Raw genomic sequence first — 72,089 nt, forward strand, 5'->3', positions numbered from 1 at the left:
AACCACAACTAGATTTTACCATCAGGAAATTAAAAAGGCACAAGCCTCATATTATAAAGTAGTAATGATGGGGCATTTTATAATCTGAGGGAACTCTTCTTCATTGTGAAGTCACTGACAACTTTAAGGGGCGGCACACTGCCCCCGGCGACTGTAGCCCGCTGCAATGAACTAGCAGCATTCTTTGAAGACAAAGTGTCTGCTATTTCCAGTATTCTACATCAGTCCAAAAATGATCAGGTCAAGCATAAAGAAGGAGTATGTCACTTAGCCTTCCCCCCGGTCACATTGGAATCACTATCAGTAATACTGGGAAATGTCAAGCCAGGCCCCCCGCTGGGCCCTGTACTACCCAATGTCCTGCGACAAGAAGCTTCCATGGAGGCGAATTGGTATTCTCATTGATACTTTGGGGCATATTATCAGGTTCACACCAGAACCTAGGCTTCTAAGGGAATTCACAAGGGCTTATTATCAAGCCCATTATCGCCGCTTCAGCTGCAGTTCCTTGCCGCTAAAGCGGCAATAATGTTATCGCCAGACTTGATAGTATGGCCCTTTATTTTTTAAGATCGTGGTATCCTCAGCTTGTTTCCCCTAGACAGAATAGTAGCTGATTAGATTGACAAGTTCAATAGTTTGCAAAGCAGTGGAGCATAAGCAGCAATGCCTCACTGATCTTAAACAGCGGGCAAGGGTCCATGTATCACCATGATTTGTAACTGGAATTTAACTTAAGAATTTATTGTGACATAATATTCGAGAACGAGTGGGTCCTCTCAGATGGTGAAGTTTCTCTTTTCGCCTCTTCAGAAAAGCACGTGTTTATTGGGGGAAAAAGCATTGAATCTGGCTATTTTGCGAAAAAAGAAAGAAGAAAGTATGTTGCACTTAACTAAGAGCTGCAATAGATTGAACCATGAGTCATGGCCCTAACTACTGAGAAGTCCTAGCTCGACAGGTTCTTTGCAAACTCTAGGCCTCGTTTACAATATTTGACGCATGGCAGCACAGCAAGCCTTCCTGCTGCACTGCAGTGCGTCAAAAGAAAAGGACAGGAATGTGCCATATCTCCAAGACATGGCACATTCCTGCCCTTTTTCCTTGCACTGGTGAACAATGGGCTGTTATGTGCAGGTGCAGGCACCCTTGCACCCATCGTGCAAGGGTGGTTGCAATGTAGGGGTGATTGTTTTTGTGCAGTAAGGAACACCTTTTGTACAAAAACAATCATGAGACATGTTTCCCTCTTTCTATGTGTGCTGCAGGATGCAGCACACATAGAAAAAGGAAAAAACAAAGATAAATAAAGGTATTTCTCCAGATTGCACCCAGTCCCATCTTAATGCATGGGCATGCTGAGCAGTTGCTCGTGGGGTCCCATTTAGACCTGATTTTAACACATTTTTTTGCCTGTGAGTGTTTGTTAGGCAGTGTCCAGTGCACTGTTTTGCCCGGGGGCCCATAATACTGTCAAAACAACCCTGGCTGCACCTCACTATGCCTCCCCCTGGGGGTGTAGGAATCTGATGCATTCCCAGGTCTATTTAAACGTGTAAATCTGGGATTGCATCAAATTCCATGGATGTTGCTTGGGAACACCCACAGCAACACCCATAGAATACCCTTTTCACACAGAGTAATGCGTGAAAAGGGGCAATATTTACAACCCTGAGACCTGTAACTAGGAAAGCCTGCAATTGCATATTTAGGGCTAAATGTGAGTGTAAAAAACAAATTCTCAGGTGTTTACAGTGTCTATTCCTATGAAATCTCAAATAAAATGTGTTTTACCAGTAATAGCAGGACCCTCACTGTTCTTACTGCACACGTAACATGGCAGATAATATAACTGTCCATGACGACTTCAGCAGATTCGGGGGCTGAGTTATATTTCAGTCAATTTTCCATTAGAAAATGGAATCTGTTTTAAAATTGGACGGCAATGCCTTCATCCTCAAAGCATCCAACTGCACAAGCAAGATCAAGATCTAAATCAACAAGCATTTGCAATGCAACTGGTCTCGCATATAAATGAGTCTCAGCTATTGGCATTGTAAATGACAATGCCTTTTATTTATGTTTTGGTTTTTGAAATATAAATAAAACATACTGTTATTTACAATGCCAATAGATTAAACTCACGTAAATGTCGGACCTATTGCATTGCAAATGCTTGTTATAAGTTAGGTTGTGACAAGTAAACTGCTGCCGTGTGTTTGTCAATGGGGAAAGTGGAGAAATGAGCTAAAGAGGCCTTTCACCTTTTTTTATATATAAGGGCTTGTACCCAAACGTACCAGTGCACATTAAATGAGCACTAGTTGCATTACAGACCAATACATTATTTTTTTTTGCCCAGCATCACAGGCTGTTTGAGCCTCCTACCAGACTAAAAACTCTGTCCCCAGCTTCAAAGTCATCAGCCCTATCCGTTAAGCCACAGCCTCTCTGTCACCTTGCAGATGGGCTAAAGAAAGGTACATGCAGGAAGCACACAAAGAATTTGTTCTGAAAAACAAAGCTGCCTACGCATTTTCAAGGTGTTTGGCTGGCCTGCAAAGCACAATAGCCCCAGCATATATTACTGCAAAAATAATCTGGTGTCCTGAGACTGCAGTAGTCCGGGCTACCGAGAACGACAGGGAGAGGGGTGCTATTGCCCTTTTAGCCCAATGGGCGTTGGTCCATCAATCAAGAAGCCACCAATGAGAGTATGAATCCTTGCAAATAGATTGAACACCCGCCCATCCTCCCCTTCAGTGGCGTTGAATCGTCAGGTGTGCTGATTCTACTAATAGATGAAGGTATAGCTCCGCCCGCATTTAGTCAGAGTTGAGAGGAAGGCAGATGTCCATGCTCAGTGTGCGTCCGGGAATTGATATTCCAGTGTTTTTTTCAACCCAGTCACATGGCGTGAAAGAAAAAGAATCCTCTGGTTTCTGGCTGGACTGCTGAGTAAGTTAAAGAGGATTTGGCTCGGATCTCATTAATGCCGCATTCTGGGACTCCCCCGTAGTCCTAACCTGGGACCCCCCGATAGTCCCCACTTTCAGCGCCTCAGCTGGGTCTTTTTGGGCGCAGGTCAGCTATTTATACCTGCCCCTACCCACTGGTAAACCTCTGGGTTCCCCGCCAGACATGCAGTTAGTGTTGCATTGGTGATACAGAATGCAGTATCGGTGTTTGTAGTGAGTGCAGGACCCTTTGCTCCTACCTCATTTTGGTGCCCCCTTCTGGGTATGGCTGTTTCTGTCCCCATCACGTTGGCATACTGACAGTGCTACAAGGAGAGGGGACGACAGAGTGCTAGGGGCTCCCCTCTGCTTAAGTGGGCGAAGTTATAAATGTCCTCCAGCACTTTTGTGGTGGAAGCTGTGTAGTTTAGGACATGTCCCATCCTGTTGCTTCGTGCTGCCAACTTCCCTCGCAGACTTGATTATCTTTCCTAGGGGGGCCACCATGCTGGGTCTGGGATGTCTGCTCCACCTCTGTGGTGTCTCTGAGGCGGATGCAGTCTGTTCATGCGCAGCCTCTGGATGGGAGGGACTGAGGTCTTGTGCGGACAAGTGTTAAATTAAAAGCATTGTGGAATTGGTTGGGAAGGACAGTCATAATTCTCCCTCAGCGTACTGACCCATAGCCTGAACAGTCCATGCAAAGCAAGCTTTTTTCGATTGTCGGGCTGGCTTGCATGCATAAGGAGGACACAGAGAGCCGCTTGTATTCTGGATGTTGGTTCGAGCCCCATTCTAGGTTCACTCAGCGTTCCTCCTTCCGAGGTCATTTAATAAGTACCAATTCCTGACACGTAGAATACAAGCAGCGCAGAATCTGCCTATAGGGACCTTGATTGATTGAACTGCTTTAGTATGGGTTCCGTTTGTGGCCCAAAAAACAAACTAGACCGATTTACTATCAATTAATTCCTGGGGGCGAAAAAGGCATGGACAGCGGTAGTGCAGGTGCGGGGGGTCAGGGGTGCGAGAAAATAGTGCTCTATATAACACGTACCTTACAGTGAAACACTAAAAAAAAAGGGGCCAATAGCCATGGGAGGGTACAAATGACGACATGGCCATAATAAAGCGGGACTAACAAGCCTCACAGTCAATCAGAAGACAGAATTTACAAAGGACAAAGACAGAAGCCAATGTAAAATAGGGGCGGGGAGTGAGGGCAGCTTGTCTCCCCAAACTTTATTACTGCATGCCTCACAGAGCGAGCAGCGCATGCGCACTGCCGCTAAAGCTCAACCTAAGAAACGGAATGGATTGCCTCTTAGGTTCTTAAAGTAACCTAGATTTGGACAACAGAACCTCTTAACACCTCCAGCCCCAACTATGAATACCTTCCAATATGTATTACATGTCTCTGGATTCCATCATCCCAAGCTCTTTCCTCCAGAAGTTCCTGTCTGTCTTCACTCTTAACTTCTATACGTAATGTTACTTTGAAAGTGTTCAAGCAGAAGTGTCTGTCCAATGCTTCTTGGACATCCAAACACACCCCTTTATCAGTGAACATCTCCAACAGACCCATGATTAATAAAGAGCTGTAGAGAGCTTCAGCAGTATAGCCTCTGTCGTTACTTCGCTCCAACATGAATTATTAAACCTATAAGGTTGACAAAAATGGGAAAATTAAAAAGACAAATACAATTTCTAAGGAAAACCCCTGGAAATTGGTCAAATGTGTGACACGGGGTTTGACTACACAAAATGAACTTTGTGGGAAGCTCAGTTGGTACAGAATTAACATGTTTACTTTTCATTTCAAAACTTTTAAAAAGCCAAAATCAAAGATCGACGAATAACCTGGCATTGATAGGAGTATTCCTCATTCCTAAGGAGTAACTTGCCCTAGTGAATGTAGACTCGCCATCCCTTTTAAAGAACCACTAAAGGCAAATGTATACTCGAAACCCAGATGCTCCTACTTTTCACTCACATGCAGCTCTTCCTCAAAAAAGTCAAACAAGCTTTTGATATGTTAACCCTTCTTTGAAAGGGAAGAAGAGCTACACAATTGCAATTCCTACAGGCTAATATGCTTCCCCAACTGTATATTGTTATGCTCCCCTACACAGTAACATTTTTAAGATGCTTCTTTTTAAATTCTTTTTTGATCCCTCATGCTGTTCATTTCTCCTGATTTCGAATATTCATTGACTCAAGATAGAAAAAAAGGTGATTTTGCTAAATTAGGCACATATTTTTCATGAGTTTGAGTCACTCTTGTGCCATGGAAGGGGGTTCAAGGACGACACAATGCCTTGAATGATATTTACCAAGCCACACAAGGCCACCTTGCATGGCCCTGCATGGCTTGGTAGATGCAAAGTAAGCCAAGGCAGTGCAAATCACTGCTTTGCGTTACTCTGCTCCAGGGAGGCTTTACATGGGTGAAGTGTGGGTATTCCCACCGCAATGCTGACCATACATGGTGGTTATTCTAAAGCCCCACCAGGGATTTGTGGACACATGGCTGTTTGTCTTTGCCCAGGGGCAGTTGTGAAGGATGAGCACTATAGATGTTTAATCGTCCAGGTCACTAACCCTCCCCAGGGTACAATAGATAGAATCTAATGCGCATTTGGACTGATCCCCGGGGAAATGGCCCTCACTTAAAGATCCCATAAAAGCATGTGAAGAGGAAAGGATTTTGAAAGCCCAGGACTCACATGGACAAGCCAGGTAGTCCCAGTACTTATGAAAGAATAAAGGCAGTTTTCCCCAGCTCTGTTGGGCCAAATTGAACATGATGATTTGTGCTCCTGGTGGTTGGGGTTGTTGCAGAGATTGTACTCAGGAACAGAACTATGCTTGGGACCATAGAACATTTGTAGATAGGGACTGAGTCACCATATTATCTCAGTAGCATGAGCCCGAATCCGACTAGCTATAGTGACTCACTGGCCCCTCTCTAATACCCAGAGGACCAAGTGAATTCACACCCCAGAGCACAACACTCCCAACCCTCTCAGGGATCGCAGTGACGGGAGACTCCAATTTGCTCACACACTCGTACTTGTCCAAAATAAGATATGAAAGAGACATGAAGGAAGAGGGACATGTTTATTTAAACTGTCCTGTTCTGAAATGCAGTATGCATTCCACAATTAGAACACAACTGCCAAGCAAAAATGCCATCAGCATTGTCAATAAACCATATATTATAAAAAGCCCTGTCATAGTATAAAATGGAATAGCCTGACCTTCATCCCCTTCTATAGACGCAAACTGATCATGCAGCAAAGATCTCTGGGTTTAGCAGTGAACCCCGTACCATAGCATACACAAAGGAATGTTCTACATCTCAGATACAGCTGTGATCTCTCCGGAAATATCTTTCTGCCTCTCTCTCTCTCTGTTACAGTGCTGTGCATATCTGTATGACAAAGTTCACATGTTCATAAATTCCAGCTGCATTTCTGTGTCATGCCTAGGTGTGAATACCTGACCAGAACAAAATAACAAGGGACATTGTTGTTTGATCTTGTCTGCTGTTCAGACTAAATCCCAGGAAAGAACAGAATGAGAAACCTTCTGTAGCTTCCGTGTGTAAATATAATGTGGCACAAAAGCAAACATGTTTATTTAGTAACATGTGCAAAGCTAATGCAGCCTGTGTCGTGCACAGTTAGGCTAACATAGGAAAATATACAATAGGCCCCATATAGAACGCATGACAGGGTCTAGCCTCCAAGAGTGCTTATTAAAGACCACAAGGCCTCTAAAATATTCAGATTTTTGAAGACATTTTCAAACTGTTTTTCCTCCGATCATGGAGAGCTCAGGACATTGTCCTCCAGCACTTTTTACAGCTCCAGACCACAGCCTCCTACTAGAAGCAGGGAGCTGTAAAGAGCCCAGGACCTGCTCTTGTTAGGGTTACTTTTAATCTCATTCACACAAATTCAATTGTTAGTAATACCCTGTGGCCTTCAAGGCAGGTTACATTGTCTGCCTGCACTCTCAAGACCCCAAAGCCTCCTGGGCACTTGGATTACGCCCGTGTGTCCAACAAGAGTCAGGATGTTCATCACCAGGGCTGAATACCACAGGATCAGTTCCAGGTAAACCCTCTGGTCTAGCAAGTCCACTCTCTACTACCCCCAGAAGGGTTGGTAAGGCCAGTGCTACTAAGCCTGGATACAAGAAACAAACAGAGTTAAAGTAAATTAAATTACAGAGTTTCCCACTGTTCCACACACGCAGTGTCCATTTTACCTCTTGTTCAGTAGTACTCAGTGTTCTCAGAATTTCTCCTCATACCATGGGATTAAAATGAAGGAGAAGAGATCTAGAAGGTGGTGTCTTTGCCCATTCTAAACATGCAACATCATCTCTCTATCCTCGATCCACTCCCTGTAAAACATCCTGAAATGTCCCAATATGTCGAATTCAAGCTTTGGTCAGTTACACCTATTTCAGAAATTGCAACAGTAGTGCTAACTGAAAAAGCCAATGCGTTCCTTCCATCCAAAACTTCAAAGTCAAGCTTTGGTCAGTCACAATTCTTTGAAACATGCAGAACTTCCACCACTCCTGTGACTAGTGCCAGAGGTCTATCTTCTTCCCTTTCTTTCTGCCAGTCAGGGCATGCCCCATCAACTCAATGATTGTGATTTAATTAGTCCGTGTGGATTCCCCCATTCTCTTCTCTCCAAGGGAAAGCTAATTCCCTTCAAACTGGCATATTTTCTGGAGGAGACTTTGATCTTCATGGTTCTCAGCAGAGTAATAACATTTGCCAGACAGTGTAGTTCAAAACTCAAATCTAATTAAGGCCTAAATCAGGAAGTGCTTCAAATCCAAAAGTATGTGAAGGGGTGCAAATATGGTCACATTTATATAATATTGGCTTGTGGGAACTGTTTAAACATATAGAAATAGACTTTAATGATTTCTCTATGTTGACCCAATGCAAAGGTTACATTTTCTTTCAAAAATCACTTGCAGCGAGAATACAGTAAACCACGACAAACCTAAAGTGAGTCACAACAGATTCACAGTGATACACTAACAGCTCATTGTATGGTCAAAAAGAAATTATAACATTTCGTTTTGAATGCTCAATTATAGGGCATGCTTAGGTGTAAGAATTGGGAGTCTCTTGTTGACAGTTTCTTGCAACCTTGTACAAGTAGGGACCCTTCCTGCTAGTCAGGATAAGGGAGTTGCACACTTTAAATAACCCTACTCACCCCCTTGGTAGCTCGGCATGAGCAGAAAGGCTCATCCTCAAGGGCAATGTGTAAAGTATTTGTACCCAAACACACAGTAACACAGTGAAAACACCACAAATGAACACCACACCAGTTTAGAAAAAGAAGGTATCTTTATCTGAACTAAACAAGGCCAAAATAACAAAAATCCAACATGCATATATCAAAATATCACTTTTAAAAGGATTAAAACAATTCTGTACATGTAAATCTGTGGATGCATGGTTTTACACAATGTAGTGGGAGATGCGTAAAAATTCACAAGGCTAAACAGCAGCAGAGAAGGGAAGCATCAGAAAAAAACTGTGATGCGTCGGTTCTTGAGTCCTCGGGGAGGCGATGCATCAGTTCTGCTGCCCACAGGAGAAGTGATGAGTAGAATCCAGATTGTAATGGGAAGCGATGTATCGATTCCAAGATGATTCTGGTCTACAGGTGAAAATGTGCTGCACAGATGTGGTGCATGGAAATCTGGACGTGCTGGAGGTCGATGTGACAAATGCAAAAAAAACAATTGATGGACAGAATGTTGCACAATGGCAAAACATTCACCCCCAGTCACAGGTCCGGGTTTAATCCATTGTTATTTTGCTCACCACACCACCCAAGTTCAGACATGGCCATATGCAAATCAGTCTTGACCCTGTGCCTCATGGGAACAGTCCAGCCCAAACTGCCACGCCATGTCTTCCCAGGACCGGAATCAAGCATCCTAGGACCGGTTTCGGGCTATTAGCCTTCATCAGCCAGGATAGCTTGATTACAGTGGCATGGAGAGCATGATGCAGTGGCAGCAAACCAGACTCAGTGTCGATTTCTTCACCTGCGTCCCACAATGCTATTTCTTTCAGCCACACAGCAGGGCCTGCTTCGGAGTCAGTGCGGGGATCTCAGACTTCAGAGATCAGTGCGCTGGATTTGGCATATGGTAGATTTTTCAGCCGCTGACAGGCCCGGTTTCGATTCTTCGGCCGGCGGTGTGTGTAGAAATTCTCCCGCACAGCTGTTGTGCATTGTTAAAACAGTTGCTGGAGTGGCGATGCATTGATTTTCAGGTTTCATTAGTTCTTAGCAGCAGGAACAACCTCTAAGTGCCCAAAACTTGAGTTAGCAGCACACGGCAGGTCAGAACTCCCAGCAATGAGTTCATGGATCCAGCAGGTGAAGTTTATTTATCCCTGTGACCAGGAGGCAAGCTCTTCATCAGGCTCTTGGAAATTTCCTTCAAGAGGGCAAAAGTTTCAGTCCTTTCCTCTGCCCACAGACAGAAGCAGCAAATGCAGTCCAACCAAAATAGCAAAACAGAGAAAATGGGCAGTACTCCTCCTGGCAGCTCTTCAGCTCTTCTTAGCAGGATACTCTTAGTACCAGAAGTGATCAAAACTTCTGGGGTTTTAGGTGCAATATTTATGCCCCATTTTTTTTTGTAGTCTTTGTTTCAAGAGGCTCCGAATTCAGTAAAAAAACGGTTCTCCCTGGCCCAGCTTCACTACAGGGGGTGGAAACAGCATTGTGAGAGCAGGCACAAACTATTCAGCTGCTTCTGAAAACTTCTCCCATCACTTTTAAATGCAGAAAGGTCTATTCAGCCTGGCTATTAGTCACCCGGAAAGTCAGGACATACCTCAACGACCCTTGCGACTGTGTAGATTGAGTGCACATCCCCAGATGGTGAATACACAAACAGGCATAGGTACACAGGATGGTTGAACAAGAAAATGCCGACTTTCTAAAAGAGTCATTTTCAAACGCACATTTTATAAACCACCTTTCAAAAAGGTGGGTTATTAAATTCTGAGCTCAGGGAGCCTAAACTCCAAATTTCTAGCTCTTCCCAATTGAAAGTTAAACATGTACAATGCTACAAGGCAGCTCCAATGATAGCCTATGTGAGAGCTAGTCCTTGCAATAGTGAAACATGAAATGCACTGTATTTCACTATTGGTACATGTAATACACACCGCTACATGTCCTACCTTTCACATACACTGGACCCTGCCGAAGGGGGTTCAATAGGTCGACTTTAGATTTGACTAACATGTAGTAAAAGGGATGCATAAGGCCTAACAAGAGGGTGAACTTGCCCGGTCATTATGGCAGTTAAAAACTGTGCGCAGACACTGCAGTAGCAGGTCTGAGTCACATTTGAAAGAGGTTACTTGTGTGGGTGGCACAACTATTGCTGCTGGCTCACTAGTAGCATCGGAGTTGCAGGCCCTGGCACCCTCAGTACACTTTACCAGGGACTTACCAGTAAATAAGATATGACAATCATGGATAACTAATCTTAACCCCTTCCACGCTCATGACGAGCTGGGCTCGTCATGGTGTAGCCTCCTCGTACACTGATGACAAGCCCAGCTCGTCATGAACAATGGGAAATTCAATAAATCAGCACAGGGGGGGGAAAGCCTAAGCAGCCATGGAGGTAATAACAATTTACACAGGGAGTACTTGCACTTTGACACTGATCAGCAGTTGCAAAGTGCCCAACGCATCTAAGCCAGCAACAACGAAATCCAGCACAGTCAAAAAATGCAGGAAGTAGAGGCAACATGTCAGTGGAACAATGCAAAGGATGCCAAGTCTAACAATAGGAAAATCACAATTTACTAAAGGTTCCATCTGCAACAGGCTATGACCTCGAAAAAGATTCAATTAGCAAACGTCCAAATATTATTTGGTCCAAAATAAAACAAAAATCTATGTAAGTTAAGTAGGTCAGAACGCACTCTCTCTCACGAGATATCACTCTTATGACACGTTAGACTGCAAGGTCCTGATGTCTGTAGTTTGGAATGAATAGCTAAAGGTAAATTGAGATCCTTAATGATTGTCATGAATATCGTGAAAGTTCAGGGACTACTCTCATGATGACAATGACATACTTTGAACTGATACCTGTGCAACCATCTCTCTGTGTCTCCTTGGTTTTTTTTTTTATATAAAGCTGACTTTGTTAAACCGAAATGTAGCACAACATATGTTACTACAGACACTTACTAACCTTCCTCCTTACAGGCAAGATACCTACTTCGAGCTTCATATGAACTAAAGTTCAGTAGTTTCCATGTTGTCCGACATTTTCACGTAGGGCAATATGTATGTAAATTCTTTTGAAAGGCGGCACCAACACTGATGCATACTTCCGGCCTTTCACATGTCCTTCAACGTATTAATCAATGTAAGCAGGTGCTGACGTTTGTTCATAATTAGTGATGTGATCTTTACGGCTAGGTAAACGGAAAGTTTGACTCATGGCAAAATTCATCAGTTAGGTTAATATGTGTCATGAATGTGCAAAATTCTTTGACATACGAAAGAGTTCATACAAACGAGTACTCGTTGTAAATTATGAAGGAATCTCTTTGGAAACATAACTGGCCTCATTTATGAGGCCGTGGGTCACTTTTACGCCGCCAGTGCGTCACTTTTTGTGACGCACCAGCAGCTTAAAAAATGTGCCTTGTTGCACCATATTTACAAAGTGACGCATCTAGGTAGATGCGTCACTTTGTAAACCCCTGCGCCACATTATACCTACGCCAGGTATTATGTATGGAAGGGGGGCATTCTAACGCAAGAAAGGGTCATAGAAGTGACGCAGTGAAATCTATAAGATTTCACTGCGCCACTTCTAGGACACAAATGCGTCAATTTCACAGCAGGCGTAAGACTGACACAGGCCCTTTCACATGGGGCTTTCCCCATGTGAAAGGACACATTGCTGGAGTTGCGTCACTTTTGTGACACACTCCAGCAGTGCGTCACTTTTATCCAATACAGATACGTCAGAAATACTGACGTATCTGTAACTCCTTACGCCATGATGCGTCATACTGTTAATATGACGCATCACTTTTCATAAATGAGGCCCAACATGACTTTAGAATAGCAATGTATATGTGAATATTTTAAAAATCTCATAATGATTAATCATTCTAGCCCTTCTAACATTGGCATAGGTTTATCGATTAAGCCTTTTGCCTCTATATCGGGGGCATCAATTCTGTACCAATGACATTTGCACATTTGTACATTTGCTGCCTTACTCGTGCGTTGCCACTATTGTGAAAGGTGAACATGAACCTGCAACAATCACAATGGGTATACCACGAACCTCCATTTCACATGCTGATGTATTGCAAGCCTAAGAAATCATAATCAATGCTTAAACCATAGATCATGTCATTGGATTCCTTCAAATTGAAGACTCAAAGTCAGACTTCTTGAGAACCTGTTGTGTTTATGTTTAATATGTGGGGGCACTTTAATGACACGAGCTGTCATACTCCACTTTACTGATGACACTTGGAATTCACAGGTGTCATCGGTGATCAGTTAGAAGCAACCTGTCACTCGATGCAGCAGCTGTGCTGAGTTCCCGAATCAGTGTTGGCTTATTATACTGGAATCTTAATAAACATCATTACAGCTCTACTAGTATCCTGGGCTTATTTACTTAACAGAACCCAATTCACAATTGCACTCTTCTTGCAACAAACCCTGGCAAAGTGTGTAATAATACCACTGAATGAAAACCTATGTTTGATTGCTGGGCAACTTTTGTCCTGAGCAAAAAAGTCTGTTACCAGACCTGTTGTTACGCCTGCGATTGTTCCTATCATGTGGGAATTGTTGCCCCACAAGTGACTTGAAAACGCCATTGTGAGACAGAGGATTTTTACTGCCTATGTTTATGCTCAAATCTATTCTTTCCTGGATGTTGCCAAAGACAACACCTTAGTTACAGGCAGCATTCTATAAACTGTCTGTGCACCACTTTTGGAGAGTTCTTCTTTTTTCACCATTGCAATGACATTTTAAAAGTTAGAATCACCTTTGACTCATAAGTGTTTCTGTATAGCTGCTTCATTACAGTGCATGACTTTTTAGAAATAAATTAATTTGTCATAGAGACTAACGAATTTACAGTTCATCGCAAATTTCCTGAGGGCCCCACCATAATGATCAACAGGTTCAAAGGCTTCTTAAAATTTCTTCACATGAAGCACATTCTTTTGATAGCTAGATTAGATCTGTCACTGTTAGGGTGGTCTTCCACCACACTATTTGACTTCACCCCTCCTGTTTTGCTGAACTATTTTATGTTGGGCTTAGGACTATCTGCACTTTAGCACTGCTAAAGTACTTGTGCTAACTCCACAAAACATGGAAAAATTGGCTACACCTACTGTACCACCGACTTAAGTAGCCCCCTGAAACATGTCTCAGGCCTTCAATTGCAGCCTGTGTGCAGTTTTAAGCTGTCAATTTGACTTGGCAAAATAACCCTTTTGCGGTACAAAAGGGGGTGGTGATGGACGGAGCATCTGAACCAATCAAACACTCACACCCAGTCAACAGATCTGGGTTTAATCCATCACCATTCTTTAGCCCACTCTGCCACCCCAGTTCAGACATGGCCATATGCAAATCAGTCTGTCCCTGTGCCTCATGGGAACAGTACAGCCCAAACTGCCAAGCCATGCCTTCCGTGGACCGGAAACAAGCTTCCTAGGACCGGTTTCTGGCATATCAGCCGTCTTCAGCCAGGCTTGCTTGAATCCAGTGGCAAAGTGAGCAAGGGACTCACGGCTGAGCATACCCTGCCAACATATGGCCACGACAAAATCGCAGACATCCACAACAGCTTCGACAACCAACCCGGAGACCAACCTACTCAACCTTCTGCCGTGCCTTCACCCCCCCTGAACATCCTTAACAAATGGATTCCAATATCCACTGAGGACACCATCCGCCTGATGAACTCCATCCACTCAGGATCCCCCACAGACCCATGCCCTCACCACATCTTCAACAAAGCAGATTCCATCATAGCACCACATCTCCGAGACGTCATCAACTGCTCCCTCAACTCCGCCACCTTCCCGGAAAGCTGGAAACACGCCGAACTCAGCGCCCTTCTGAAAAAACCCACAGCTGACCCCACCGAACTCAAAAACTACCGCCCATCTCGCTCCTCCCGTTCCCGGCCAAAGTTATCGAGAAAGCCGTCAACAACCAACTCGCCGCCTTCCTCGAAACCAACAAATCCCTCGACTCCTCACAGTCCGGCTTCCGAGCCAAACACAGCACTGAAACCGCACTCATCGCAGCAACAGACGACATTCGTACTCTACTGGACAATGGAGACACAGTCGCCCTCATCCTCCTCGACCTCTCCGCAGCCTTCGACACAGTCTGTCACAGCAACCTGATACAACGCCTCAGAAACATCGGAATCCAGGGAAAAGCACTGGAATGGATCACCTCGTTCCTCGCCGGAAGAACCCAGAGAGTCCGCCTCCCACCTTTCAAGTCAGAGGCCACTGAAGTCATTTGCGGCGTGCCACAAGGATCCTCGCTCAGTCCCACCCTCTTCAACGTTTACATGAGCCCCCTCGCGGCCATCGCTCGCCAACACAACCTCAACATCATCTCCTACGCTGATGACACCCAACTTATCCTCTCACTCACCAAAGACCCTAACACCGCCAAAACCAACCTACATGAAGGAATGAAAGAAGAAGCCGAATGGATGAAGCACAGCCGTCTGAAACTGAATTCCGACAAAACAGAAGTCCTTATCTTAGGTACCTCCCCCTCTGCCTGGGACGACTCTTGGTGGCCAGAGTCCCTTGGAAAAGCACCCATCCCGACAGACCACGCTCGGAACTTGGGCGTCATTCTGGACTCCTCACTCTCGATGACCAGACAAGTCAACGCCATTTCCTCATCTTGCTTCAACATTCTTCGCATGCTCAAAAAAACATTTAGCTGGATCCCCACCGAAACTAGAAAAACGGTCACCCACGCACTGGTCACAAGCCGCCTGGACTACGGAAACACCCTTTACGCCGGTACCACCGCAAAACTTCAGAAAAAACTCCAACGCATCCAGAACGCATCAGCCAGATTCATACTAGACATCCCGCGTAACGACCATATTTCTGGTCACCTGAAAAACCTCCACTGGCTCCCCGTCAATAAGAGGATAACTTTCCGCCTCCTAACCCACGCACACAAAGCACTTTACGAACTTGGACCCGAATGCCTCAACACACGGCTTTCCTTCCACACCCCCTCCCGCCTGCTACGCTCCTCCAACCAAGCCCTCGCTGCTGTATCTCGTATCAACAAAACCACCATGGGAGGAAGATCCTTCTCCTACCTGGCCGCTAAAACCTGGAACTCACTTCCCATTCACCTTCGCCTCACTCAGAACCACCTAGCATTCAGAAAGCAACTTAAAACCTGGATATTTGACAAGTAATCCCCCACCCTTCTCCTAGCGCCTTGAGACCCTCTGAGTATGTAGCGCGCTATATAAATTAACTGAATTGAATTTGAATTTAACATGGCCATATGCAAATCAGTCTGACCCTGTGCCTCATGGGAACAGTCCTATATGAAACAACAACTGGGTGCCAGTACTGCAAACTGATTACCTTAACATTCTGTACTGAAGAAAAGAATTAAACTTGTTCCTCAGAAGGTTTATTTATATTGAATCAATCCATTTATTTCACATTGTAGGGTAAGAAACACATTATTTGTATCAAAACGTTTTTTGTTTTTTCAAAAAGAATCTCTCATTAAGTTTCCAGGAAAGAGAAAAGGAAATGAGTGTCCTATCTAGAAAGGTTGTGAGACATCACAAGTTTTTTGCATTCATACATTAATTCGTCCACAGTCATACTCCTATATACAGTTTTTTGTGATGGAAAGGGGGGATTTGGGAAAAGAAGGAAAAAGAGGGAAAAAGAAAAGATTTCCACAATGTAATGAAATCTTATACACACAATTGTAATAGAATCATATTTATAAAAAGCAATTCAAAATTCCATTTTTCAAAATAAGCCATCTAAATCATTACAACCAATTTAGCAAAGCATTTTCTTAAATCAACATCGATTGGCCTAACATTATAATGGTCGACACGTTTCGAGTTCCCAGTGTGAGGAACACTCTTCAGGACCGCTGATGGTTCTCTACTAAGAGCTTCTGTATGTGATAGCTTCTAAAGTGTCATTCATTCTCTAGAAAGTAATTTAGAATTTGTATCCGCTTATTCAGAACGTAGTTCTCAAGTAACACCTGGTTGAGAATTGGCACAGAGCCTTCAATAATTAACTTCTTCAATTGTTGAGTAGCCAATCTTGTCAGTTTAGTAGTGTTTTTCTTCAAATCAATTGGGCATCACGTCTCTCTCCTGCTGCCGTTTTCGGCTCCATGCCAATTCTCAACCAGGTGTTACTTGAGAACTACGTTCTGAATAAGCGGATACAAATTCTAAATCATATAAATATGATTCTATTACAATTGTGTGTAGAAGATTTCTTTAAATTGTGGAGATCTTTTATTTTTCCCTCTTTTTCCTTCTTTTCCCAAATCACCCCTTTCCATCACAAAAAACTGTATATAGGAGTATGACTGTGGACGAATGAATGTATGAATGCAAAAAACTTGTGATGTCTCACAAACATTCTAGATAGGACACGTATTTCCTTTTCTCTTTCCTGGAAACCTAATGAGAGATTCTTTTTGAAAAAACAAAAAACGTTTTGATACAAATAATGTGTTTCTTAACCTACAATGTGAAATAAATGGATTGATTCAATATAAATAAACCTTCTGAGGAACAAGTTTAATTCTTTTCTTCAGTACAGAATTTTGAGGTAATCAGTTTGCAGTACTGGCACCCAGTTGTTGTTTCATATTCTAAAGGCTTGGCCTTACTGCAGAGAAGCCAAACCCTCTGTTGGTTATTGTCATGGGAACAGTCCAGCCCGAACTGCCAAGCCATGCCTTCCCTTGACTGGAAACAAGCTTCCTAGGACCGGTTTCTGGCATTTCAGCCGTCTTCAGCGAGGCTTGCTTGAATTCAGTGGCAAAGTGAGCAAGGGACTCACGTCTGAGCATACCCTGCGAACTTATGGCAAACAAAGTGGTACAAAAGGGAGTGATGGACGGAGCATCTGAACCAATCAAACACTCACACCCAGTCAACAGATATGGGTTTATTCCATCACCATTCTTTAGCCCACTCTGCTAACCCAGTTCAGACATGGCCATATGCAAATCAGTCTGACACTGTGCCTCATGGGAACAGTCCAGCCCGAACTGCCAAGCCATGCCTTCCATGGACCGGAAACAAGCTTCCTAGTACCGGTTTCTGGCAGTTCAGCCGTCTTCATCCAGGCTTGCTTAAATCCAGTGGCAAAGAGAGCAAGGGACTCACGTCTGAGCATACCCTGCCAACTTATGGCAAACAAAGCGGTACAAAAGGGGCTGGTGATGAACTGAGCATCTGAACCAATCAAACACTCACACCCAGTCATTAGATCTGGGTTTAATCCATCACCAGCCAACGCGTTTCGTTCCCCAGTGCCAAGGGAACTTCGTCAGGGCTGTAACAATTACAAAAGACTAACATAAATATACATACAGTGTGACAAATGTATACATAGTGAAACACATTTAAAAATAGATTAAAAGTACAACAAGAATACCGCTGGCACAGATGGCCCAAGACATAGTTTCACAAAAAGTCTGTTTGTTAAAACACATACAACCACAAAGAATTACATAACAAAAAAACACAACATAATAAAAATGGCAGCTATATGGTAACAATATGTCAATTAATTATACATTCAGTCCCATTTTAAAGAATCATCTTAAATGGCTACAATCAGAGTATGTGGAGACAGGGCCCAATGCACTTTTTTTATCCGAATGTTGCTCCATCACGTTGTCATTACTTTTGACTTTGCCCCGGTCTACATTTGATGGATGTACTTGAAGAGTATTATACGTAAGTTACAATTAGGCCCAAGCATACTGGTTTGAGAACAACAAAATGTCCATTCAGCCCGCTCTAGTCGCTTGTAAAATAACTCATTCCATTTTGCCAGCGCTGAGTCCAAGGCCACAGGTCTATCCCCTTGCACCTAAACATCAAATTTAGTGATGAGACTCCTATAGTGGAATTGAATAACAGTGTATGCAGTGCCTGGAGGGTGGGAGGTTCACCAGGATGACTGGTGCATAATCCACAGGTGTCGCTCAGAGGCTGAAGTATATGAATATGAGTGTGGGGGGTGTGGTGCTGCATCCTCCAGTGCAATGAATGTTTCCTCCAGCGTAAATATCTCCCATGCTCTTTAGACCATCCCTGCTGAGGGTCTCGAAAGCGTGTAGCTCCTGTGTGACCGATATGCCTGGATGAAACAACAAAGGAAGTGCCATCACGTACAGAGGTATCTTGTAGGCATGTGCACCAAGTAGGCACTAAGCCCTTGTGATGCAGTGAACGGAATTGAATTCAGATCTATCAACATAGATACATGTGTGTGGTAAGAAAGCAGTAAGTGAGAGTGGCTGGGCATCATCATGTTTAATAGCTAAATGCTGGATGTAGTCGTTGTGGCGGTACCAGTAATGCGTGAAATTATCTTGCTCATAAAGATAGTAAAGCACCATGTCCTGTGCCCTCAATCCACCCTGCATATATGGTTTAGTAAGTGTTCCACACTGGATTCTTGGTTGCTATACCGCCCATGCTAGCGCTGTCAAGTATATTTTAAGTGCATCAAAGAAATGTTGCATCAGCACGATTGGTATATTTATAAACAGATTTAAAAAATTGGTAAATATCCCCATTTTCATAAAGGTTACCCTGTCTGCCATGGGCAACGGCAGCCTGGACCACCTGGTGACATGATCCTCAAGTTGTGACACTACCCATCCATAATTGTATTGGAGCACCAGATCTGGGTCTTTACGAATCCAGATCCCCAAGTACGTCACTTGGTTCGTGCTCTACTGTAAAGGTAATTCTAGTACACCAGGCTTTGTGCTCGGGTCAGAGGAAAAACAATGGTCTTGGAACTGTTTATATGCAGGACCGTATAGCGGCCAAACCTTATGTATTCACGGATTATGGGTGCTTGGTGTATGACGGGGTGTTTCACCTGGCCATTTCTTTATGGTTATCCCCAAACATTTTGCCTTCCTCTGCCCATTTTTAGACCTTTATTATGTTGGCTGTAGGACTCTGTGCACTGCTAATGACTGCTAAAGTACATGTGTTTTCTCCCTCATCTCTGTAAAATAGGTTTATACGTTTTTTGCATATTTTCTTTCTCACTGCTGTGAGGCCTGCTCCTCTCATAGGCTAGCTTGGGAATACCCTTATATACTTTTGAGTTGTAATTCCTGATCTGAAAGGAGTTGTGTTGCACTTTTTGGTATGTTTAGAATGGTAAAGATAAATCCTGCTAACTGGTGTAGTTGGATTTTTTGTAATAATATTTTAGAAATGCAACTTTTAGATAGTCAGCATTTGTCTGTGCTTATGACTCTTTGTGCTTTGCCAGTCCCAGGATACTTGTTTCTGGTCTATGGAGGACCTGGCTTGAAGGATCTGGCTGGACTGTTCTCATGAGGAGCAGGGTCAAGGCGATTTTTTATATGGCTGGATCTAAACTGGGGTTGCATGGTGTGCAAAAGAACAATGAATGTAACCAAGATCTCTTGACTGCTGGCAAATTTTTTATTTGTTCCACATTCCGCCCATCATTTGGGTGTCCTTTGCACTTTGTGCTTTGCAGCCTGCCTCCAATACACGTTTAGGGCTAGGTGACAGCTACACTTAATGCACACAGGAAGGGCTGGGTGTGACAGGACTTACATCTGCATTCATCTGCATACTGATGGTCTTCCTGGGCTTGGAGAAGGAGAGGTCGTTCACACTTTACATTTTTATCGGTTGTGTCCTGCTCTCACATAAAGGGCTGATTTTCGTTCCCCACTGATATTCTAGAGCCAGGGCTGAGTTGAAAGGGACTGTTGCCCACTTCCAAGGCTTCCTCTGAAATCACTCCTTGAACAAAGACATTTTTGATTTTACACCACTTCCCTTGTACATATGCCCCTAAATATTTTAGGAAGACATTTTGCTGAAAAATGCATTTTTCACTGGCTTTTCAAGTTGTTGTCTGCTTTGTTGAATGCCCAACAGCCATTATAAAAATGTTGAACTTTTTCAAACGTGCATTTTGAGAACCTTCTGCTTTTTAATATATTTGTGAGCATTTTACAGTAAAATACACTATTACTCCATATTTCAAAGGTGCCTGTCCTCCAGCACTTTCAGGATTACCAGACACTGCAATTCTTATTTTACATAATTATTATTATTATAATTATTAACAATGTACTCACCCACTCTTGACTTTTCCTCCCTAGTAATTTCTACGTGTTGATTTCTTGTTCATTCACCTAAATACATTTAGAAATCAAACAGTTTAATGGAATACTAACAATAGTATATTTCTTCCCATTTACGGAAAAGTGTTTGCTCATGAAAGTCAGAACTCACAGTCAATAAATGTACTACTCCATCAGTGCATACTAACATAAAGTGAAGTATGGCATTTTCTTTGTGCATAAGTTTACATAACATTTTCTAAAGAGTGTACTTGCAAGATGATAATTAGTGTCTAATATGTGGTAAATGCAGTTATTTCATCTATGCCCCTGTTGTAATATCTGCCATCATGGAAGGCATGATATACTATGGTATGTGATGTTGTAGCGTATTACATTGTTTTTGCATAGAATAGCTATGCTATTAGATTGGTTTCATCGTACTGTGTTATCTTGGATCGGTTCAACAACTATTTTCAGCATCCTCTTTGACATGCCAATTTGTAATCGGCAATGACATGATCAAAAATTAGAAGTGCATGCCGGGCGAATTAGAAACATCTTTTTTCCTGTTAAAAGATAAAACTATTTCCCTTGCAAGTTTTGCTAATTCGACAGGTTCAACATATCCTTTGTACTTTTCATGTTCTGCTGAGAGCCAGACATTTGAGAAATACATTCAACCTAAACAAAGTTACCTTGATATTTTTTGTCTTTGATTTTGAAGTTTCTGACTGCTTTTTCTCGTTTTAAGTTAGGTGGGTTTGCATGGATGGAGTTCTAGAATCGTGTGTGTAGTGAGCACTGGGCTTCCCTGGGTCATCCATGCCAAGAGTTATCTTGGAATGCCACAAAAGTGATACAATTGAAAACTGAAACCAAAGGCTTTATGATCAAACGAAAGATGTATTGTTTTAGCTGCTCAAGGGAAGATAAGTTCAACATTGGAAACAGGTGCATGTTGTGATGACGATTGTGACTATCTGCTATTGAAATCGTTCTTTTTTGCCAAAAGGAATGCATATTTTGATCCTCAGTGTCAAATCGCGGTCAACGGGACTGCATTAGGAATTTCTGTGTTAGTCACCAATTCTATGCATAATTCTAATCAAAATAGCAATGACAAGGTTTCGCTGATAAGATGGAATGATTATGTGAACTCGTGATACTGAGAAACACAACATGCATTTCAAAGGCAGACATGTTTAGATGGACATACGATCTGTCTAGGAGGAGCAAGAAATTCGATGGTTCTTAAAGTAAATCGGGATTGTCAAGATTTACTTGGTATTCATCGGAGATCGCAGTGGAAGAAAACACCCTCATTTATATTACTAAAAATGCGGAAATGTGGTGAAAAACAGGCACTGGGGATTGGTGGGATATACAACTGACTGCTCCAAAGTTGAAGGAGCAAATCATGCATTTTTTTTTATTTGGCTCAAACTCGGCACAAGGACTTTGGACTGGAGCGCCTTACATGAGCACCATTTAAATTACACAAGGTCGGATTCCTTCTTTTTTAGGCATTAGCTGATTAAAAGATTTGCCCTGATTCACAGGATGTTCATCCTATGCTGACTCGACTCTCGGCTCCTAGTTAAAAAAGTCGAGTAACTCCACATCATCATAATGAAAATGAAAGACTTTTGACTCACCTATCATTTAGGAGAAAAATATGTATACAATGGTGACCCTGAACCTGTTTTTTCAAACTCTGGGGTATAGTTACAAGAATTGCCATTGAGCAGAATTTTTTTACCGCTGTCTATAGCCTCAATCCATTGCCATGTTTGCAACGTATTTACAATACGTCCTTACATGGCATTAGGATCAGCTAGTGGTGGTGAAAATTGCTGCAAACTCTAGCGTTATGTTGATAAAAATCTTGACGCCAGCATGAAAAAGTGACGGCCGGCCAATAAGCGGAAAGAAAACTCACGTTAGTCAGCCAGACGTCACATTTTTGCATCTAGTGGGAAAAAAAGCACAAATACGTAGCAAGCCCCCTAAAAAACTGAATTCAGAATGGAGCAGCCTGGACCCAGTTCAGCACGGGACAACAACCCCCCTAACACTCCCCCAACAGTCACAATGACCAGCCAGAGTGCCAGGGGAATTGGAAGAGAAAAGCCAGATTCAGTCAGGAGGAAAATTAGATCCTGATTGTGGAGTTGAAAGAGAATCAACACCTGTTCTTCGTCAGCTTCAAGGAGTCATTGGTGACCAACATTTCCATTTGGTAGTCCAATGTCAGAAAGGTGACCTCTGTAGCAGAAGTCAAGAGGACAGTGGCCGACTGCAAAAAGCGTTGGTGTGATGCCAAGCACAAGACTAAACTGAAAATGGCCAGCAATTGAGAGGCAGCACTACAGATCCGAGGTGGGAGTCCAGTGCCACAGCAGGAGATTGATGTCTTGTAGGAGTAGGTGTCAGTGAGAAGTCAGTGGTTGGAGTGGAGGGACATGATAGTGCGGACTATGACCAACTACATCAGCAAGGGTAAGTAACAACCAGGTGGTACCAAAGGGGATGGTGATGGACGGAGCATCTGAATCAATCAAACACTCACACCCAGTCAACAGATCTGGGTTTAATCCATCACCGTTATTTAGCCCACTCTGCCAACCCAATTCAGACATGGCCATATGCAAATCAGTCGGACCCTGTGCCCATGGGAACAATCCAGCCCAAACTGCCAAGCCATGCCTTCCCTGGACTGGAAACAAGCTTCCTAGGACCGGTTTCTGGCATTTCAGCCGTCTTCAGCCAGGCTTGCTTGAATCCAGTGGCAAAGTGAGCAAGGGACTCACGTCTAAGCATACCCTACCAACTTATGGCGAACAAAGCGGTACAAAAGGGGGTGGTGATGGACGGAGCATCTGAACCAATCAAACACTCACACTCAGTCAGCAGATCTGGGTTTAATCCATCACCGTTCTTTAGCCCACTCTGCCACCCCAGTTCAGACATGGCCATATGCAAATTAGTCTGACCCTGTGCCTCATGGGAACAGTCCAGCCCGAACTGCCAAGCCATACCTTCCCTGGACCGGAAACAAGCTTCCTAGGACCGGTTCCTGGCATTTCAGCCGTCTTCAGCCAGGCTTGCCTGAATCCAGTGGCACAGTGAGCAAGGGACTCACGTCTGAACATACCGTGCCAACTTATGGCGAACAAAGCGGTATAAAAGGGGGTGGTGATGGACGGAGCATCTGAACCAATCAAACACTCACACCCAGTCAACAGATCTGGGTTTAATCCATCACCGTTCTTTAGCCCACTCTGCCATCCCAGTGAAATTAGTTTGTGTAATAAGGTGCAGAATTGTCTTTTGTAGACCGCTAGGTGGCTGCAGTTTCTGCGGATCCACAGGAATTGCCCAAAAGGTAGGTTCTCTCTTAAGGGTCTGGGGTGGAAGCTATCAAACCACAATAGCGAGTTCCTAGCTGTGGGTTTGTAGTAGGTGGTAGTGCGTAGAGTCCCTTGTTCTGCTGTAATGTTGAGATCCAGAAAGGCTAGCTCGGTGGCACTGGAGTTGCACGTGAATCGTAGGTAAGGGTCACGCTCATTAAGTGAGAAAGATTACACTGTTTTGTGAATATGTTACCATACTAAGACTCTCCCCTGTATTTGAGTTGTATGTCCAGTAATGCTCTAAGAGGGAATCATCCTCACACATGTAAAGCAACTTAGCGAGTGCTACACATTTTCAAAATTACACAATCACTTAAAATTAAGTAATCTGCACCTACACACTTTGGTCCTGAGGAAAGCCAGTTTTAATCATAAAGGCCTGGCTGAAACATGTAGACCACACCTGGATGTAGGAGACCCTAATTAACATTCTTATAACATCCATCAGCCTTTCTTATTGCTAACATTGACCCAGTTATTAAAATATAATTTACCCTCTGGTACTGGGATCCCTGTATAGCTTTTAAACTTTCACCTTCATGTCACTACACTGCACAATCAGAAACCTACCCGCTCCGCTGTATTCAGGCGTCGAAGCACACCCGGGACACACTCAGTGTCACTGAGTGGGCCCGATGATGAAGCATGCCACCAACCAGGTAGGTGGGTGAGGGCTTCATGAACAAACAAAAGGGTTTGTACCCTGTCTTACAGTCTTGAGTCTATGCAAATTCACAAATAGGCTAGTCCCTATTAACACCTTGGCTGCTAGGCGTTTTCCCCCTCCTGTGCTGAAAATTGCTATTCTTCTTTATTCATGACGAGCTCAGCTCGTCATCAGCACAGCTCAACTGTGCATCATGACGAGCTGAGCTCGTCATGAGCATCGAAAGGGTTAATGTTGTTTCTATCCATCCATATACCTATGTCTCAGTGCCCACCAACACTGTGTGACTATCAAATGCTAGCTACATAGGTAATCTGGGGTACATTCACATGTCCCTTGAGTTGTTGGTATCATTTACTAATACAGTGAAAGTCACATAACGGTGGTGCAAGGGCCTAGTAATCAAGCACACATGCATACATACAATGACAACTGAGCAGTCATGTGTCTTCTAACTCTGGTGCACATTTACAATAAAAGTGATGGAGTGCAACGTTAGCCTTCTTGGCCTAACGCAGCGTTCCGTCACTTTTGAAACACTGGGCTGCACCATATATACAACAATAAAGCTCAGCCCTGTGTTGCACCCTGTGATGGTGATAAATGTAGCTAATAAAGGCACACTTGCACCATTGTGCAATGGTGCCTACATTGTGGTGAAGGATTAATTTGTGTGCAGGAAGGGACACCTAATAATCCTGCATGCTGTTTAACGGCACTGCACAATGCAGCACACTTACAAACAAAAAACATTAGGCCATGTCCAGCATTTTGGATTGTTGTGCAATGTCAATACCCTGTTATTACTGCTCTTACTGTTGGCCTAGCCACATATTTTCCCAATCCTTGGTATTACTGGGCAGCATACAAATCATTGACAGTTGTGGTTAAAGGTCCACTGCAACAAACATTGCCTACCCCTCTAACAGTAAAGTATAGTGTGAAAGTGTGCCTTATTCACAAGGCTGTGTAAAGCCGCATAAAGTGGGACAACACTGCCTTCTAAATATGGTGAGCAAAAGACACACAATTGAATGCAGAACAAATCAAAACATTCTCCCCAGTCAAGAGGTCTGGATTAAATCCATCATTCTTTTGCTCACCATGCCACCCCAGTTTTGCACAATGGATTTAGGCCCAGATCTCTGTACTGGGGTGCATGTATGACATTGTTCTGCGTTCCGTCCATCAACTGTTGTTTTTGCATTTGTCACCCCGAGTGGGATGGGTATGCTCAGACGTGAGTCTCGTGATCTCCATGCCACTGGAATCAAGGTATCCTGGCTGATGAGAGCTCAAAGCCAGAAACCAGTCCTAGAATGCTTGTTAAAAGTCCAGGGAGGACCTGACTTGGCAGTTTTGGCTGGACTGCTCAAATGGTGCACAGGATCAAGACTGATTTGCATATGGCTGGGTTCAAACTGGAATGGCATGGTGAGCAAGAAATCAATGGATTTAGGCCCAGATCTCTGTACTGGGGTGAATGTATGACATTGTTCTGCATTCTGTCCATCAACTGTTGTTTTTGCATTTGTCAACCCGAGTGGGACGGGTATGCTCAGATGAGAGTCCCGTGCTCTCCATGCCACTGGAATCAGCTATCAGCTGCTCCCCATGCAGAAAAGCAATGCCGGTTCCAGCAGGATGCGGGGAGCCTGCTGGGACCATGGGCGGATTGGGGACCCCCCACGGCCCCAATGAGGAAGGCCAGCTCTGGGGGATGGGGTCCATGGGGCTAGTAGTGGCCCGGGAGGGGGGGCCACGTGGCACCCCTCCACAATGTACTTTTAAACGGCCCGGGGAATGGGGTCCTTGGGGGCCATAAGAGGCCACAGGAGGGGGGCAAGGCAGCCCCCCTCCAAAAGATAATTTTAAAAAAAGGCCACGCCCCAGGAGATGGGGCCCCCAGAGCCGAAAAAGGCATCAGGAGGGGGGCCTCGTGCCGCCCTTCCCAATTTTTTTTTTAATACAGAATTTGGGGGCAGGCCCTGGGGATAGGGTCCCCAGGGCCCAAAAAAAAGAAAAAGAAGTTGGGTTACACAGCCTCCCTTTTTAAAAGTAAATTTTCAAAGAAACGGAAACGGGGAGGAGGCCACGCTCCCTCACTGCAGAGGGAAAACTAATTACCTTGAAAACTGGGGGTCCCTGGGGCCAACTAGCCCACCAGGAACCTCCAGTATGTGCCAGGGGGCTGCGTCGCAGAGAGGTGTAATGAGGCCACTCCCTTTTTTACACCTCTCTGCAACGCAGCCCCCTGGTGCATTCTGGAGTTTCCTGGTAGGCTAGTTGGCCCCCAGGGACCCCCAGTATTCAAGGGGAATTAGTTCCCCCTTTGGAAACGCGCCAGAGATGTGTAATGAGGCCACACTCCTTTTTATACCTCTCTGCAACGCAGCCCCCTGGCGCATCCTGGAGGTTCCTCATAGGCTAGTTGGCCCCCAGGGACCCCCAGGATGCAAGGGGACTTGATCCCCCAACTTAGAATGCGCTACAGGGCACGTTTACACAGTGGTGAAGGTAGGGGGCGGGGCTTGAGGCGATATGTGTGCAAACATGCCCTCTGGCGTGTTTTGAGTTGGGGAATTAATTATTCTTCAATCCAGAGGTCCCCTAGGGGCCAACAAGCCTACCAGGTACATCCAGTAAGTGCTACAGAGCTGCGTTGCAGAGTGTTGTAAAAAGGGGGCGTGGCCTCTAAACACCTCACTGCAACGCAGCTCCCTGGTGCATACTGGAGGTACCTGGTGGGCGGGTTGGCCCACAGGGAACCTCAGGATTGAAAAGGAATTAATTCCCCAACTTAAAACGTGCCACATGGCGTGTTTGTACTCATGTCACCTCACGCCCCGCCCCCTTTCTTCACTATTGAGCAAAATATTCTTCTAAAATCAGCTGAACTATGAATTCCAATTTACTCACCTGTTATCTTTGAGCCCAGTATGGACCCTGAAAAGTAAATCTAAGCATACTTACCGTTAAGTCGTATTTTCTTCCATAGGAATCTATAGTGTGGTTTTCACCAGGAAGTTTTCTAAGTTTCTATTTTTGAAAAGTACAAATATTCCTCTAAAATCAGCCGAACTACGAATTCCGATGGACTCACCTGTTATCAGGAGAGACCTCAGTGCTGCATCTTTCAGCCCACTACTGATCCTGAAAAGTTATTCTAACCGTACTTACAGTAATTTGAATTTCCTTTCATAGGCTAACATTGACTGGTTTCACTTGGAAATTCTTCTAAGTGTTGAGTTTTGGAACTTTAAAAAATTCTTCTAAAATCATCCGAACTACGGATTCTGATTTACTCACCTGTTATCATGAGAGACCTCTGTGCTGCATCTTTCAGCCGACTACTGATCCTAAAAAGTAATTCTAACCTTACTTACAGTAACTTGAATTTCCTTTCATAGGCTAACATTGACTGGTTTCACTTGGAAATTCTTCTAAGTTTGGATTTTTGGAACTTAAAAAAAATCCTCTAAAATCAGCCGAACTACGAATTCCGATTTACTCACCTGTTATCAGGAGAGACCTAAGTGCTGCATCTTTCAGCCCACTAATAATCCTGAAAATTAATTCTAACCCCACTTACCAGTAATTTGAATTTCCTTCCATAGGATATCATTGCCTGCTATATAATATATATATAAATTAAAAAAATAAATAAAATGAAAAATACAAATATTACTATTTCAATCTTTTTTTCAAAAAACCTTTCAATTTATATTAAAAATATGTAATGTAATTTAAAAAATAAAATATCTAAAAATAAATAACGTAGTAAATCAGTATAAAAAAGATAACAATTAATACATTTAAAAATGATCATTTACAAAAAGTTTGAAATTTACTGAAATAAACATAGGTTTCAGCCACGTTATACTTAGCAATTAGCATTTAAAAAACCTTAGAAATTCACTAAACAAAATAGGTTTCAGACATGTTATAATTAGGAATTAGCAATTAAAGAACCTTAGAAATTCACTGAAAAAACCATAGGTTTTACACATGTTATAGTTAGCTGGATATTTCACTCATACAAAACCATTGAAATTCCCCCGTTATAGTTAGTTCAGCTAACTATAACTCATGCACCCGCAACGCACTGCTGATGACGTCACATATTACATCAATCATGACATGGTCAGTTACATCACTCATGACATCATTGATGACATCTCAAATGACATCACTGATGACATCATCCTTGTGAAAGAGTGGCAGACCTCCTCTCACCATAATATAACCTTTGATACACACATTCAAAAATAAAAACAAACATTTTCGATAATTTGAAGATACCAATACCAGTTACAACAACCTATTCAGTAATTCCAACATCTACATACACATCCACTCTTTTACCAACAGTTCTATATAGTCACTCATACATGTACTCACTCATCATATGTACTCATACACCTATACATCCTGTTACACACCGACACTCATCCATAGAGTTACTCACACACATACTCACACAGGCAAATAAACTATCAAACATCCATTTACTTGCATATACAGCTATACACACACCACTACACTTACTTCTACAGAAACGTACACATACTTACTCTCTTAAACAATCACTTATAGAAACACATACCTATTTATACAGGAACTCTTTCAATTTCTCACTCTCACATATACTAACTTATATACATCAATTCTAACATATACTAGTCTAAAACATATGTAGTTACTCATAAAGATACTATTGAGACAGTCATTCACTAACTAACACACCCATACACACACTCATCCACCCATACAGTACTGCACATATGCTGTTTTCAAAACACATACAAACAGTGAGTCAGGCTGACACAGGCAGCAGTACCTTTTCCGTGGCAGTTGGGGACAGAGCTCCGCCACTAGCGCCGGGCTCGCAGCCTATATCTGCTGTAACACTTCGCCCACGCACTGGACACGTGATTGCAGACTGTAGCGGCATAGAAACTGGTCATGTAAGTCTGGGTGTGTCTCTCTCACCAGTCATTATCATTTGACCGCTTGATCTTTGGATTTTAACACTTTGTTTTTAAAAATAATTGCTAATTTGCACATTACTTCTTGAGATTGTAATTCTCTCACCTGCACTTTCCTGCCCTGTCCTGCCGCCTGCACCTCGGTCCACCACGGGTTATCCCGATTGTTGTGGAGGGTGCAGGCTGACACAGGCAGCAGTACCTCTTCCGTGGCAGTTTGGGGCGGAGCTCCGCGACTAGCGCCGGGCTCGCAGCCTATATCTGCTGTAACACTTCGCCCACGCACTGGACACGTGATTGCAGACTGTAGCGGCATAGAAACTGGTCATGTAAGTCTGGGTGTGTCTCTCTCACCAGTCATTATCATTTGACCGCTTGATCTTTGGATTTTAACACTTTGTTTTTAAAAATAATTGCTAATTTGTACATTACTTCTTGAGATTGTAATTCTCTCACCTGCACTTTCCTGCCCTGTCCTGCCGCCTGCACCCCGGTCCACCACGGGTTATCCCGATTGTTGTGGAGGGTGCAGGCTGACACAGGCATCAGTACCTTTTCCGTGGCAGTTGGGGCGGAGCTCCACGACTAGCGCCGGGCTCTCAGCCTATATCTCCTCATGTGCTACCCATCGCGCAGCAGGCGCGTCACTGGCATGCCAAAGGCGCGCCAAAGTCAAGCCCGTCTGCGCCAGTCCATGATCGGCTGGGGCCACACACCCGGCCCAATTCCACCCCCAATATTCTCGAGCCAAACTATTCTCACTATGTTCATCCCAGGCCATCTCCCCTGACAGCAGCAAAACCCTGAGGGAATTTGGGCTGCTTTCACCTAAGACTACGGTTGGGGAAACCACCCCCCTCCCACCGGACCTCCCCTCATGCATCAAGCCCCACAGGGATATCCCCCCCCTCACGCCCCTCCTCTCTGAGAATACAGACCCATAATAGCTTGTCCATCTGGTATCTTAATAACCGATCAATGGTCAAGCATCAATTAGAGATCTTCTATCTTTTAGACACCCATAGGCCCGACATTTTGCTCTTAACCGAAACTTGGCTGACTGAGGAATCATCCCCAGATATGTTGGCAGCCATCCACAATAACTACTACGCTCTTCAGGCCAATAGATCAGAGTCGAAGGCAGGGGGTGGGGTGGCGGCCATAATTTCACAAGCCCACAAATTATCCTCCCTCTCTACCTCTAAAATCCCTTTGGTAGACTGCCTTTTCTGTAAACTTGACTCATCTGCTTCCCCACTTGTGTGTGCGTTAGTGTACAGACCTCCCAGCCATATGCCCACTTTTCCCCAAGTTTTTGGAAACACAATCGCAGAACTTGCCAGAAATCATGCCAGACTACTAGTTATTGGCGACTTCAACTACTGGCCATGTGATGCACGTGAGTGTCCCCCTTCAGTGGCTTTCACAGAGCTACTGATCGGGATGAACCTTACACAGCACATCAAGGTAGCCACCCACAATAAAGGGCATACACTAGACCAGGTCTGGTCATCCAATCAGGAGATCTTAGACATACAGGTCACTCCCTGTATATGGTCGGATCACCATTTTATTTCCTTTTCCCTCCCGATCCCCTCCTCTGTTAAAACCCCTCTCCCAGGGACCGGCCAAGCAAGGAACTGGAGCCGGGTTGACATCGCCGAGCTCTGCTCCCTCTTAGCTACCTCTAAGCCCCCCAGCCCCTCACCCAATGACTCCCAATCATCTCTCCATGACCAGGCAGATAACATCAATGCCTGGCTGGCCACAGGTAGAGATAGATTGGCCCCACTCAAGAAGATAAATTGTAGGAGACCACATGACGCTCAATGCTGGTTTACCAACAACCTAAAAGAGATGAAACTGACACTGCGTCAATCTGAGCGCAATTGGAGACAGAATTATTGCCCCATAAAAAATCCTCGTTCATGATGATTCTTCAGGAATACAAAGCTGCGATTCTGAAAACTAAATCAGATTATTTCTCATTTAAAATCCTTAACTCAGACAACAAAGCGAAAGAAATGTTTTCAATCGTGGACGAGCTCATCAAGCCTGACCGGATCACCACCAAACTAGTCCCTTCACAAAAGCTCTGTGACACTCTCAACTCTTACTTCTTCGACAAAATTGCCACAATCAAAGCCAGCATTCCCAAGAACGTATCTCCCGCGGAGTCTGTTCAGACATTTCACAACCCGCTCTCATTTGACTTCTTCCCACCCATCACGCAAGACACTTTCTTCTCCCTCCTGAAAAAAGTCCGTTCTGGTTCCCCCACAGACAGCTGCCCCCTCACATTGCCCGTGAGATCTTTCTTCAGCTCCCCAAAATTCCATTTGCCCTCCTTAACAACTCCCTGTCCACAGACATTGTCCCTAACTGTTTTAAAATGGCAGAAACAAGACCCATTCCCAAAAAAGCAGGGGCCGACCCTATTGTATTCAGCAATTTCCGACCCATCTCGCTTTTACCCTTCCTGGGAAAAATCCTGGAAGCTTATGTCACAAGCTGCCTTAGTGCATTTGTGGAACACTCACACTACTTGGACCCACACCAAGCGGGTTTTAGACCCGAACTGTCCACCAAATTCATCATGTTGGCAGTCCATGATGAACTAAGAAAGGGGGCGGACCAAAACATCTCGCAGGCTCTCGTCCTCCTGGATCTGTTGGCTGCCTTCGACACTGTCGACCACAAGCTCTTGGTTGAACGAGTCGAGGGCACCAGCATCCAGGGCATCCCCCTAAAATGGATCAACTCTTTTGTCAGCAACCGCCACCAAGCTGTCCGCCTCTCCAACTTAACCTCGGAGAAAAAGAAACTCACTTGTGGGGTACCCCAGGGTTCCTCCCTCCCCCCGCTCCTATTAAATCTGTACACCCCGCCACTGATATCAGATTTACGGAGGAGTGACATAGCTATTTTTAACTACGCCAACATCCAGCGCGTCTTTATCATTGACCCCTCCCCATCCGCAATTAAAACTTTCCAGTCCACCATGACGTCCATCAGAAATTGGATGAACATAAGCCAACTAAAATTAAATCCAGACACGACGGAGCTGGTACTCACTAGGCCCTCACTTAATCCCTGGAACCATAACTTTTGGCCACCTGTTCTGGGCCTTCCACCCGTCCCAGTTATTGCGGTCAAAAGTCTTCGTGTCACAATTAGTAGCGATCTCACCCTAAAGACTCAGGTTAACTCTGTAGTCTCCTCCTGCTTCTTCCACTTATGCAGGATCCGAAAAATCAGCAGATTCCTTTCCTTTGAGGCCCTTGTCCAGGTCATTTTGGCCTTAGTCATGTCACAAATCGATTATTCCAACTCCTTATATGCTGGAGTCCCTGCCTATCAGCTACGGCGGCTTCAACTGGTGCAGAACCAAGCGGCCTGACTTGTACACGGCCAACCTAGGTCGCACCACGTAAAACCCCTTCTGAAAAGTTTTCAATGGCTCCCAGTTGCCCAACGCTGCCTCTTCAAACTTGGCTGTCTGATCCACAGAGCTCTCTCATCCCATGGGCCAGTCTTTATAGCTAACAGAATTCAGCGCAACATCCCCCGCCGCACCCTTCATTCTGCCAGCTCCAATCTCCTGATTCCCCAGTCCTTCAAGCGTAAGAAACACAGTGGACTTCGATTCATGTTCCTGGCACCCCAGTTCTGGAAGACACTACTGCCCGCACTACGTCAAATTGAGTCTTACCCTATGTTCAGGAAAGGCCTTAAAACATGGTTGTTCTCCCAGGCCTACGATCAATAACTTACACACCCTGTCTGTCCACGCTCCCCTATACCTAGCGCCAAGAAACCGTTGGTGAACGAGTGCTCTATAAAATCTTATTATCATATCATATCATATCATATCAGTTATTCATGCATCTATGCGCTAAGTAATACCCCCACCAAACCATACAGACACTCAAACTGATACTTAAAAAAACAACTAATAACCCATATAGACACTCATGTAGCTACTCACCAACCCATGCAGCCGCTTATACTCAAAGTGAGACACTGATACAAATATTTACATATTTAACTTTAACCCTCCACACAAAGGAAAATGAAACTTCCCCCCAAACCACTAAGTAAAACTCTAAACTACTGTAAAACTGTAACTACACTTATCACTTACCTAAACCACATCTAAACTTATGCTTATCACTACATTATACAACTTATGAAAATTAGTTGAGTAAAAAAAAAGGTTTAGGGGGACTGTACCAGGGGTATTGTTCAAATCCAACAGTTTCAGAAAGGGAGCCCTAGGGATCCCTTGATGTCCTGCAGGTGGTTGACCACCTCTGCCATTTGTTGATCCAAAGAGGATACCCTTACATTAAGGCCCAACAGTATTCACTGCTTTGTCCAAGGTGAAAGCAGTAACCTGTCTTTGTGTGGCAGGTGGGACTGGTGCAGATGGTTGGGTAGCTGCAGTTGGTGGGCAGATGGGGCCGGTGCAGGAAATGAGAAAGTTGAAATTGGTGCAGCAGTGGGAATAGGTGGGGCAAGTGCAGCAGGTTGGACACCTGCTGATGGTACAGAATGTGGGGTTGGCTGTTGTGCAGCAGATGTGATGGGCAGGTTGAGTCTGTCCCTCAGGTGCCTGGAAGTGGCAGATAGCACACCACTTTGTCTGGCTGGTTTTGGGGCACCCTGGTGAAAGGTTTTCCAGTGCCCTCTCCTCATCGTACCTCTTCTCCATTGCATGATAGCCATTGGCTACTCCTTGGATGTGCTTGTACCTGTCCTTTCTCATTTTAAATATTTTGGCTGCCTCAGGTGATATATTGTCTGTATTGAAAGACACCCATGACAAAACATGAGAAACAAAACAAAGAACACGTTCTACCAAGTCTTTTCAACACTCAAGTGTACAACAACAGGAACTTTACATTCTAATAGACTGTTTGCAACATTAAGCATGATCTAGAAAGTCACATGTAAAGAAAAACTCTACTCACAACATGACATTGATACTGTCTGGGTAATGTTTGTTATGGCTTATAGCAACAGCAGAGTCCAACAATATCAGTGGATGGTCACCTAAGTTGAATGAGGACGTTGACACAAACTCAGACATAGTCTACCAGGGGAGTGTACTCAGGGAGTCTGAGTTACAGGCCCCTTGCAGACCCAGGGCATGACATTTCCCCAAGCTCATAGGATGCAGTCACTGTGATATTATCATACTACCAAGCACCGAAGTGTTACTCATATACAACAGTCACCCAACTCTCAAATCCTTCAAGAAATGCATAGTCAGATGTGTCTCCACAGCTAAACATCCAGGATTCATGCTGTATACTTCTACTTGAAGCATGTTATTACTTGCATTTCACAAGGCAGCTAGTTGTAAACCAATATATCATATTTCTGCAGATTGGAAGTAAGACAGGGATCAATGGTGGAAAGTGTTGTTGGACACATCACAAGGTAGAAACCTTATATTTCCCTAATCCAGCCAGTTGTAGGTCTGGGTAAGACCACTCATCAAACATTGCCATGTACAACAGATACAATCTTGTGAATGAGACTGGCTTATTGTAAGAATAATTGTCTCTGACAAGTGTAGCTGCAATGCTCTGATCCTCAATCACTTCTATAAATGCCATTTGGTACATGGATTCCCTGTCTGGTCATACTAACCACCAACATCTCTCTAACATATTGTTACCTTTATATACACTGTAAAACACAGATGCAGAGACTGAAGTAACATACCCAATTTGCACATATGGACACGGTAAAGTGCTACAGGAACTTCACAAGATTCACATACTTCCAGAGTCACAACAGCCTACACCATCTGTAATATTTAATCGCAAGCCATTCTACATGTATTAATGCTGCTATGTACACTTGCTACGCTACCAATTCCCTTATAGAGATGAAAGACAAGGTGCATTTGACTTCGCAACACTACGCCCATTTCAGGTACATTGTGCAACGACTTCGCACAGTACTAAGGTCTGTAGAAGCACCGTCAGGTCACAGAATCAATTACCAAGTTGAAGGATGGACACAATGTGTACTATACACTGTACATCAGTGTATAAAATGGGTCATCCTTTGAGAAGACTGGTGTAGGGCGGTGTCACAGAAGTTACTTGACAATCTGCTACGACATGTAGAAAATGCATGGAAGCAAGGAGTGTGCTATATTAAGGGGCAACCCTTCCTTTTTCAAAGACAATAGTGCCATATGTTGCAGCCTAGTACCAACACAGACATCCTTGCACAATGGTGCAAGAGTGCCTGCATTGTCGCTAGGCAGCTAGTTTTGCACCATCGCAGGGTGAAATAGGACTGAGCCATTTTTTTTGCTAGTACGGTGCATGCCTGCCTTTCAGAAGTGATGAAGCGCCACGTTAAGCCAAGAAGGCTAATGCCTCGCTCTGTCACTTCATTGAAAATATGGCAATACATCTTCTCATGATGAGGCATCATTGTGGGAGAGGTGATATCCATGCCATGCACACCCACAGTGGGATCAAGAACCTACTGGACCAGTCATCACAAATATTCATTTTTGGAAAGCAACATACATGGACTAAGGCACTCACCGGTGGAGTGGGGGTCCCTGAAGGCATCAAAGTCTCAATGGGTGAATAATGGACGTCCAGCTGGAACACAAGAAATATTAATCAGTCATGGCATGGCACATGTGTCATGTTCAGTAATGAAGTCATCTACATACATAATCCAAAGATTTTTAAAGGTGTGTTGGTTCATGTTGCCTAGATAAAGGGATGTGAATTGACTGACATACAACACATGTAAGCATGGGCGAATTTTGCGAATCTCGCGTTCGCGAATTTTGCGGATTTGCGAACTCGCAATCCGCAAAAATCCGCGAATTCTCGCGAATTTGCGGATTTTTTTTTTGTGTTCGCGCGGGTTTCTGCCAGTTCGCGAGGGTTTTGTACAATTTCGCAAACGCGAACTTACCTGTCGGGTCGCAAGTTTTGCGAACTTGTTGTTTCTATGTGTCCAGCCTGTTTGGGACACTCTTCTTCATCACTGCCACCCTCTGTCACCACTGCCACTCTCTGACTACTCATGCCACCCTCTGGCCCACCCATGCCACCCTCTGTTTCATCACAGCACCCTCTGGTTGTCCAGTGTACATTATTGTGGCAAAGCAAAGCACACCTTCCCTGCCTCAAGTGACCTGAATTAATTTGGGGCTGATTAATGTGTCACAGAATATTTTTTTAGCTGGCACCTGCTTCCTTAGTGCTTCCTGATTAGTGATCTTTTGCACTTGCTAAGTGCTTTCATTGTTGCAAAATTAGTTACAACACCTGCCCTGCCCCAACTGACAATAATGAATTAGGGGCTGATTAATGTGTCACTGTTGGATTTGAACTTCCAGCCTGGCTCCTGCTTGTCTCCCTTAGCTGTAATTCAGGACCTTTGTGGCATATGTGTAACTATTCTGAGGGTCAGAGCAGGGTCACATAATAGTTGCAAGTAGGCAACTGAACTCTGGATGGGCCCCTCAGGAAGCACTACAGGAAATGGCTACTAATGATGAGCTTGAACTTTTGAACCTGGTAAGTAGTTTCAGTTTTGCTAAGATCGTATTTCTTCAATTTAGCGCTTATTCGCGGGGCGCGAAGTTGAACTAGGAAGCTGTGAACTCACGCGAACAGTGCGAGCAAGCCATAAAATCCACTGCTCGCGGATTTGCGGATTTCGCGGGAAATTCGCGAATCTCGCGGATTGCGAATTTACCGAAAATCCGCAAAATCCGCGAGCGGAACGGATTTTCCGCCCATACTTAAACACATGCTCAATGCAGTATTGTGTAGCATGAGACAATCTTGCAACAATAGATGATTATCTTGTGACTACAATTGGAGAGGGGCAATCACATCAAACCTTGCTTAGCCACTTATTAACAGCTGAGTGCTAGAAAACACTATGCCTATGTGGTGGTGGGCCTCAGCCAGGCCTACCAGTGCTAGGGGTTTGCCCTTCTCTGCACAAGTCCTCAGACCAATTGGAAAGAAGTTGGCACGGAAACTAGGATATAAAACAAAGCTTTAACTAATAAACCTCATGAGGTGGAACCAACTCACACAACACCCTTGGTAGTGTATGAAGTAGCACACTGAACAGAAGGAGCATGGTCCTTTTATACCCACACAGGGGCTCAAAAGAAGGTGGTACAAGTACAGAAGAGAAAGGTTGCATACATAAAAGGTCATACAGAAATGCACAGTCAGCAAGCGGGAGGAGCTAGCAATTGCTAATTCTAGTAAACACATCCTGACAGTTACACACTAAGGACAGGTGCATGGACAGTCACAGTCTCATCTGCGCATGAGCAGAGTGGAAGAGCCTAAATATAGTCTGTCTTTAAGCAGAGTACAAGAGCAAACGACAGCAAGGTAGGACAGAGCACATGGTGAGCACATGGCAGGCAATATGGCTGCTGAATACTAGATGGCTTCAGCTAAATGCTAACCCCAATCGCTGCCAAATTACAACAGACGACCCTTTTAGCATTAGCTGAAGACATTCCTTCATTTGGGGTAATCTAGGTTCATATCCTGTACATTGATGTTCATCATTTCAATGACTTCTTTATTTAATAAACGTTGTGCTTTCATTTCTGCAACATTTCGATTGGCAGGTGTACAGGCAGAAATACAGACGGAGCAGAGCATTGGACCACATTGTATAAATACACAACATGAAAATAGTATCATGAATATTACACATAGGATGGTCAGTAGCGTCCAGCCTCAAGTGGCAAAAAGTGTCCAAATCCAGCTAGCAAAAGTCCAGGTGCCAATCTCTGGATGAATTTCAGCAGCGATCTTATGCAGTTTAGAGATTGCATCAAACACTGAAGGTGAGTGGTCAGGAATATAGACACAGAAAGTACTGCCGATGATGCGACATGCACCACCTCGAACAGCTAGAACCATGTCAAGAACCATACGACTTTGGAGTGCTACAATCCTCGCAACATGCAGCTCTTCCGTAATGTTCCCAAGTGCCTTAGCTGTCTGATTTGTAACAGCTTCTACAACACGAGTCAATCGTCTTATCTTTCTACTGTTTAATGCAGCACCCACAAAGAAGAACAAGCCCAAATTAAAGTAGACATATTGTTGTACAGTGGTATCAGTCTGGTCAAAATCATCTGTACTTATTGTCCTTTTGTATCTGTTCTTAGAGATATCATTGTATAGCTTAAGGTCTCTGTGATACGATGCAGGTGCCAGAAACACAGGAGCAACAAAAAGGACACATAGCATACTCATGACCATCCAACAGGTAGTTGGTAATATCCCTTGTTACTGCAGACAAAGTATGTATTATGTGAGGATAGGAAGCTGCTGTTATTGGCACCTTCAATAGTCAAAACCACAGTACTCTCACTTCTCCCCACTGGAATTCTCCCAATTCCTATACATAGGTTTGCTTTAGCTCTGGTCACAGAAATCACAAAAGGTCCATTGTTCTTAATAGTTCTCATATTTGGGAAAACATTTAGGGTAGAAATATTCTCAGGCCGATACTCTTCCCATTCCGATTTAGTTCCTTCAGCTCGTGGATTATCATCTTCATCTTGATAACACACTTTATTGAGGTGATAATTAATCCTTCCAACTGGCGCCTTTCCAGAAGCAATTAAAAGCGCAAACCAAGCTTGGCAAGAACCGTTATGAGAGAAAGGAAGAGCAGGTATCATCCCACACACCCAACAGTCAGTGGTATTTGTGGCATTGGATCTATGATGTTACAACGCGTTATTTTACAACGCATGCTGTAACATCGCAACTTTTACAACGCAGGTTCCATTACATCGGATGCCATTACAACGCAGGATATTACATAGCAGATGCTATTACAACGCATACCATTACATCGTAAGTATAGGTAAGTATAACTTTTTTAAAAAAATGTAATTAAGTTAATTTAATTAATTTTATTTTACTAATATAAATAAAATAATTGTAAAAATTTAATTAATATAATTTATTTAAATAAGTTTAATTTAATTTTAAATAGGAATTAATGTAATTTAATTAAATTAAAATAATATTATTAATTTAATTTAATAAATTTAATAATAGTAATTATTTAAATTTAATTAATTTAATGTAATTAATATAATTGAATTAATCTTAAAATTGTAATTAATTTGATTTAATAAATTTAATTAATTATAATTTATTTAATTAATTTAATTTAATTATAGTTGTACTTTAAAAAAAATAAACCCTAAAAATACCCCTGAACCCCAAAACCCAAACCCTGCCCTGAAACCTAAAAACACTCCTGTACCCCAAAACCCAAACCCTGCCCTAAAACCTAAAAACACCCCTGTACCCCAAAACCCAAACCCTGCCCTGAAACCTAAAAACACCCCTGTACCCCAAAACCCAAACCCTGCCCTGAAACCTAAAAACACCCCTGTACCCCAAAACTCAAACCCTGCCCTGAAACCTAAAAACACTCCTGTACCCCAAAACCCAAACCCTGCCCTAAAACCAAAAAACACCCCTGTACCCCAAAACCCAAACCCTGCCCTGAAACCTAAAAACACCCCTGTACCCCAAAACCCAAACCCTGCCCTGAAACCTAAAAACACCCCTGTACCCCAAAACTCAAACCCAGCCCTAAAACCTAAAAACACCCCTGTACCCCAAAACCCAAACCCTGCCCTGAAACCTAAAAACACCCCTGTACCCCAAAACCCAAACCCTGCCCTGAAACCTAAAACACCCCTGTACCCCAAAACCCAAACCCTGCCCTAAAACCTAAAAACACCCCTGTACCCCAAAACCCAAACCCTGCCCTAAAACCTAAAAACACCCCTGTACCCCAAAACCCAAACCCTGCCCTGAAACCTAAAAACACCCCTGTACCCCAAAACCCAAACCCTGCCCTAAAACCTAAAAACACCCCTGTACCCCAAAACCCAAACCCTGCCCTAAAACCTAAAAACACCCCTGTACCCCAAAACCCAAACCCTGCCCTGAAACCTAAAAACACCCCTGAACCCCAAAACCCAAACCCTGCCCTAAAACCCAAAAACACCCCTGTACCCCAAAACCCAAACCCTGCCCTAAAACCTAAAAACACCCCTGTACCCCAAAACCCAACCCCTGCCCTAAAACCTAAAAATACCCCTATACCCCAAAACATATACCTCAGTACCCCAAAACATATACTCCTATACTCGTACTTATTTTAAAAATTACTTAAATTAATATATTTTATTTATAATATTAAAAAACATAAATAAATATATTTATTTATAATTAATATTAATTAAATTAATTAAATAATATTAAATAAAATAAAATAAAAATTATATACTTACCAATACTTACGATGTAATGGTATGCGTTGTAATAGCATCTGCTATGTAATATCCTGCGTTGTAATAGCATCCGATGTAATGGAACCAGCGTTGTAAAAGCTGCGTTGTAACAGCATTACGACGTAAAAGTTGCGTTGTAACAGTAAGTTACCGTGGCATTATGCGTGTGATGCAACATCTGAATAAATGTGTTATTTAGGGTGGATTGTCGATGCTTCTGCTCATGGTAGGGAAGCGTAAAGTAATGATGCTCAACTGGTACTGGAGGAGTGGCCATCAAAAGCTGTGGAACAGGAGCCACTTTCTCAACAGACCAGGTTGTCACCGCTATAGCCACCATAGCAGCAAAAAATCCTACAGCACAAATGGTCTTTTTATTACAGATCTTAGAAACAGTTGATCTCCCTGTAGACATGATCACTTCGTTGTGGAAACAAGCTCTTTGCCCTGGTCAGCCATTGATTTCTTCACCGAGGGTCAAGACGGGTGTCACTACGCAGGACTGACCCCCCCCTTGCCACATCGGTACTCCGTTTCACCAACCCAGGATGGTTGCTCAACTAGTCTTTTTCAACACTGCAGATTCATTCCTCGGTCTTAACTAATACCGGGATACTCCAGGGATCGTGTGGTCCAGGAAGACTCCCTCAGATTCGTCAGGTGAGATAGCGTGGCCCTTCTCCGTTTCCAGAATCTCTTGATGGTTGGTCAGCACAGCAGGTTCCACCAAGGTAGGCGATACTCGCTTACAGTGAGTGCTATGGACACAGTTCTTCCTGTTCATCACTCAAACCGCTGTCCTCGTCTCTAGGAGCACTTGCTCCGGTCCTTGCCACCTCAGCTCCAAGCTGTTCGACCTCTCGAAAACCTTGACCATCACGTGGTTCATGAGCCTCACCTGTAGATCTGTCAGGAAGAGCTTCTCAAACCTGTTGATGGATAGAGATCAAACTGTCAGTTAACTATGCCAAATAATCATTCATCAGAACACAAGGTACATCACATATGGAGGGTGTTTTAGGAATTCCCCAAATGTTCATCGGTCTCCCAAATACCACTTCATATGGTGTAAGCCCAGATCGTGAATGTGGCACGGATCGTAGGGACAACAATGCCAAAGGTAGTGCATCAGGCCATTGCAAAGATGTGGAAGCCAGTATTTTTGCTAATTTCAACTTCAAAGTAGCGTTAAACCTCTTCACTAATCCTGCTGATTGTGGTTGGAAGACTGCATGGAATTTCTTTTTGATCAATACTCCTTTCAGGACATGCTTAACAACTTGCCCAATAAAATGAGGTCCTTTGTCACTCCACAAAAGTTTACAAACACCATATCTAGGGAAAAACTGCTTTAAAAACACTTTTGCTATGCTGAGAGCTGTATAATCATTTGTAGGGTATGCCTCTATCCATTTACTGAAGGCACATACCATCACTAGACCATACTTTAAGTTGGTACAGCTTTTCAGGTTGGATGTTATCCATTTGCAAAACTTTAAAAGGTGCAGTTGGTGTAGCAAACTCTCCTGTAGGAGTCCAGTCCCTTTTCCGGGATTTTACTGCCAACAGATCAAACAGGATTGCACTATTCTTTTAGCTGTACCGGGAATCTCTGGATGCTCCCAAACTTGCGTAAGCAATTTTGTTATCGCTAGAGCTCCAACATGTGCCAGTCCATGTGCCATTTGAACCATAGGCTGTAAATAAGCAGCAGGCAATTTTCACTTATTCATCTCTTTGTTGCGCCAACAGCCCTCATCATCTAACATTCCTTCTTTAGACCATTGCTCAAGTTCTTCCACAGAGGCAGATGTCTGTATATCTAATACTTCTTCTCTAGCATCACGCCAATGCTCAGCTTGTGATTTCACTATGTACATGGATGTAGTTCTTTGTTGTATTGCAGTCTCACGAGCTACACGATCTGCAAAGGCGTTGCCTTGTCTTATCCATCACTTTCTTGTGCATGCTACACTTAACAATAGCTGTTTTCTTCGGATATATCAGTGCAGTCAGAAGATTATGCACTAGTTCTCCGTGCATTATCTGCATCCCGTGGGACGTTAGAAAGCCTCTTTCCTTCCAAAGTAGGCCAAAAACATGGGCCACTGCAAAAGCATAGCGGCTTTCTGTATAGATGTTCACACGCAAGTCAGTGCTAAGTTCACACGCTCATGTCAAAGCTATCAGCTCAGCTGCTTGGGCCGACTTTTGTGGTATGCGAGCTGTCTCCACTACTCTCCGAAGTGTCGTAATTGCATATGCAGCTGAAGTCCTGCCATCTGGTAAATTCAAACAGTTCCCCATCTACATCTAAAACGGGTCAACCCAACCCTTTGTCTGTTCCTCAGTAAGGAAGATACAATGATGAGACTTCTGTGACTGAGGCTGAATCGCTGGATATGGCAACAAAGTAGCTGGGTTCAGTGTCACACATCTCTTCAGTGTAATGTGGGGGGCTAACCGTGTCAATTTGTATCCTGTCAGACAAACACAAGTTAAGTGTTGCGTTTTAGTCTGATTCAAAAGGGCATCGACTGCATGCGGTACTAGCACCAACAATTTATGTGACAAAACAATTCTTTCACTCTGACGTATGGACACAGCTGTTGCTGCAACTGAACAGAAGCACCCAGGTAATGCACGAGCAGCAGGATCAAGAACCGCTGAAAAATACGCACAGGGACGCTGCTTGTCACCGTGCGTCTGCACTAAAACTGACAATGCACACCCATCTTTCTCATGTACACAGAGTGTAAAAGCCTTCGTGTAATCCGGAGTGCCTAACACTGGTGCAGAACAAAGAGCTTGCCGTAACTGACGAAAAGTATCCTGGCATTCATCAGTCCATGGAAGGGGCATTGGAGTGTCTTTAGTCAAAAGCGCCAGCAGGAGTTTAAAAATGTGTGAAAAACCTATTATCCATTGCCTACAAAACAAAGTCAGACCAATGAATGCACGAACAATCTTTCTGAGTAGAAGGCACTGGTGTATCTAAAATTTCTTGTATGCGATCTGGTGCAAGTGCACGCACCTCCTTAGACAGAAGGGGACCTAAGTAGGTAACCTTCGGTCTACAATATTGCAATTTCTTCTTTGACACTTTATGGTGATATGTAGCAAGAAAAGAAAGTAGAGACAAAGTACATTTTTCACACTGCTCAGGGGGTATCGGCTGACAACAAGATGTCATCGACATTTTGTATGAGAGCCACTCCTTCAGGCAAAGTAAAAAAAATCAAATTGTCGTTTCAGTGCTTAACTGTAAATGCTCGGACTCTCAGTGTACCCTTGAGGAACTCTACAAAATCTGTACGATCTATTATTCGAAGTGAAACCGAACAAATATCGGCTATCAGGATGAATAGGAATCGAGAAGAAAGCATTCTTCAGATCGATCACAGAAAATGTAGTTGCTGTTGGAGGAACTAAGGTAAGCAGTGTTGTTATGTCAAAAACCACAGCGTATTGCGGTACTACAATCTTGTTAACTTCTGGTAGATCAATGATGGATCTGTAAATCCTAATGTCAGTGTCTTTTTTCAAAATGGGAAGAATAGGACTGTTGCAAACATTATGAGGAACTTCTTCCACAACCCCCACCTTAATCAAATCCTGGACAATGCGTATAAGTGCTTCTTCACCTTCTTGAGAAATTTTGTATTGAGGCAATTGTGGCAATGAAGCGCCCTCCTTGACACTAATATGTACTGGTGGAATAACCATTTGCCCTACATCGGTGTCTGAAGTAGCCCACAAAGTACTGGGGAGTGAAGCTAATGCAATGTCCTCTTTAACAATACATGATCTTTCAATCACAGGGTAGTTGTCATTTAATATGACACATACTCCTTCCGGAGAACATCGTATCATAGCCCTGAAATATTTGAGCATATCAAGACCCACAATATTGTCTGGTCTGTTTGGAGAAACCAAAAATGCTGCGGAATACAAGATGGCTGCAGCTAAATGCTAACCCCGATCGCTTCCAAATTACAACACCTACATCACTTGTAAGTCAGAGACTGCAAGGTATTGTATTTTTCCATCTCACAAGCATATCATACTCGGAGGGACTCATTTACAATCCCCTTGGGCCAACTGTGAGTCTCTTTTGAAATGGGAAAAACTAACATACCAGCAGCTCAAAGGGCTTGCAAATAAACCCCCAAGTCTTCAGTCTGCCATTGTCCTACCATACTTGGATGTCTGTGAACAATATCAAAATACCAACGCTGAAAGTGGTTTTGTGTGTGCATTGCTGGTGATGCTCCAACTAAACATTTAAAAAGTGAAGCAGTGCAAAATAGGGTGGCTTGTGAAACCTTGATAATAATATGGCTCTTACCATTGTAGTGCACTACAGCAAAGGGGCAGACAATACATTCATTTTTGGGTATAGAAACACAAGAGCCATGTCTTGTAACCCAAAACATGATGATCAAGTCTGTGCCTAAATCAGTTCTTACAACTCCAAGTAAGAAGTGTTAGGATAAACCTGCAAGTTCAAAAGTTTAATATTCAATAGGTCATGTGCTCAATGTATGCATATTAAAATCTGCAACACACATATTAGCATTATTTTGCATTGCTCTAGATTTGTTATGCAGGAAGGTGTAGGGCATGCTGACAATGTTGGCATAACAATTTTAATCTGAAGTGTTGCTGTACTTCAGAGCTCAGACTGCTATTCAACGTATTGTGTAGATTATGGCACTGACAGATTTCTGTGACACTGACTCCTTCTAGTATGCTGTTAGCAACTCCCGGGGCATGATTCAGCTAACTTTTTCTGCTGTCCTCAACAAAGTCCTAAAAGTTATGCTCAAATGCATGAATGACTACATCTAATTTAAATGGAATAATTCTACACTAACAAATATTAAGACTGTGATCTATTGATTAGGAGGCATACCATGTGTAGTTGGGCCATAGATTGAACCCGTGTTGCATTGGTGATGGCTCGTGACTAGGAGCATGTGTACCACAGAAGGAAGCATTTTTACTCTCAATGTGCAGATGGTTTGTCTAGCAGACCGCTATATGACCACTGTCTGCACAAGATTTCCAATTTCTATCCCTAAATTACTACTGCTACACAACAGCTGCATATCACAATAAATTAGGTTTTGCACTTGCTCTGAGGAGGGCCTGGCTTGTGGGTAAGTGTTGTACATTACGTTTATGCAATTTATTATGTCATTGTATGCCCTAATATTCGTTCACTTTTGTGATTGTATTTTCCAATGGAATCATGTTCTCCAAGTTAAACTTGGCTTTTTATACCTCAGAAGAACACAGCAATGTCAAGGAAAGCATGCTTCTGAGAGGCTTTCGTGTGTATGAGGGGTCTAGTGCAGCAGACATTTCTGCTCCTCCTTCGGGCTCCTCCTCTACTCTCGCTGTAAGATTTACTGTGTTATATTGCCTTTTCTCAACATTGCACTGCAGGGAAACATTCTATTCATCCCTGATAATCATTACAGTGAGATCTCGAGGCTGATGTTGCTGACATGCGTCAGCAGGTTGACAATGATGAGTTTAAAGACACTGACCCCATGCATAAACTCATTGAAAACATTGTTACCTTGTGGTGAGTGGCTGTAAAGAAAGACTCATATTTTTGTATTGCCTATGAACATTTACTCTATTAGGTCTTAACCTACTAATCATCAAATTTTCCTTTCAGATTGTGATTTGTTCAGTATTTTCAAATTGTTCTTGAATTTAATATTGAGATTGAATTAGATCAGTATATTTTTAACGTCACAAGTATAATGGTAAGCAGCATTTTAAGAAGTTATGTTTAAAAGCTGTTGATTTTGGCTTCTAAAAACATTTTTTTAAATAACAAAAGGCAATTGAATGTTAGCCGCAAACTGCCAAACCATTTATATTTCTATTTCTGTTTAATCCTTCCTAGGTTGTGTCATTCTGTCACTTGCAGTGGCACTAGCAAGTCTCTGGTGGATACTTTAGTCTATTACACAGATACTGGCTATAGAGAGATCTGCAGTGCACGTTGCCTGACCATTGGTGATATGGTTCTGAAACAAATGGTAGCACACTTCCTCTCTGTCATTGAGTAGCGCCAAAGTACAGTTTCATCGAAGGTATCTGACACATGGTATGTCAGATACCTTGTCTTGGACTTTGTGCTTATCAGCTGTTACTAATCTGTGGCCATTTAGTATTCTTTACGACTTCATCTGAACATGATGTCTTTGGAAAACTTGAGGGCAGCCTTTTGTGAGGCTGAAGACTACTATATCTTTTCCCACTGTATTTAGAGAGCTAGTTTGTCTTTTCCCACTGTATTTAGAGAGCTAGTTTGTACTAATATATAACATTAGGTTGTTACCTTCACAATAAGTTGAATCATTCTTTAACTTGCTATAGAGCACACAAAATGTATTTGTCACTATGCCTCAGACAATCTTTTCTATTTCTGTTTGTCTTTAACATGCTGTGTTCTCTCTGCATGGTCTCTAAGTAGCGAAGTGTTTGTGCACATTGTAGACTGGTTCTTCTCCCTTGCTGGGCTTCTGGATGTCTTTAATTTCAAAATAACAATTTGGCTAACTACAATTGATAATGTGTTACATACTGAGATGTCATTTACAATAATTTAGCTTTTTTCATGAAATGAGTATTGTTTGCAGACCACATGAGTAGGAAATATATTAATTTTATATTAAGCATGTATACTTTGATAATAAATCAATATTAATTTTCACAAATATGTCTTAGAAACAGATAATTTTGAACAATATTTTAATTTAATTTAATTTAATATTGCCAAAAATATTTTTACATTATTTAACGCCTATTAAGATTCCTAGAAAATAAGTTAATTTTATTGGTGGATGTGAAAATAACGATGACCCAACAGTTGCTTACAGACCTTTTCTGGACCAAAGTCCATGAGCAGATAAGAAATGCATGGAAATCAGATAGAGAAGGAGAATAGTTTGGACACTCGCATTAGAACATTGTTTTTTGTGTATGATGGTGGTAGGTTCTTTGGTATTCTCCTCAAACCCTTAAGAGGAAGCAACCTGATCATTGCACAGGGATGTGGGGATATAGGGGGGCAACAGTGAACTCTGCTTACAGCAGTGTCCCGCTTTTCATGGAGCTGGCAACCCAAACTGGTAGCAGACTGTATGCTTGATGTAAACCCCTAAGTGGACATGGTTGTGCCCAGACATGGTCCTTTGCTCACTGTGCCACTGGAACCAGCCTACACCCCACTGAAGAGATCTAATCAGAGTGAAACCGATCTTGGATTGCTTATTTTCAGGTTCAAAAGATGACCTGGTTTGGCAGTTGGCACTGGACTGTTCCTATTGGAAAAGTGTCACAACCAATTTGTTTTATGGCTGGATCCAAATTGTAAAGCATGATAGGTGATAAATGTTGGGTTGGATTGCTACCCTGAGCGATTTCCAGTAGTTAGACTAATTTCAAGCATACTCGCCTTATCTTTTGTGTGTTTGAGCAGATGGTACTTGACCACAGAAAGTGGCAGCTAAATCAGACACTACTGCAGTCAATGTTCAAAAGGGGAAACATTATTTACATTGCATACGATACATTGCATGCCATTACAACGCAAGTCGTTACTACGACTTGCTGTAGGAGGCAGAAGGTGTTGGATTTAAAATTCAACTCCATCCCTACCGTTGCACAGACTGGAGTTCAAATAGTAAATTATACTATTCCAACATCCAGCGCCTCCTACAGCAAGTCGTTGTAACAAGTTGTGTTGTAATGGTATGCGATGTAACAATGCAGTCATTGTAACAACTGCATTGTAATGGCATGCAATCTATAAGATGAGTTGTAACGTGGCCTATTCGTTCTGAAGTCATTCCCCACCACTCCAAAATGTTGACTAACGACACACAGCTGTGCTCAAGATTATTCTGGATCCCCTAGATATCATTCTGGGCCCTTATGAGATTATTCTGGGCCCTTAGGATGTCAATAATTTGGTCCAACTGAATCTCCTGCTACAAGCTTCATCCATCATGACTCTACTTGTTGTGTTGACATTGGTGGCTGCACCCTCAGTGGATCCTACCCTATCTTTTCCAAACCACCTGATGACCAGGGTGGGGTGGACACAGGTGTAATGTGTCCTGGCTGCACAGCAAATATTATGATTGTGGCTTTCACAGGAGCCAGGATAGAGGTGGCCCCAGCTGTAGGGGATGTGGGGTTACAGGGACATGTAACTAAAAAATACTGTGTGAAAAATTCATATAGAGTGAAGTGAAGGGATATGGAGTTTTCAGAGGTAGGCCTGCCCTAATGTGTCAGCCAGGCAATTTATGATAGTTTGTATTGCCAATCCCCATGTCCCTCTTATTTTGCCTTAGCATGACTGTGCAAAGTAGAATCCCTAAAACATTCAGTTGTCAGTGTTAATAATGTTGAACAGTCCAAGACTTCTTAGGGAGGATAGCAAGGGCAGACAGCACACTCAGATTGGAATATACATGTTAGAGTGCATTAAAAAAATGTAGCTTCTCAATGATTCCTTAATACACTTTGGTATGCTGAAATATTTCTAAATCACTAAAACTTCAAATGTTTTCTGATAGACAATATGCAGGTGTGAGTCAATGATGTCTAGGATTGCTGATTCCCTATTACTCAACTAACTGCCTTTTGTAGAGTTCAGTTTATTAGCTAAGTGCACAGCACAGGCCCCATACTACCCCTCAGTTCCTGCATACTAATTATGACTGAACACTATGAGCATCAATTGGCAATGCTATCCCATCCACTTGCAAACTGTTGTTAGCAGAGGTATGTTTTGCCACAGCTGACTGAGTAGGCTGAATCTCTATGGTTAGCAGACTCAGTCCATGCTACAGTTTTTGTGAATGTGCATTGTTTATTATTTCAAGGTTCAACGTACTGAAAGCTATGTACGAGTTGTGAGGATAGTGTATGTCAAAGAAGTGTGTTGGTTAGTTGGCAAAATATATGAACTTTATTGTGACAGCGCTTTTATATTTTCACCTTTTACATACATTTGAGCGGTGTGTGTTAGTTCAACAGCCCAAATACAAAAATGAACTCAAACTCCCAGAATGTAGTGATTTGTTCATTTAAAATTCAGAACTGGAACATTTTTATCTTAGTGATATGGATTCATCTCTTCTGAATTGTACTACTAACAATTTGAAAAATGATATTGTAATGGATCAAGAGTGTTATGTTGTATGTGAATATGATATGAATGGGTGAACATTACAGTGACATGAGTAACTTGAGGGATGTAATTGGAGGTCAAAATATTCAGTTTCCGACAGTTGAAGATGTTCTAAATAAATCAATAATTGAGAAAATGGAGGTGCAATATGACCCACCAATGGAGATGCTGACAGGACAAGGAGTGTTAAGAAATACCATCACTCAGGTAATCAGGAAAGGTAGGTCAGATGGAGGTCCCGGTTCCAACAGACTTCCCCAGGCCTTGTTCAAGTCAGAAGTAACCTCGTGGTCAGGCCACCTCGCACCCCTGTTTTTATATTGCAGGCTCAACCACAACATCCCGGATTCCTGGAAAGGCGCCATTATCCATCTCATCTATAAAAGTGGTAAAAGAAATGACCGGAATAATGACAGAATGTTAGCTCTCCTCAACATTGAATCCTAACACTATGCCAGCATTTTTCTGGAAGAGCTGTCAGCCTGGGCAGAAACAATACAGTTCCTCCCCTTTAACCACACTGGCTTTGTTGCCAATTCAGGCACAACTAGCAACCTACTGACACTAACTGTTTTGATGGAGAAAGCAGCAGTCCAACGTATCCAACTTTACTGCTGCTTCGTCAACTTCAAGGCGGCTTATGACTGGATGTCACGGGGTCACCTATGGCGAAATTTAGAGAGCTGGGGTATAACCTTGGTGCTCTTAAAAGCCATATTCCAACTGCAGTCCAACTGCAGTCACGAACCTGGATTAGAATAAAGTTGGGAGAAGGCTCTCATGTCTCAAAAAAGATTAAAACAGCAAGCGGTGTTAAACAAGGATACATGTTGGCACCCTTCCTTTTTAACCTGTTCATTTCGGACCTATCTTCCATACTTGATAAGGTTAATTCCCATCTGCCTCAACTAGATGGAACCCGTATCAGCAACCTTTTATACGCCGATGACCTCATGTTATTTAGCCACACAAAGGTAGGCCTGCGGAGGCTACTCGATAAACTTCTCCCCAATAAAATAAACAACTCTCCTGAACTGAATCTGTCAAAAACAAAAATTATTCATTTTGGAAAACGGAAGCAGCAGAAAGGTGAGTGGTTTTACAACAGTAAATGCATCGACACTGTGCCCCATTAAAAATACTTGGACATTTTCCTGGACACCAGAGACTCCTTCACAAAGCAAAAAAAACACTATAAAGGCTAAAGCACTGTTGCTTGAGGTTGCCTCTGCAAAACTTTCAAAACAGCTACTCGGTCCAAATCTAACTCCACTTGTTAATGTGATGAAGGCTAAGATCACCAACTCCCCATCATATGGGCACAAGGTTATGATGGGCGCGATAAGCATCTTATTAAATAAATTAACCACTAGAATCTTTAAACGAGCATGGTGTTTGCCAAGTGCCTTATCTCCAGCACAAGTAAGGCTACAATCTTGGCCTATTAGAACATTATGGCATTGAGGCAGGCGTGTTTATCAAGCTCTGCAAAAGACTGCGCAACTTGCAGGAAGGTAGTCTGGAGGCCAAACTTTTGAACAAAATAACGACCAGCAAATCTAGTCAAAAACATTGGCGCCATCTGGCCCACTCCCTACAGTTACTCAGAGTCACAGAATATTGGGGAACAAACCCATCTCAACAGGCATTAAAGATCGCACTCAAGTGCAGTGTCCGGCTTTGGACTTTTCATTCCGACAGGGCAAAACTATCTAGAAGGAAACACGCCTGGGCTGTTATTTCCGACCTCAAACTGGGGGTTGAGTCATCTTATTTATCAAGCATGTTTTAACTTTTTTGGAAGCTAAAGTTTATGGCAAAAGGTTGGGCGAATATCCTTTTTTAAAGCATCTGCATGAATTGCTGTGCCTCTGTGTCCGTACTGAATGTAGGTAGTGTGGCTACCACTCTGAAAGCATGGAACATATAGGCTGCACATGCCCCATTTTGCTCAACGACAGAAGGATTTTATTGCGGGAGAAGTGGAATAAACTTGAAGCTCGCACATGTCGTCAGGCCATAATAGCTGCTATGAACAAAGTTGAACATTCGGTTCACTAAATTTGCCAGCAAAGCAACTAAATCGCTGGAGAAAGACAGGGCAGCAAATATTCAGCTGGCTGGTTGCACCGCTTCTTCGCCTTAAAATTACTTAACAAACTCTGGCTCACCAAGCATGGCCCACCTGAACATTGTTTTCAGCTGTCAATTAATTGTCCATACCTTTCTATGTTTTGTTGCCCTCTTTTGGATTTTTAAAGTGATGTTTCGACTGTTTAGTTACCCAAATCCTCAAACTCTATAGGCAATAATCTCAATACTTGGACACTCTTAACCATAAACCATTATAAAGTAAGATTATTGCACTGCTATTGTATTATCTTGTTTTTTATAAAAAATATGTTTTTTGTATACATGAACTATATGGTTTTTAACATTTTGTTATGGTTTTTAGTAATCAAACAATAAACCTTGAATTGAATTGAGTTTCCAATGTGAGTTGTATTAAGGAGAATGGTGTGACAGATTGGGAAACTAGTAGACTGAATATTTAGGGAGTGTAGTGAGTTATGACAGACTTCAGGTAGCATACTTGTGTTAATTAGTTGTTATTAGTGTAGATATTTGCACCAGGGATTGGGGTGGCAGGGTGTTGTGAGGGGAAATTTGTTACTGTGAGAGAGCTAGTATTTGTACTTACTACTCTCCACTCTGCCTGGAACTACCAAGATGCCTAAATTTTGGAATATGAACAGCACCTTCTCCTCCTAGTGCATGATGATTAGGGGCTTCGGAGACCCACCACTAGCTGCCAAGACATTTTGGCATGAGTAGTAGAAAGGGAATAAAGTCTTCCCTACAATTATGTCCTGTAAGCATCTGGTTTTGGGGACATAATTACCCCTATACATGATTCTGGCCTAAATTTTAATTCTTTGGCTCATGTTTGTTGTCTGGACATGTGCTCTAAACAACTGGGTTCACCTCTAATTCTGTCATCCACCAATGTCAGTAACTCATTTTCTGAGAATCCGAATTGTGTTCTTCCATGTATTTGAAGCAATATTTATTAAGTAGCTCTGCTGCTTCATAATGTGAGTAGTAAATGGTATGTGTTATTGGAAGAGTGTCTTTTATAGTTGGCACTGCAGGTGGTGTTGGTGAGTAGATTTTGATGAGGTATTTATTGACAGACGAGTCCGACAATGTTGACGATCGTTTCTGCCATTGGAAACCCTATCCACGTTTGCTGTCCTCCATCATGGGGTTCCTCGGTCCCACGATAACATCAGGCAACTTTAAATTTGGTGGAGTCATGTCTAATGACGGAGGAGAGTGGGGCCAACTATCAAGGACTAAAGTCCAGCCAACCGACTTGCAAAATGGTTGTATTTCCCTAAGGGCAGCCACCATGTCCAGAATATCATTTTTCACCGTATGTTAATATTAGAGTGTGCAATTGAGCAAATTACTGGAATACTTGGATGTTATATAAATTGGTACATGTTCTACTGGTTATCTGTTCTTTCTATCATTTTCGTGTTCTATCCATCTTATCCTCAAATTAAAATACACATTCCTTAGGGTAACCGAAAATTCAATGTAAGGTGTGCCTCTTCTATTCTCAGGTATTTGTTTATTCAAATATACTGAGTGCAGCGAATCTCTCAACTACCCTGCTCTTGACAGGGTTGACCGTGGATCTTGACAAATTTCAGGCTAGGACTTGGGATTTTATATTCTGTCCTTTTCATCATTCTAGTCTTTCTTGATCAGATGAGTTTACAACATTGCTTACTTCATTAAAGGTTACTGGACTTAAGTGGTCTCGGGGAGGGTCCACTCACTAAAAGCAGATCAACTGATCCCATAGGACATGTGATTTATGAGTGTGGTTGTACACTGCGTCAGTCACTTGGTCTTCGTAGCGCTGTCTGGTTCGGTGATGACTCGGTTGCTGGATTCATGACTCTTTGGGGTCCTAGAAGGGCAAGCATGAGTTCCTTTCTGAAAGGTCCATGCAGCTTGTTGCTGCATCTGAATGCATGGCCCACTGTCTTGGGAACGCACCTGAGTACTAGGTGGAAAGTAGTTAACATTTTAACATGTTACTACTGTGTTTTTAATATGCTACGCGTATGTACTGTATATGGTTTTTAAGGAATCTTGAATCCGAAATAGACTTCCTTTTTAATTGAATTGAAAGTAGGAAGATCCATCATATCTTACACCGGACAGACACTCTGCTGTAGCATCAATGATGATAAACCCCTTCTCCTTGAATTCGCAGAGCAAGGTGGGTGAAAATGAGAACAGATGCGTTAAAATGGACCTGTAAAGATCGATTTGAGGTGGTGTACCCCATCAAAAAGCATAGACACGTTTGCATACCCAATATGATGGGTGGACGTCAAAGAGAGTGTGCAGAAAATGCTGAAGTACATGGGCAGCACCCCATAAAGATGGAGCCACTAGGTAAGGGATGCGTAGAGACGCCATGTGTATAAAAGTATGATACAAACTCTCTGCTTACATGCACCTCCGCACCTACACACATAACAATGCAGCAGTGGTACCGTTTGATGAGAGGCTAATAAAGAGTGGAGAAGGGGGGTGGGGGGGGGCAATGGTCCAGTTTCCCACTTCGAAAGCAGGGAGGACGAGAAAAGGAGAAAACAAATAGTGAGGAACTCCTAGAGGCTACAACAAATTTATTGTTAAAGATTGACAATATTTTGACTGTTGTAGAAAGTGACGTTTAAAATATCTTTCATCATGCAGAAGTTATCCTGGTCATGCAACAGGATGGTTTTTCAAAATCATCAAAACTTCTATCCCGAGGTCCACCAGTGAAGTCAAAGAACCACCTTTCAGAAAATCCAACAATTTAGTGCACACGTGCGATCTACCAAGGTGATTGTAGGTTAGGTGGCACTTAACGTCATCAGCACACAGAAATATTTAAATCATTCCAATCCCAATTTGATTGTCACCCACTACATGACAAACGGAACTGAACTGACAACTCCTTCAATAAATTCATAATGCAAAAATGACACGCACCACTGTGAATCTATATGATAGGAACTAATGAAGTGTACATTATTTTAAATGAGCAGATGGAATGAAATTCCCTCCACTACAGCAGTAAAAATGACATACTCCGAATTGCAAATAATAGGTCGAGGCTATATTAAACAGCTGTTTTGCTATTAACCATGCAAAATGGTATTTCATCGGTACAGAGTAAAAATGATTTTCCAACAAGAACATTAATAATCATTACTAACTAGTGATGTCAAACGTGTGCAAAGGAAGTCAATTGCAATACAAGCGCATGAGAGTAAATTAATGATCTGCACACGTTGATGTGGTGCTTGAGTAATCAATCTCTGTTGTAGCAGAGGGCAATTTCCAATGGCCTTTCCAGTTGTACAGACAAAAATAAATCCCCACAGTCAATAGTAAGCAGCATAGGTAATCAATGGCACCTTTTGCAGTAGCGAAGCTTCATTTCGCATTGTGTTTTACAAGAGGGTGATCATTCTATGTTCAGATGAGCGGCAGCACGCTAAGGGATTCATAAATAGATGAAAAGCAGAACCCCTACTAAGACAGTAGCAAAGCAAAGTGACCCTTAAAAGGGAACTCAACCCTTAGAACCATATGGAGTGAATCCTGAAGTTATGTTTTTCACCTTTATGAAGAGTGTCAGGGAGACCACATTTTCCGGGATTTTGTGCAAAAATAAATTAAATGTTGGTGGAAGTGGGGTCCTTATCCCTCACCACCACCACCAAATGCTGGAGGCAGGAGTCCCGACCCCTCTTTTCAACGTTAGGCTAAGTAAGGACACCGTCTGGGATAGCCCTGCTCCCCCCCTTAGTAGCTTGGCACGAGCAGCAAGGCTTATCTCCAAGGCATGAGTCTACAATATGTGCAACCACACTCACAGCAACCCAATGATGTCACCACAAATAGTCTCCACACAAGTTTTTATAAAATGAGTATAATCTTTATATAAGAAGTAATACAATATGACCACACAACACAAAATCAACATATAGGAATGGGTAGTATTCCTTCCGGTGGGTTAGTACGTTCTAATCCAAACCACCTCTTCTAACCAACAGTTATACTCACTTCTAACCGTTTCCAAAAGGTTAGGCAAGTCATAATAATAGAATCACACACATTCCAAAAGGAAAGAAATACTGCAATGCTTTACGATATTTTATTGTACTGTGCAACAGAGAAACGATGCCATACGTAGTGTCACAGTCATGTACTTTGCAAAAGAAGGAATAATGCAATGCATATCACTACCAGCATGCCCTGTACCAGGAAGAAACAAAGCAATGTGTCACGCTACAATCAAGTACTGTACAATGAAGAAATAATACAATGCGTAATGTTAAAATCAGGTACTGTGCGCTGAAGAAAAAATGCAATGAGCCATTTTACATTCATGTACTCTGCAAGGGTAAAATAACGCAGTGCGTAGCGCACCAAGTCCGTCAGGCACAAATGAGGTCAGGCGTCAAACGCCAGTTCGATAGTTTTTTAGCAACAATAATGCAAAGTGTAATACAACAGTTTAGGTGCTCCGTTAACAGTTATGCAAACAAAAAGAAGGAGTATCCCCAACGTCAGGTTTTTTGAGGAAAAAACTTACTTACGGAGGGTGAGTTGTTTGGCAAAAAAAGGAAAAAAGTCAACCTTTTTTGATAGGAAACCCCTCACTCACCACCTAGTGGTGACTTGCTTCATCATCGGGGTCCACCCTGGTGACCTAGCGTCACCAGGATGTGCTTCGACACCTGGGTTACAGTGGAGCAGGTAGTGACTGTCTGTGCAAAAAAAGGTGTTAAAAATTGTCCTGGTTTAACTTAAAATCAATCTTTATTATAAAGTAATCAGAACAATGTTAAAAATTACTGGCGAGATACTCCTTGGTAAGTTACGGCCAAGGTATCTCTATATGTGTCTGAGTGGTTTGGTCGACATGTTTCTACCATCAGGGCAGTAGCCCGGTATTCTTCAGGACCAAAAACAGGTGGATGGGAGGTGTGTGCCCCCTAAAAGGTACACCCTCTCCTGATCCCCTGTGAACCAACTGGAAAAATTACCAGTGGTGGATGTGCTCTTTTAGAATAAAGAGAGCCGTCTGGTTGCAAAAAAAGAAAAAAGAGACCTGTAGGGAAAAGCAAAAGAGTACTGATTTCAGTAGAATTTCTATACTTTCCTGTAACGTCGTGAAGTGTCTCTGTGATATGATTAATCATGCCAAGGGACGTGCCCTCCGAGTGATCAAGTATTGTGTTCAATACGGGTGATTGGCAGGGGAGTATTATCCGGACGTGCACTCTTATCAATAGGTGCTCGTGTTTGTCATGCAGTACATAATAGTTGCCTTCATAGGGATATATACGGGCATGCACTTCATTTCAAATGCATACACACTCGATTTGTCATTCGTCTCATTCAACCATCTAATGTCTATTGTGCCCAGTGAGTTTCTGTGGGCGTCTCTAGGTAGGTGTGGCAGGTTGTGGCGTGTCCTCGTATGTACATTAATACTAGGTAGTGCCAAGAGTTATACTAAGTTGTGCCAATAAATTGTACCTAATTACAAACAAAACACACAAACATATAACATGTAGGAGTACGCGTAGATTCCATGGTTCAAACATAGGGCTTACTTGTTATAAGCCTCTAGATTACTTCAACGGGCAGGGGGTAGGTTCTTCTAACCGCCAAACCTAGTTCTAAAATGGCGCGAAAGATAATAGTGGAGTGAGTGAATCGAGCGAAGAGCCCGGTAGGGATCGAAATGGTTCTAGATAATCGATTCCATTTCTGTAGGAAATGCGAGGTGCATTCTACTTACAGTTTGCGGGAGATTTAAACGGCCATTCACCTACTCCTATCCTCCTCTGCTCGGCTAGTGGTGCCGTGCGGGAGTTCTTCCGTTATATGAGATAATCTCTTCCGGGAAGGGCGTGGTGCCGTGCGCCGGAGGGGGAGGAGTTACGGGGCGGGACCTGATGACGCGGAGTACGCGTGTTTTGGTAAACAAAGCGCGTCCCGGTTACTAAGCATCGAACGGGATGGTTTAGGTGATTAGGGTTATGGGATACTTTTATTTTGATGGGCATTGGTGACTAGATGTCAAGCCCAGGACCTGGTGACGCGGTAAACGCGTATGTTGTAAATAAAGGCGCTTTGGATGCTGTTGTTTGATGGGCATTAGTGTCTTGAAGTAAAGCCCAGGACCTGGTGACGCGGTAAACGCGTATGTTGTAAATAAAGGCGCTTAAAAAGTGTAAAGCGCATGAAAAAGGGGGGGCACTAATAGCGGGTGGAACTAGATGTGGGAAACCACCTTAAATTATGCAGATTTTTTAATGTGGACGTCATTTTATATTCATCTCAAGAGACAAGTGCGTGGGATCTTTACTGCACTTTGGAAAGAAGGGATGAATGAAGCTAGATGTAGGAACACAACTACAGTTGTGCATGTTTTCATCGTGTGATGCAGGAACAAGGTTCATGGGTCATTTGAGCACACTGGCCCATGGAATGTTATCATTGAGTCCAACTTGGTGCGTAGAAAGTCTATAAATCCACCTCTGTTCTTTCTCATAGAGGCGTGACTGTATGTTGGGACCCTGCTGTATTTGCTCAATCACAGTCCACCACATGTCGTTTGGGGTGTGTCCCATTGTCAAAAAATGGTCCGTGAGTCTTGTGTTGTTTTTCTTGCACCTGATTGTGCTACGGTGTTCAGATATCCGTTGTTTCACTTTACGTGTGGTCATTCCAATGTATGGTATATCACAGGAACATTTAATCAAGTATACAACATTTTGGCTATTGCAGTTTGTGTGTGCCCTCTGTTCCCAAGTTTTGCCTTCCTCAAGGTTCAATGTTTTGGTGTTGGTGGTCAAATGGCAGACACTACAATCCCCACATCTAGAATGTCCTGTGACACGTGGGAGCCCCCATATTTCCGTGATTGTGGGGTTAGTAGTGGTCAAGGTGGGTTTAGGTCTAGTATTCACCAGAGTGTCTTTTAGACTGCGTGCCTTTTTGTAAGAAAACAGAGGTTTTTCCCATTTGTAGTTTCCTGTATGGAGTATGGACCAGTGTTTCTTTATGCTTTTGCTCACCTGATTGGATATAGCATTGTATGTCGTGACACAGGCTAGTGGAACCTCAACCTCGTTTTTGGTTGTGTCTTCCAATAGAGCTTGTCGTGGCTGGTTACGAGCTCTCTTCTGGCATTTGTTAGTAATTTTCTTTGGATAGCCACGTGAGGAAAGTTTTTGTGTTAGGTCATCTGCCTGGCTCTTGTAATCAGATAATTTACTGCAATTCCTTCTGAGGCGGAGATACTGTCCATAGGGAAGGTTTTCCCGTAGGGGGCGAGGATGGAAACTCTCGTATCTAAGCAAGTTGTTCTTAGCCGTTGGTTTGAAATGCGTTTTAGTAATTAGATTCTCATTTTCCCTTTGTATTTCGATGTCCAAGAAGACCATCTTGTTCCTGTCTATGCAGTGGGTGAATCGTAGATTTCTGTCACGGGTGTTCAGCCAAGTTATGAATTCCATAAGGGTTTCTTCTGAGCCTTGCCATATGGAGAAGACGTCGTCTATGTATCGCCGCCAAAATTTTATGTGGCTGCCAAATGGGTTATCCTCTGCCAGGATGTATTTCAGTTCGAAGTCATATACGTAGAGCCCCGCCACACTAGGGGCAAAAACACTGCCCATAGATGTACCCCCTACTTGTAGGTACAGGGTGCCCTCATATTCAAAGTAGTTCCTTTTAAGGGCCAGGGTGGCACATTGCATGACGAACTGTTTAGGTGTGTGGTAGTTCCAGGTGGTGTTTTCCAGGGTTCTCTCCAACACATTGATGGTGGCGTCTTGTGGGATGTTCGTGTAAAGGCTTTCGATGTCAAAGCTGAGGAGAGTATAGTCTGGTTCCATTTTGATGTCCTCCAGCATTCTCAGTAGGCTTTTGGTGTCACGTAAGTACGTGGATGTTCCCTGTACAACAGGTTTCAGAAAGAAGTCACTGAATCTTGATAATGGTTCAAGAAGTGAGCCGATGCCTGAGACTATAGGTCTGCCTGGTGGGGGGATCTTGCCCTTGTGCATTTTAGGCACCACATAGAAGTAAGGAATCTTATTGTCGGTTTTGCTCAGATAGTCTGCTTCTTGTTTTGAGATGTTACCTCGGGCTTCAGCTGTCTCCACCATGTTGGTGATTTCAATTCTCAGATCTTCAGTTGGATCTCTGGGTAGTATTTTATAGTTTTTAGTGTCGCCTAGTAGGCGTCTGCATTCTGCATCGTAGTCATCCTTATTCATCACTACAAGTCCTCCGCCTTTATCTGCCGGTTTTATGATTATGGTTTCATCATTCTTCAGGTCAGATATGGCTTTATTTTCAGCTCTGGTGTTGTTATGGAACTGGCCTTTTGCCTCCAATTTTTCCACATCATTAAATACTGCCTGTTCAAAAGTGTTAATCGCGCACGGCACCACGCCCTTCCCGGAAGAGATTATCTCATATAACGGAAGAACTCCCGCACGGCACCACTAGCCGAGCAGAGGAGGATAGGAGTAGGTGAATGGCCGTTTAAATCTCCCGCAAACTGTAAGTAGAATGCACCTCGCATTTCCTACAGAAATGGAATCGATTATCTAGAACCATTTCGATCCCTACCGGGCTCTTCGCTCGATTCACTCACTCCACTATTATCTTTCGCGCCATTTTAGAACTAGGTTTGGCGGTTAGAAGAACCTACCCCCTGCCCGTTGAAGTAATCTAGAGGCTTATAACAAGTAAGCCCTATGTTTGAACCATGGAATCTACGCGTACTCCTACATGTTATATGTTTGTGTGTTTTGTTTGTAATTAGGTACAATTTATTGGCACAACTTAGTATAACTCTTGGCACTACCTAGTATTAATGTACATACGAGGACACGCCACAACCTGCCACACCTACCTAGAGACGCCCACAGAAACTCACTGGGCACAATAGACATTAGATGGTTGAATGAGACGAATGACAAATCGAGTGTGTATGCATTTGAAATGAAGTGCATGCCCGTATATATCCCTATGAAGGCAACTATTATGTACTGCATGACAAACACGAGCACCTATTGATAAGAGTGCACGTCCGGATAATACTCCCCTGCCAATCACCCGTATTGAACACAATACTTGATCACTCGGAGGGCACGTCCCTTGGCATGATTAATCATATCACAGAGACACTTCACGACGTTACAGGAAAGTATAGAAATTCTACTGAAATCAGTACTCTTTTGCTTTTCCCTACAGGTCTCTTTTTTCTTTTTTTGCAACCAGACGGCTCTCTTTATTCTAAAAGAGCACATCCACCACTGGTAATTTTTCCAGTTGGTTCACAGGGGATCAGGAGAGGGTGTACCTTTTAGGGGGCACACACCTCCCATCCACCTGTTTTTGGTCCTGAAGAATACCGGGCTACTGCCCTGATGGTAGAAACATGTCGACCAAACCACTCAGACACATATAGAGATACCTTGGCCGTAACTTACCAAGGAGTATCTCGCCAGTAATTTTTAACATTGTTCTGATTACTTTATAATAAAGATTGATTTTAAGTTAAACCAGGACAATTTTTAACACCTTTTTTTGCACAGACAGTCACTACCTGCTCCACTGTAACCCAGGTGTCGAAGCACATCCTGGTGACGCTAGGTCACCAGGGTGGACCCCGATGATGAAGCAAGTCACCACTAGGTGGTGAGTGAGGGGTTTCCTATCAAAAAAGGTTGACTTTTTTCCTTTTTTTGCCAAACAACTCACCCTCCGTAAGTAAGTTTTTTCCTCAAAAAACCTGACGTTGGGGATACTCCTTCTTTTTGTTTGCATAAATATTCCTATCAGGGGAATAGGAGGTATCTCTTGTCACTTCCTAGTGACAATATCCCTTGCTCTCTCCTTTGATTTCAAAAGCTCTGTTAACAGTGCCTCCAATATTGATCAATGATGACACAAAAGTACTGCTTCTCACTCCGGCCCCAGTACTACCCCTCCTTGGTCCAGCACAAGCCTAGATCTGAGCCAAAGCAACTGGCTCGCGTAGCTGACAGAAGCAAGTGGCCGAGAGAGTGTCCATCTGGGCCTGCACTCTACCTCAGGTGGTGATCCACTTTACCAGGGCGGCGCAACCCCACTCTCCTCTCCGCCTTCAGAGACTTGAGCCTTGATCCAGAACTCCGACAGAGGGTCCAATGAGCCTGGGCCGATGGCTCAGCTCCTCCGGGGCTGCTGGTCTGGGTCGCTGCTGTTTTACTCTGAGGGCCCAATGGCCTGGCCCTCCTTCCGGCGGTCTCAGTGAACACAGAGACCCGCCCTCAGCACTTTGGAGATTTACTTTGAATTCAGTGCACACACTACCCAGGCACTCCTCACCAGCACCTCTGGTTGCACCTCAACATGCACTCTGCGTGTCCAACACTCGCCTCTCCTCTGGTGCTCACGATGACCCGGCACTCTTAACTAATGCTTCTGCTTGGACCCCGACACGCACCCTGTGTGTCTGAGTCTCACCTTACCCAGGGGGACACGATGACCAGGCGCTCCTCACCAATGCCCTGGCTGCTATACGACATGCATCCTGCATGTCCGGGACCCACTTCTTAACTCGGTGCACACCACAACCAGGCGCTCTTCACCAATACCTTGTCTGCACCACGGCACGAACCCTGTGTGTCCGAGTCTCGCCTCTTCTCCAGGTGCCACGATGACCAGGCGGTCTCCACCAACACCCTGGTTGCACCATGACACGCAATCTGCACGTCCGAGACTCACTTCTTCGTTCGGTGCACACAACGACCAGGTGCTCCTCACCTACACCCTGGCTGCACCACGACACGAGACTCAGCTTACTCCTGCGTGCCCATGATCATAAGGCACAGCTTCTGAGGGTTTCAAGCTGCAAAAGCGCGTGCACACAGCGTTGCTTGGTACTTCTCCGGAAACTTTTATGTTCCTGTGTTTCCAAACAGGGAGCTAGCTCACCTCGGGCCCTTGGGGTAACAAGACACAGCACAAAGCGCAGTCTTCTTCAAGCAGGGGGACCCAGCGCCTCCGACAGTCCCAACAGCCTCTCCCTTGGTTAGAACAGCAAATTGCCGACCAGCCCCAGATCACAAAGCAAGGATTGGTCTTTCCACAGCAGTCTCTTCAGTTGCTCCTTCTTCGGCAGAGGTTCCTCTTGACCACAGAATGGGTCCAAGCCTTTTCAGTGTCAATCCATTTCTGTTTCATTCCAATGTTCAGGAGTTTCAGCTCTCATAGTTATACCCCTTAATGTCTTTGAAGTTCGTTTGTGCACAGGGGTCCCTGACCCCTCCCTAAATCAGTTCAGGTTGTCTCCCTCCCAGTGTCACTTTTCTCCCCATAATACTTGTGGCCTGGATCCTTAATCACTCAGAAGGAGATGGGTCAATTGCTTTATAGCACCAGCCCAGGCCTTTTCACCTCCAGGGCTTCTCCTCCCCTACTCTCCAAATGCAGTGCAGCCAGGTGCCAACTCAACCCCTCCCTGGGTCAAAACCTCCCCCAGCTCCTCTCACCTCTCAGATCCAGACAGACAATCCACATTCAGCAGAGACACACAGAAATGCTTAAAGCACAAAACTCAGCCGCTTTCTACAAGAGCGGTTTGTGAACACACAGTGACAAAACCACTTTCATAGAAAGATGTGTTATGACACTGTGAGTTCATACATACTAAACTTCACCTCTCCATTATAAACTTACAGGAAACAAGGCTAACAAACACAACACTCAGCCTCCCCCATTCTGTCCTATGGGCTGGATGGCATTTCAGCAGTGAAAAATGAAATGGAGTGTTTTTCACTGGCAGGACATAACACACAACTTAGTATATGTCCTGCCTTTTACCTACACAAACCCTGCCCAGGGCTTACCCGCAACCTACCACAGGGGTGCCCAATGTGTATGCAAAAGGGAAAGTCAGGCCTGACAGGTGGTTGCACGTGTCAGGACAACATGCTAACTTAGCAAACTGTGTGCATGCCCTACACTGCAGGCCTGAGTTCCCTTCTCCACGGGCCTTTGCATTACTAGCCCTGGCACACACAGTGCACATCACTAGCGACTTTACTAGTAAGGCAAACATACCAATCATGGCCTACCAATTACCATTACACTTTACACAGGGAACAATTGTACTTTGACATTGAACAGCAGTGGCAAAGTACTCAAAGCATCTAAATTGGCAACTCTATGTCAGGAAAACGGGCTAGGGGGAAAGCAAAAAATTAAGGGAACTTTAGCCAAAAAGGGCACGTCCTCCAAATGTATACATTTTGTAGCAGGCTTTTATGCAAATCATGAAAATTGTCTATCAAGTTCGAAATCACTCTGATGTAACCTGATTGCTGCACCTTTGAGATGTGCTTGACTGCGCTGCTCTGAAAGTTATTCTGGAATCTGTATTCATTGAACACGGAAAAACGTGCAGAGAAATATATAAGAGACCTCCAAGAACTGTTCTGTTTAAAGGCAATAATTCATTGGTATGCTATAGAAAAAAACTCTATAAATAGGGTTATTTGCCTACTGCATTTCCGTACATTCTCCGACATATGTAAATACAAAGAACACATACCTGCAGCTAACAGAAGGATTTATTAAAAAATCATTACTCAATATTGTCCTCGTGACTTCTGAGGTGAGGGTGGCACAAGAGCACTTTCTCACAGCTACTACAGTAAACACCCTCGAAAGGCCAAGTTCATGTGTAGGCTTGCTCGCTCCCTTGTCCTGTTCCCTCAAAGTCCCCCTCCCCTGTTATCTTACATGGATTCTCGCTTGTGTACCCATTAGGCATACAGATGTGTACCTATCTGCTTGTGAAACCATGGTTCCAATTAGTATTTGCAGTTTGTAATTGTTTCATTTTCTACAGAGATGATATATTGCTTGCAGTGGCAAAACCCCTTTTCTGCCCACCTACTAATTCTAGATATTGTTTGCCCAGTTCCACCCTGAAAACCGATTTAACCCTGGCCTTGACACAAGTAATTCTTCAACAGTTTCAGGCCGGGAAAATACCTGCAAAACTATTGAAAAGCCAGAAGATTAAAAAGTAATTGCCTTAAGAGAGCACTCAAAGCGCATGCTTAGCTTTGCTTGATCATGAACTTTATATACCATATATATAGTTATATACTTTAAACTTACTAAAAGAAAAAGAACAAAATATTTGGCAGGAGCTGAAAGAGATGAATATACAATTAAGGTCAAACCCAGTGGGATATACCACATTGGGCAGCAAACAACACAATGTAGCCATAAAAATTGGCAGAAATTGCACTGAGGCTGCACTTGAATGACCCACAAAAGGCAGGTCACCAAAGTTGGTTGGAGTGTGGCAGCCTCCAGAAATTTCTTAAGAGTAAGTAAACGCTATGTCTCTCTGGTTCTGGAATACATGACCTGGGGGGACTTGTTGCCGTCTTTTATCTGTTCTACAGCCTAGGAGTGCAGTGGCATTTAGTGGTTGGTTTCATGACTGCACGTCATGTGGCCTAAATGTGTAAACAAAAGAAACAGACACCTTGATTTTCATTGTTTTATTGAAAGTATATTGCTGATATTGGTTTTTGATAAACATTGCAAGGGCATTGAATTATTTGAGTTTAGAAAGCTTTATTGAAAATGATAAACATAGTAAAACATCATTACAAAAACATGTGGCAAATAATGAAATTGGAATGATAATAAAACAACATACATGTGAGTCAGTCGCAAAAAAGGGAACTAGATATGTACCAAGGTAAAAGAGCCTTTTAAGGTTTTTTCTAGGGGATGGAAAAAAAGAGAGAGAAAGAGAGGGGGAGGGAGAGAGAGGGGGTAGGGATAAACGCATAATCAATAACAGATAATACTGAAAATGTTTAAGATTACAGAAGTGAAAGGGTAACAGTGGGTTCTTTAAAAAACAAAATGGGTGACTCAAGAAGCCTGTCTGAAAAGAAAAACGGTTAAAGTTGACCATAACAAGTCCTTTTTGATTAATAGAGATGTTGAGGTGGCAAAGGCATGAACAAGCCTATGATGGTGACATAACAAGTTCCAGCAAGCATGATATGAAATCTTTGAGTTGTCTTTCCAGTTGGTCGTAATGATCTGAAAATAAATATCTAAGTAAAGGTCTATAAATGTACGCACATTACACTGAACTTTCCATAAAGGTGAAGAACCTCCCAAAAATATATGTACAATCTCAAAGGGGAATTTAGTGGATAGAGTTTCATTTAGTTTTACCAAATACAAGACCATAGGGGTTTAACCAATGAGCAATGAAAAAACAAATGGAGAAAATCACTATTGTCACAAGATCAAGACCAACACTTCTTGGACTCCAGTAATCTAAATTTGTGCAACATAGAGGAGGTGAAAAAGAGTCTGTTGTAAAAAAATATAAAGTCTGTGTAGTACTAGCAGAGCGAGAAGAGGTGTGTATTTTGGACCATATAAAATCCCAAGTCTGAAATGAAAACTCCTGGGCTAGATCATTTTCCCACAAGAATTCTAGTTTAGATTTAGGTCTATCTTCAGCAGGATGGGAGATTAATTTGTAAATGGTAGAAGCCTTAAGGGGAGTAAAAAGGTCTAGGGTAGGGGAGGAGGCATGAAGAGGAGGAGTAGACGAACAACCCAGAGAAAGGACATGAGTCAAAGAGGCCTTCAGGAAGGGGTATTGAGGAGAGGGTGTGTTAGAAATGGCAAAAGAATAACGGATATCTGAAAAGTCCTTCGGAACTGTATCCTTCAGTACATGGTGAAATGTGCTGATACCTTTATCAATCCATTCCTTCAAAAAAAGCGCCCTTTTGTTAATCTTAAGCATTTGTTGTACCAGATAGGAGTATGGACAAGAAAGTCATCATAGGAGAGAAATGAGCGGAACAGGGAAAGAGCAAGAGCTTTGGAGTGATTAAATAATGGAGTGGAGAAACGCTTTGGAGGCTGAGACAAGCGAGTGGCTGTAAGGAATGAGAAAGGGAAGAGTTGCCTGAGCTCAAGTGAACTCGAAGCATTTAAGGGAGGGGATGAAGAATCAGTCAAAAAAGGCCATATTTGTTTCAACGTAAAGGCAGAGTGAAATCGGTTAAGGTTAGAGAAATGGACTCCTCTCAACTCTTTGGGTTGTTGAAGACGGGCAAGAGAGATTCTAGCTTTACAATTATTCCATGCATTTTTGTAAGGGAGCGATTTAGAGTGCTAAAAAAAGAGAGCAGAAGGGAAACCGGAAGCATCAAGAGATAAAAATTGATAATGGGGAGAAGCATCATTTTAATAGTGACTAATCTCCCACACCAGGATAAGAAAAGAGAGGACCAACTTCCAATGAGGGCGGAGAGTTTTTGAAGTATATCTGCATGGTTCATTTTGATAGTTTCTTTGAAAGTTTTGTTATCAAGAACGCCTAAACATTTAATATTCCTGGGGTTCCATTCAAATCCAGAACCATGGAACATGTGAGAATTTGTTTAGGGGTAAAATTTCAGATTTGTCAATATTTAGTTGTAACCAGAAGCTAGGGAGTATTCATGTAATAAAGCGAAAAGAGATGGCAGGGAAATGGATGGATTAGAGAGTAAGGTAAGATATTGTCTGCATAAGCAGTAAACTTAATATCAATATTCTGAAATTGGAAGCCTGTATAGGATGGGGAGTACCTAATTTTTTCCAAGAAGGGTTCTAAAGCAAGGATAAAAAGAAGTGTGTAGAGGGGGCATCCTTGCCTGGTACCTCTACGGAGAGGATAATAATTGGATTGAAAACCGTTTGTCCAGATAGAGGTAGAAGGAGCTGAATATAACAATTGAATATATTGAAAAAAAGGGGGACTAATGCTGTGCCAGCTCAAAGCTCCGAACATAAAATCCCAGCTTACCCTGTCAAATGCTTTCTCTGCATCTAATATGATGGCAGCAACCATTGATTCCAATTTAGAAGCAAGATAATGGATAATGTTGAGGAGAGTTCTCCAATTATCAGTGATTGATCTGCCTTTAACAAACCCTGATTGATAGATGTTGACAAGGCCAGTGATGACTTTGTTGATACATATGGTAAGTAGTTTAGCGAAGATTTTACAATCAGTATAAATTAAGGAGATAGGCCTATAATTCTGGCAAAGAGAGGGGTCTTTATCCTGTTTAGGAATTAAGCATAACATAGCCTGGGTAAAGGATCCCTTTTATTCTCCTATGTAAAGAAAATGATTGATCAGTGAAAGTAGATGAGCTATTAAATCTTTTTAAAGTAGAGGAAGAATCGGAGAGTGAAGCCATCCGAACCGGGGTCCTCATTTATGAAACGTGACGCATCGCTGCGTGAAAACAGTCAGTCAGTCTTACACATGCTGTGAGGCAGGCGTAAGAAATTTACGCATATGTGTCCTAGAAGTGGCGCAGTGACATCTTATAAATTTCACTGCGTCACTTCTATGACCCTTTCTTGCGTCAGAACGCCCCCATTGCATACATTATACCTGGCGTAGGTATAATGTAGCGCAGGGGTTTACAAAGTGACACATCTACCTAGATGCGTCACGGTAAATATGGTGCAACAAGGCACATTTTTTACTCCCCTGGTGCATCACAAAAAGTGACAAACCTGCGTCATAAAAGTGACGCACAGCCTCATAAAAGAGGCCCCGGGTGTTTTGTCTTTAGGTAAGAGATTCATAGCATTAATAATTTCCTTTTCTGAGATTGGAACATCTAGGGAGGTAAGGTCTGTAGAATCATCAGGAGATTATGGGATGGTTTTGAAAAAGGAGTCTATTTGTGCCGAGCAAGGAGTAGGTTCTGGGGTATAGAGGGAGGTATAATATTGAACAAAACAATCAAGAATTGTATAATCAGTGGTGTGATGAATACCAGAGATGTCAGTATTAGCTACAATTTTGGGCTTCTGCTTTTTTATTTTAATTGGTGAGAGACTTGCCTGCTTTATTGCATTCCCCTTACGTTTGTTGCATTCAGTTTGAGGAGATTATTGCATGCAGAGTCCCAGGGGTGTTTATTGTATTGCATTTTTGCTTTGATAAGCGGCAACAGGGTTTCTGTGGAGTTAGTGGTAAAATATTGATGTTTGAGAGCTTTGATTTGTTTGAGGATAAGGGAAGAATCAAGAAGAGCTTGTTTCTTTTTCTGAGAGACATAGTCAATGATGAAGCCTCTGGCAGTGGCCTTAAAAACGTCCCAAATGAAGTAGAATTGAGAAGCAGAGGGAAGGTTTTTGTGAAAGAATTCCTCCATAAAAAGCGTGAATTGCTCGATAAACTGAGAATCTAAAAGAAGAGAATTGTTAAAGCACCTGCGACGGGATTTAGGGGAAGGTGAAATAAAATCCATATCTAAGATAATGGGGGCATGATTTGAAATAGGAACAGAGCCAATTTATGAGTTAGTCATGAATTGAAGGGCATGTTGAGTGAAAAAAATGTAATCATTACGGGAATGAGAGCTGTAAACTGGAGAAAAAAAGGAAAATTCTAATGTGTCAGGGTGAGAGGTTCTCCATGTGTCTATGAGACCTCTGTAAGAAATAGCTTTGAAAAAAATGTTCTGCATCTTGTTGGGAACAGATTTGGTTTGTGATTTCCGGTCCAAAAAAGGGTCCATTAGTTGGTTGCAGTCTCCACCAACAATCAAGTCGTTAACAGCATGAGAAGAAAGAAGGGTAGAAAAGTAATTCCAAAAATTAAGATCAATGCCATTTGGACCATAAATATTACAAAAGGAAAGTGGAGTATTATTACCAATAACATTTAAAAACAACCATCTACCATTATTATCGTGAAACTCATTTTGCAACTGAACATTTAGAAACTTATTAAACAAAATGACAAAACCATTTTTGTTATTCACTGACAGGGAGCAGAAAACATGAAGACAGATCTTGCATATTAAGGTGTTTTTCTTGTAACAACATGCAACATGACATTTTAATCTCGCTAAATGAGATAAAACTCGCTGTTTTTCAACAGGATTACGAATAGCTTTAACAATCCAAGAGATAACACGAAAACCGGTCATCAAAAGGGTTTAAGTAGTGGTAAACTTGAAAGTAGAGACAGGTCAAAACAGAGTAGGAAAAAGAGGAAAAAAAAAAGAGGGTGGAAAATAGAAGGTATCAAAGGGTAAAAAAAATTTGAAAAAATCGTGCTATGTGGCAATAAAAAAACAGATAGGGTGAACAGTAAAGTACCATAAGCTGAAAGTGAAAAGGTGAAGATATGAAGGGAAAAAGTATGGGAGAATAGTACAAGAGAAAGAGGAGAGAGGGAAGGACGAAGGGAAGGAAAAGTGATAGGGGAAGGGAAACACTCGCCTGGGGAAAAATAGAAAGGAGGAGATGACAGAAAGCCAGGCGGCTTTAGCCATGACAATAAGACAAACAAAAAACCATAATGTGGAAGGGGGAACGGCAGAAACCTGGACAGCCACTCCACTGGGAAGAACACTGAGAGGAAAAAAAACTACTACACCAAGACAATAAAGAAGGAAGTGGGAGAAACTCCAAGAATAAAGATGATAGACGAATGAAACAAGAAGAAAGGGAACTTACCAAACATTAGGGGACAAGACAACGGGATGAATCAAACATTAGAGACAGACGGGTGGTGTAGGCATGAATCTGCAACGACAAATCAGCACAGAAAGAACCTAAAAAGTATGAATAAGACACATACAAGGTGATTAACATAACATGCAACATATGTTATCCTAAGGGAGAAAAACCAGCAAAGATAACAGATAACAAGATAGTCAATGTATGCTAAGTTCCATAAGTTCTCCTCAATGAGTATGGATAAACTTCAGAAGATCAGCTGGATCCTCAAAGGAGAATGTTCTGTCTTTATGAGTCACTTTGAAAAAGCAGGGGTGTATAAGGCCATAGCGAGTGTTCATAGATTTCAAGGATGGTCTGAGATCAAGGAATTCCTTGCATCTGCTGACTGTTGGTTTAGAAACATCCTGACTAAAAAAGATTTTGTGACCGGACCATAGCATCTGTTTATGTTGTTTGGCAGCATTAAGGATCGCCATAAGGCCAGAATACAGCAGAAAATAGGCAATGATACCTCTTGGTTTAGTGGAAGAGGATACATTCTTAGTCCCTAGTCTGTGTGCTCTTTGAATATCAAAGTCCATTGATTTTGGATGGCCAGCGATCTTCAAGACTTGGGATTTCAGGAAGGAGATAATGTCAAAACCTTCTGAACCCTCCGGAATTCTGTAAATGTATAGGTTATTACGCCGGTTGCGATTTTCTAAGTCCTCTGTAGTCTTCTGAAGTTGAGTAACTTCTTTGATGAGGCTGTCTACTCTGGCAATGACATCTTGTGCATCTCTTATCTTCTGTTCAACATCAGAAAGTCTTAAATCAAGGCCGGACCATTTCTCCTCAATTCTGTGAAGGGTAGCAGTGGTGTCTGACATAAAGGGGCAAATGAGGTGTAGCTCATCTATGATGTTCTCCAGCATGAGGGGAAGAGGTGATTTAGATGTGAGGAGGGATCCTTCTTAAGTCGGTTGCTGGTGTTAACTGTTGAATCTTTACGACCTCTAGAAAAAGCCCCTGCAGGCCCTTGAGGTTTGTTAGACTGCGGATGATCCATGCTGGAAAAACGAGTGAGGCGAACTCAAAACACAGCTTATGAAACTCCAGGGAAAGACAACAATGTCACCTGAGATATAGTCAATGAAGAGCAAGGGCAAAAAGCGAACAGAGCCAGCAGCCCAAATAAATATTGTAAAGAAGGAGAAACACTTGTCAGTGAAGAATGACGCAACGTGACAGGTTCTAAAGGATGAAGCAGCCAGCAGACGTGTAAATAATTTGAAGTACTAGTGCAATAAA

This window comes from Lissotriton vulgaris, chromosome 1_1 (assembly GCF_964263255.1).
Source record: "Lissotriton vulgaris chromosome 1_1, aLisVul1.2, whole genome shotgun sequence".
NCBI classification, from domain to species: domain Eukaryota; kingdom Metazoa; phylum Chordata; class Amphibia; order Caudata; family Salamandridae; genus Lissotriton; species Lissotriton vulgaris.